This window comes from Mya arenaria, chromosome 4 (assembly GCF_026914265.1).
Source record: "Mya arenaria isolate MELC-2E11 chromosome 4, ASM2691426v1".
NCBI lineage: Eukaryota > Metazoa > Mollusca > Bivalvia > Myida > Myidae > Mya > Mya arenaria.
In genome coordinates this window covers 19,772,183-19,844,271 of record NC_069125.1, presented here as the reverse complement: position 1 = coordinate 19,844,271, position 72,089 = coordinate 19,772,183, and the positions used below count along the sequence as shown (strand labels likewise).

Genomic DNA, 72,089 nt, shown 5'->3' with positions numbered 1-72,089 from the left:
AGCCATGTGGGCACCCAGTATACAGACATGTAGAATCCCGGTATACAACAATGTGGGCACCCGGTAAACAGACATGTAGACACCCGGTATACAGCCATGTGGGCACCCGGTATACAGACATGTACATGTAGGCACCCAGTATACAGCCATGTGGGCACCTGGTAAACAGACATGTAGACACCCAGTATACAGCCATGTGGGCACCTGGTAAACAGACATGTAGGTTCCCGGTATACAGCCATGTGGGCACCCGGTATACAGACATGTGGGCACCCAGTATACAGCCATGTGTGCACCCGGTATACAGCCATGTATGCACCCCGTAAACAGACATGTGGAGACCCGGTATACAGCCATGTGTGCACCCGGTATACAGACATGTAGGTTCCCGGTATACAGACATGTGGGCACCCGGTAAACAGTCATGTAGGCACCCAGTATACAGCCATGTGTGCACCCGGTATACAGACATGTGGGCACCCGGTATACAGACATGTAAAAACCCAGTATACAGCCATGTGGGCACCTGGTAAACAGACATGTAGACACCCAGTATACAGCCATGTGGGCACCCGGTATACAGACATGTAGGCACCCAGTATACAGCCATGTGGGCACCTGGTAAACAGACATGTAGACACCCAGTATACAGCCATGTGTGCACCCGGAATACAGCCATGTGGGCACCCGGTATACAGACATGTGGGCACCCGGTATACAGACATGTAGGCACCCAGTATACAGCCATGTGGGCACCTGGTAAACAGACATGTAGACACCCAGTATACAGCCATGTGGGCACCTGGTAAACAGACATGTAGGTTCCCGGTATACAGCCATGTGGGCACCCGGTATACAGACATGTGGGCACCCAGTATACAGCCATGTGTGCACCCGGTATACAGACATGTTGGCACCCGGTTTACAGACATGTAAAAACCCGGAATACAGCCATGTGGGCACCCGGTATACAGACATGTAGACACCCAGTATACAGCCATGTGTGCACCTGTTATATAGACATGTAGACACCCGGTATACAACCATGTGTGCACCCAGTATACAGACATGTAGGCACCCAGTATACAACCATGTGGGCACCCGGTAAACAGACATGTGTGCACCCAGTATACAGACATGTGGGCACCCGGTATACAGCCATGTGGGCACCCGGTATACAGACATGTAGGCACCCAGTATACAGCCATGTGTGCACCCGGTATACAGACATGTGGGCACCCGGTATACAGACATGTAGACACCCAGTATACAGCCATGTGTGCACCTGTTATATAGACATGTAGACACCCAGTATACAGCCATGTGTGCACCCGGTATACAGACATGTGGGCACCCGGTAAACAGACATGTAGACACCCAGTATACAGACATGTGGGCACCTGGTAAACAGACATGTAGACACCCAGTATACAGCCATGTGTGCACCCGGTATACAGCCATGTGGGCACCCGGTATACAGACATGTAGGCACCCAGTATACAGCCATGTGTGCACCCGGTATACAGACATGTGGGCACCTGGTATACAGACATGTAGACACCCGGTATACAGCCATGTGGGCACCCGGTATACAGACATGTAGGCACCCAGTATACAGCCATGTGGGCACCCGGTATACAGACATGTAGGTTCACAGTATACAGACATGTGGGCACCCGGTAAACAGACATGTAGACACCCGGTATACAGACATTTGGGCACCTGGTAAACAGACATGTAGACACCCAGTATACAGACATGTGGACACCCGGTATACAGACATGTGTGCACCCGGTATACAGACATGTGGGCACCCACTAAACAGACATGTAGGCACCCGGCATACAGCCATGTATGCACCCCGTAAACAGACATGTGGACACCCGGTATACAGCCATGTAGGCACCCGGCATACAGCCATGTAGGCACCCCGTAAACAGACGTGTGGACACCCAGTATACAGACATGTGGGTACCAAGTATACTACCGTGTGTGTACGCAGGATATAGCCTTGTGTGTGCCTAGTAGACATAATGTGTATTCTATATACAGCCATGTACTTACAAAGACAATCCAGAGAAGAAAATTTTCTGGAATCTTGCTGTTGAAGTACTGGTTCATGAATAACATCATAGGTCCCATTAGACTCCAATCCAGTAAGTGCATTTCACTTTTGCACATGTGCGCTACCTGCAACGGCACATAATGGGTAATGAATACTGCTGAATTGAGTAAGAAATTTCTAGTTCAGTTGTGCTTCGGTTACGATTGTTTCTACACTTGTACAGCTTACACAATAATGTTTTCAATTTGAATAAAAGAAAATACATAATCTGTTTTGTATTCTGTGGTATATATTAAATTTTTTAATTGTCCCCTAAAAGGTCAATAAAAATTATGTAAAAATGTAATCTCTGAAAAGCACATGCAAATGACGGCTGGGAAAGTGCCCGGTGTATATTTTAATCAAACATCATAAGTCATTTGCTAGCTTATGTCATTTTCCTAAAATGTTCATAGTCAAATGTAAAGACTGTGTTTTTAATGTCAAAGTATTCATACTTATAAAATAATGAAAAAAATTATAATGAAAAATACTTAAGTTAGGAAATTACTTGACATGTTTTATGAATATTGTCCCTTGGCTAATAACAATACATCGAAGAAACAAATACACACAACAGAAAAAAAAAAGATAATTTGTCTTAAAAATTGTTCACCTATGAATGTTCTTTACATGAAGACTTAAATGCTCAATAAACTCACCACTAAACTGTTGGTAACTTTGGAAACCACAAATCCAAAACTAAGCAGGTAAAGGCTTGGCTGGTCTGTGTATATTGATGTCTTTGTAGCAATTATCACTTGTAAACCTATCACCAGCCCAATTGGAACTATCGGAAATATTGTACTGGAACCCTTTAAAATAGTATGTTGAATAATCCAAGTATACATGTATGTACATTTAAACAAGAGGCCCAAAAGGGCCTATGCTCTACTGGCATGGCTTTTGTGGTCATATCAATCTACAGCATGTATGTATGGGTAAAAGGCAACAGACATATAGTTTATGTCTTGTGTTTGGGTTACCTGAAAACGCAGCACGTTCAACATCTGAGCCCAGAAAGTATTGTAAGCAGATTAGTTGCATGAACTATTTTAATATGTGCCAAGTAAAAGTCATCTGACAAAAAAAAATGCTTTCAAAACTGTACTCATAGTAAAAAATTCTGTAGTTTTTAAAGTTAAAAATAGTTGGTCAAAAGGTCAAAGTCAAGGGCATCCTAGGACAACATTGATCAATTTGAACAAACATTCACAATCAATTGTGCTGAGATGGATGCACGAACACACAAAAAGATTTTCAAACCTTTCCAGATTTGTTTACCAAACCTGTGAACCCTGGGTGTGGCCGGTAATGACACCAGGTGCATAACTTAAACATTCACAACCAATTTTGTTAAGATGAATGCGCAAGCTACAGAACTTAAAGCTAAAAAATGGCCTTTGGGCTTTCAACAAGAACAAGGCAGAGTAATTCACAAAATCAACTGCAGAAGCAAAAAGCAAATTGTCTCTCAAAATCCTAGACTTGCAAATTGTCTCCCTTAACTCTAGACTTGAATTTACATGTACATGTAAACTTGGCTAAAAATAGAATTCGCTCATGCAGACCTGGCTAAAAATAGAAAGCATTTCTTTAAAACTTTCATGGCCCATAATCTAGGCATTTATGGGCGGATCTGGCTGGTTTTCGAAAGGAACCGAGCTCTAATGGATATCTAGATACTGTATAAGTTTCATCGAGATACAATCAAAACTGAAGACTGTATCGTGTTCACAACCAATTGTTTACAGATGCACGAACGCACGAACGCACGGACACACGACCGCATGGATGCACATACTACGTACACATTACCATCGCATAAGCTCTTCTGGCCTTTGGCCAGTAGAGCTAAAAATTGTTTACACAAACTCTTCTCTAGCAAACTTCTTGTACCAGCAAAATATATTTATTATATGTTTGTTTTACTTAAATATTCTGAATCTCATTTTAATTTTTTACAATAACTCAAAGTTCTTTAGCTTGATAAATTACTTTTCCAGAATAGACCGGTAATCATCACATATATTTTGATATGGTTACATACACTCAAAAGCATACTCAGATGCACAAGGTATTCACTTAAATCTGTCACTTAAGGGCCAAAGAAAATGAATTCGGAGATAATTGTTTAGCTCTTGATTAAAAAAGTTTCTAGTATAACAATCATGCAAACTTACTGCAACAGTTGACTTGTTTTTCCCAGCTCCCCCTTGTAGTATCATGGTCGACGTCTTGTAAATGAAGAAAAACGATGGAATACTACTGCAAATCACGCAGACGAATCGCAGTGGGATGCCAATTATTGGTAACTGCAGTTGAAAATGATGTAACAATGAATGTTCAGAACTAGATCATTTTGATGGGTCAATAAATCAAGCAAGTCATGTGTGTGTAAAATTTGTGGAGTATACATGTTCCTGAAGTGGCTTGATTTACGAGAGCTCCACAGAGCATACAGTCGTCTTTTTTTAGTCAAACACGGGGCATAACTTGACATATTAAAGCTAGAGTGATTGCCTTGCTTTACATCTGCATATTGTCTCTGATTGTTCTTGTTTAAGGCCAAGATTAAAGTTTTGATGTCACCAGGGCTGTTTTAATATAGAAGAACAGATTATTAAAAGTAAGAAAATAAATATTTGACTACTTTAGCACCAATTTCTGCTACAAAATCTATACTTACATTGTTATCAAAAAACGCTGGAGATATTGCACAAAATAAATAAATAGCTATCACAGTAAACTGTCCCTCTGTCACATCAATCCTGAAAACAATGGTTACAGATTAATTAAAACTATATTTAAACTAAGAGTTACCGTATGTCCCCAACTATAAGGCGATCTGCTTATACGACGACCCCCTTACTATGCCCATGAAATCTGGTGTTTTTGTCTCGACTCGTTTATAAGACGGGGTCGATTTTTAAAGCAAATCCAGCGCTTGAAATTCTCCAAGTCTGTGATAATGTGCAAGCTAAACAGTCAATTTTCAACTAAATTTGTTCATTTGCTTAGGATTATTGATTTTTATTTTCCGATCGTATCGTATGTTTTAACCAGAAATCGACACAAATCTTATTCAACATGGTAGCACAAGTTGGATTTCAATATTATATTTTCATTATTATTAAATCATTAAATATAACTGTTTTTCTCCATTATACTTACTTGCCAAACTTAAGTGTCCCAGATACGTATGTCTGCCAGTGGGCCATGTAAAAGCAGACCTCAGACAGGCAAACCTCAAACATAAGCACCATTGGGTTCTGGCCCAACTTCAGGGCTAGACAACATCCCAGCATCACAAACACTGAAACACAGGCAAAATATGTGCGTTTACATATAGATATTTCAAATCAGACTCAGAGCTCACTATGGTATTTTTCTACTTTCATTTCCAGGACCATTTCATTGTTAACATAGCAGACATGTGACCGATTATTTCTTTAGTATAATGCCCATCATAGTGGTGTATGACTGTATTCTAAGTTATTAATTTCAATTGTAAGTAAAAAATGCAAATTTTCTTAAAAAAATGTTGACAAATTTTAATTCTGTACCCAATTATGAAAAACATCAAGTAATAAATGGCAAAAACTGATTAAAATGAAGTGTAGCATGAAAGGCCAAAATGATGATTTTTGATGATATTCTCATGTCATTTAACAATCAAAGTCAATCTCCATTTTAAATCTTTTTCTCTGCAGTCAAGCATAGCCTAACAATCAATAATAGAATTATATCATTATTCAACATGAAAAATGATTATAATGGCTGAAATCATTTTGAACCAATGGAATGGCAGTTTCTCTCCCGATAATTTGGACTATCAAATTCCATATTGATCAATGTGCAATATTCATTGGTTGATTCGCAAAAACATTGGCTGTTCACATTCAAAATGTTTTGGGTTTTTTTTCTGATTATTTTGTGACACATATCTGTTTAGCGATGTTAGGCTGGAAACATATAGAAAGCGAAATTAATTTAAAGAAGCTTATGTTCCTCGAACGGTTATGCAATATGCCGACATCGGTGCTTACAAAACAGATCTTCAATATAAGACTAGCCTTATTTTCTTGCAGGACTGATAAGTTTATTCAAAAAGGATTTGTTCCAGACATTATGAGAATTTTGTCAAAATACAAGTTATCTGATTTTATTATTAGATATATACAAACAGGAATGTTTCCTATAAAGTCAATATGGAAAGGTAAATGCAAAAAGTTAGTGTATAATATGGAATTAGACGATTGGAAACAAAGAGTTCAAAGTGACGCAACTTTTGGTCGCTTCATGCTCCTACATACATGTACAAGAATCGAAACGGCCATTATATGGACCTGCGCAAACGATTTTCAATCAAGGCGACATGCTCTTGAAGTTAGTAAACTTTGGATTAAACTTAGCATATACGAAAATAAGTCAGTTATGTTATGTCACGCGTGTGGCGTTATTATAAATAATGCCGTAAAGCATGTTCTATTTTCATGCAATTTATCGTATGATATTAGAAATAATTTTAAAAATATGCTTTCAGAAAACTTTCCCTCTGACATGTGTTCATTGATTTCGTTTTGTAATGAGGAGGCAAAATTGCAATATTTGATTGGAAAAAAACATTTAGCTGTCATAGAAAAGAAGGTACACAAACATTTCTTGAGAATAGCAATTCACTTTGTCTACAAATGCTTAACTATTTTGAAAATACATTTCAATTTCAATTAGCATCTAAACATAAGTTAGCAAGATTTTGATGATGACTCTTATGATTTTTTTTTATCGTAAGTGATATTTTACTGCATATTTATGTAATAATTTGTTTGCAGTATGATAATACCTATACAAATGTTACAATAAGTAGATATCGTAAATGTTTCTTTTTAACCTCATTTCATTGTAATAATGTTTATAAACCTGTTTCGAGTCCCTGCTTGCACAAAAGTTTATCGTGATAATGTAACATTCATGCTTGTTCGCATATGCATTTTTCTCTTTTTTTTCGATATAAACATATTCTTTACAAATGCACATTTTGTCATATTGTGTTATCTTTCTGCTTGCAAATGTATATCTGATCATATCATTAGTATATCTTCACATGTACTTATCATGACATCTTTCTTTTTGTTTATTTTGTTAACACATGCATTTATATATTTATATGTTAATTAATATATGTATCTTGATCAGAGGAAATAAAGAGCATACTTTATATATCATCCCTCTAGAACTTCTATAAATATATAAATGCATGTTCTAAGAAGTATGATTGAGGCTCTGTTTAGATGACACATCATTTTAAAATGCCAAAGTTGTTTTGTTGTGATACTGACTTTTAATACGTAATGAATCACCAAAACAAAAAAACAGCTTTACATACAGATGAGCACAAGATAACATCCACTTTGGTCTGATCACGCTGTATATGGTAATGTTAGTCATAAGATTTGTATTCAGTGATGGGAGGAGTCTTAAAGAGTTTTTAATAAATGTTCAACATCTGTTTATGGCCACAACAATGCCATCGTGGCTGTCATGCATTAAGACAAGCACTTGTATTAAAAAAAAAAAAATCCAGAAAAAACCCTCTCAAATGTGGCAAAGTAAATATTGATCTTAAACTTTTATAGCTAATGAAACAAAGAAGAAACAATTCACTTCAGTTTCTTACAGGGATATATTTCACTGGTAGAGGGATCTCTGATTGAAAGGGATGTGCCTTGTCAGTAAACAGAATAATTTCAACCATTATATAGGTTATCATTTATTTGGAGGGCTTTATGAAAATTAAAATTTGTCTAGCTGTGCCAGGCCTGAGAGTTTTATTTACATAAAGACATCCAAATAAACAATAACATATACTGAATGTTAATTCTATGTCAACAAAATGAATTTTTTTTTTTGGAAACTTCTAAGATTTCAATGAAACAAAAGAAAATATATATTGCAAGCAATGCTTGACCTTTGATCCATCCATTAATATATTTTAAATACAAATTAAGCAATAAATAATTTCTTTTGAATGGGAAACATCCAATACCAGTAGTGCGTTAATGATATATTGCAACAACAAACTGACTAAAGGCCATGTATATACATGAAGGATAGAGAATTTGAATCACTGTGATTGTAAAGGTCAACTGTTTCTTTCCACCTTTTATCAGGAAAACTTTGAGCACATCATCACAAGCTGGCAATAAAGCATGGTTCATTGTTCAGTGTTAATTAGTTTCTGAAAAACATAACCTTAATAAATAATGAACAGTTTGTTCATATGCTTCACACTGGATGCTTTGGAAAAGTATTTCAATACATGTTCCTTTCAAATTTTGAAAAATAAATTCCTCACAATATTGATCAGCAAAGCAAACCTGTTGACAAAGAATCACATCCATGATCAAACAGCTCCCCTAGGGGTGTGTTGGTTTGGGTACGGCGTGCTTGCTTCCCGTCAATAGCGTCCAGGCTTTGGTAAACGAACAGCCCGATTGCACAGAAGAAATACACCCATCTTGGTGCCTGCAAATTATTTCTCGAACATATGATACAATATTTTTTTCTCTTAAGGATATTGTTAATGCAACCATAAATGAGAATTTAAATCAGAATGTCTCTTTCTTTTTACAGTATAAAGAAGAATGAAATAATGGACTCAGTTGAGGCAAGATTTGAGTAATTTGGTGACATTGGGACAGGATGCCTTAAATTCAAAAAAGGTTTTGATTAAATCTAATTAAAGGGTTTCAGACTCACTTAGTGACACATGACAGAATGTCCCCTGAGACATGAAGTTCTCCAATCAAAATGACAACATCTTGATCATAATCCCAACATTTTTTTAGTGATAATTACATACATGTATCTACAATCCAATCCAGAAAAGTTAGTTTGTGTATGACAGAGTAATGCCCAAAGCATTAAAAGGAGCTAACAGAACCCATTTTAAATTGTTTCCAAAAACATGCTTTATCAATTTCAAGGTAAATGAATTTACGAATATGAAATTCAAATGCCCAGCTAAAAATTAATTTAACAACACAACTTTAAGATAGTCTGAAATGAAAAGCCGTCAATCCTGAAACTTATCTCTCTGGAAAGGTTAAATGGTGATTATTTAAAAAGGGACATTTTCACTCAGTAACATTTCAACATGAGGACTTTGGCCAAAATTGCAGGAGCATTTACACTTGTGAACAATTTCACACAGTGATGTAAACATGGCAAAGTACAAAATTTTAGTCCATCTGGCTGGTCGGACATCTTGACCCCATGACACTTCAACCCCTTGAAAAGAATGAATACATTTTGACCCCATGACATTGAAGAAATCTTGACCTTTATCCCAATAAAAGTGTTTACTAGCTTTAAGACACATTACCCTCTGAGTATCAGACTCCATAGTACAGTTTTTAAGCTATCAGATATAAAACTTCTCATGGATTTAGTTAGAAATTAAATAAAATCTATAATTATAAAGATAATAAAGGATAAAGATTGCTTTTAACAGTTATTAATAACTATCATTTTAGAAGACAAAGCATTGGTCCAACAATTTTACATTGTCAAAATAACTAAGTTTTAAAAAGTGATATTTAATGATTGATTAAGGGCATGGTATTATCTTCCAAAAAAACACAGTCCTTCATGAAAGAATCACTCATTCAAAATAGAACATTGATGAGGAAACTCTGAAGTTCATTCTAACAAATTGAGGTCTTGCCAAATTCTCCATTTTCTGACACCTGATGACATTAGGAAAACTACTGATAGTAACGATAAATATCTAGCATTAAAACTAGTTTTGTGATCACAAACAAACTTAAATTATTCATAAGCATTTCATAAAAAAATAACAACCGTCTTTTAACCGTCTCCGTGGCCTAGTGGTTAAGCTTCCGCCTACGGAGCGGGAGGTCTAGGGTTCGATCCCTGGCCGCGTCAGTCCAAAAGACTTTAAAACTTGGTACGAGTAGCTCCCTTGCCTGGCGCTCGGCAGTTAAATGGTAGTGCTTGGAAAAGTGGTGTGCTCAGTACTGGTTTAACCCAGGAAAGTTGTACCCCTTGTATCGGTGCTTTACACCGAGCACGTAAAAGAACCAAGGGATCTCTTCGAAAAAAGAGCTAGGGTATTGCACCCGGACTTCCTTGTATCCCACCACTATCTCTTCAGCATGCTGTCCCTTCAGCAAAAACCAAAGGACCCCGTTGGAGATAAGTGCTTGCACTTTCATGGGTTATCCTTGACGGCAAGGTCTAAAGAAATACAAATACAACAATTTTTAATAAATAATGTAAAAGATGTATTCAAGTTTTTTAAAGCTAACATGCCAATGTAGTTTATTTTGGCTTTAAAATATCTTAATTATTTGGATGAACGTTACCATTTTTTGTTCGCCGTTTTGTCTAGTTTTTCTTTATTTTTATTTTTGAACTACTTTCTTCGAAGAGTAACAATTTTTGATTGTTTAATATTGTTGTTTTTATTTTTGGCACAAACTCAAATTTTTCTTCATGTTTTTTTCTTTACATACCTTCATTCGGTATTTGATTTAATAGCAGATCACATCATTTATTTGAGAAGAAATATAAAAATTTACACCGATTTTTTACAAATTTATGCCTGCAATGGCTATCTGCTTCAAAAGCAATACTTTTTAAAATGGCCTGTCAAGTTTCTGTGTTTTATTGGCTCTTATTGGGGCTGAAGATTTGAACCAAACCCTTCCTAAAAAGCACATATTTTTCCCCTACCTAGGTAAAAAAAACTCCCTTTTGTAGAGGAGCATTGAGCTCTAAACATTTAGCATTAGTAGCAATATAGTGACTTCAATTTAGGGATATGTTGATAGGTTTGTTGAATAAGAGCTTTGAAAACAAGTTTAACATTAATTATATGAATCATGAAAATACATAACCAATTTATTGGAACATTCAATAGTAATATCTTCTTATTACACAAATACACAAGATGTTGTCAAATGACAAGGCATTGGGTGCAAAGGGCAATATAAAAGAGCAGTACTGAGTTTTACCACCAGTCAAAATGCCAGCACAGCCTAGTGGAAACACTCAGTGAGTGCAAATTTTAGGCAAATGTTATTGACATCATACAAGAGAACAAGGCTTGTCAACGGGTAGAGACGTGTTGTGAATATTAACGGTTGATGTGTATTAGATGGGAAATGTTGAACATGTCTGCAGAATCTGCTCAGTCAAGATGTTTAACCCTTTAGCACATCTATAGACAAGTGGCCAGATTACACCTCCCAGTCAATAGCCAACTTACTGATAATCAGTCCTTATCTGTATAGGTACTTTTCAGGATATTTGAAAATGAGAAAATGAATACAGCAGTATGACCTTAAAATCAATGTTACTCCAAATAATTGTGTCCAAATCTTTTTTATGTGAATACATTTTTTATAGATAATTAAATTATCTAATAAATGGTGTCAATGATGAAATATTAAATTATTTTATTTCAGCTGTGAATTTATTTCCAAGATGGAATTGTAACATTTCTTTGAAATGTCATAATTGCATTAAATCAAAAGGGTAATAAAATGCTGGGATCGATCTAAATTTTATTACCCCTATCATAAAAAAGACCCATCTGGATTAAAAAGCCGACAATTTATGTTCTTGTGTATAATACACAGATATATGTCAGGAATATCCGGTGTCATCCAGCTGAGAGATCCAGTCCAAGGTGTCTGTTTAACTTTATTACCCCCTCATCACATCTTTTGTCGTCTAGGGAACTTCTTTAGCCCTAAAAGGCTAGTAAATCCCTTTAAACTGCTTTGTCTGTAAGTTCTCCGCCTTCGGTATGACTTAATATACTTCAGAAGTATCAAACCGTTCGTTTTTTCATAAAATTGTTTACAAAAAAGAAAGCCGATAAATGATTTTCCGGTATGAATAAAAAGATCTAGATCAAACAAAACGCTTGCACATGACCTATTTTACAGCCAAAACTATGATGGACATTATATCAGCTTCACAGAAAATTTACCCATCATTTTCTCATTTACTAATTGTTTCTTTTGTTTGTAAACAAAATATTACCTTTAAGTAAATATAATCTCAATTGATTTTAATGGTAAACTGAACTGACGTAATATATTTAATGATTTACGCATTAATGAATTTGGGGGAAATTCCATACAGTACACAGCTCGTGGTCTTATTACGTCACAATGGGATATCACACCTGCAATTGGGAGTATAAACACCTTCTCAATTTAGCAGACGATATTTTCAAGGGATAAACAATACACAAAAGGTTAAACTTTAATTTTATAAACATCCGGGATATTGTTTACAAAAAGAAAGATGCAAAATTGAAATATTGAAATGACCCTATTGAAATATGCGGGCCATGCGTTTACATCCAGTAATGGATACGGTCGGCCTATCTCTTATACATGCGCTAAAGGGTTAAATATGCGGGCCATGCGTTTACATCCAGTAATGGATACGGTCGGCCTATCTCTTATACATGCGCTAAAGGGTTAAGGGACACTCTCTTCTGTGTAGGAACTAAAAGTCATAACCATTTGAGATGAATTGTTCAATTTAACTTACCTCACTATTTCCATCTGGAGAATAGATTATCAGAAACAACGTAGATATGACGTTCATCAATAGTCCCACGAGTGTCAATGTATTTGGGGCCCATGTAAGCGGTATTTGTTCTACCAACCATTTCCAATACATCTGCATCAATGGCTCAGAAAAAGACTGGCCCTCTGCCTTGTATTTATGCTCTTTCAGCGATTTAATTTGCTTCGTAGTAAGAAGTTCCGCTGCCATATTGGTCAACTTAATTGATATACGAAACTAATACACAACGTTTTAACAATAAATGCAAACATGTACTTAAAAACAGAAAACTAAAACAGAAACCGTCCCATTTTGTTATCTTGACTTATATACCCGGAAGCAAACGTACACGTAGTGCGCATGAGCAGTTTTCTACTTTCGGTTTGAGTTAGACTGGTACCATACGCTACTTTTCAGAGAAAAGGGAATGAGGTTACTAGTCTAGTTTCAGTTTAAAGTAAAGTAGGATACCAGTCTAGTTTCAGTTCGGATATTTTGTCAAAACGGCCTTCGTCAACGGTTTCGGTTACATAAGATGATGAATTTTAACGCCCCGCTAGCTCAGCCTCTGCGTAGTCTGGTTCCCTACTTACTGATATTTCATACAGTACCGATAACGATAGTGTTAGGGGAAGGAACTCCAGACTAAGCCTCTGCGTTGAGCATCAGACTTAATCTGAGGGTCACGGGTTCGGACCCACGTACAGTGAGGACATCCATATGAATGTTTATAATTATAATAATAATACAAATGGTTATAATCGTTTGCTAAACCACAAAACTATATTGAGAATATATCTAGGGATATGTTTTTTTTTAATTCATGTGCATATAAACTATAACACGCATGGTGCAATAAGAGAGCCTGGGTAGCTCAGTTTGGTTAGAGCATCAGACTTTTAATCTGAGGGCCGTGGGTTCGAGTCCCACGTCAGGCTAATGTATTTGTTCCTAGTTGTTTTTTTCACCTTACACTGGGCCGTTAGTTCAAAACTGAACGACATCGCCTTGACGTTTAAAACGTTGTAAACTTCAACAAATCGTTCTGAACAATCGGCCCAATGTTTTGCTGTTGTCACGGTGTGCGGCAGTATTTAGACCTACATTTTTGGCAGGAAAGATTGTCAAAAATAATTTCAACTGCCAGAGTCGGATATGTTTTTAAATTGCATCAGAAACTTTAGGGTGTGCAGCCCGACGACTTCTTCGTTATTCTAGTATAAATCTCCAGCCTCACCCACTACCCCTCTTTTCCCACTGTAAAACAAAAAAGAGCATGTACCAACAATGCATTTTGTCATGAGTTTGTTAAAATTTTAAATAAAAAAAACATGCCATTGGGGTACGTACATGCAGTATACAAATTGATAAATCAACATCAGGTTAACATTTTCTCAATTTAAATAAATTTTTAATTGTTCAACTCAGCCATTTTTCAATTTCTTGTCCAATTAAGAATGACAGGCATATGTCGTATGTACGGCTTCCGCGTTTCAATTAAAGGCCTAGTTTAAGGAATGTTTGGCATGATAATCCTCTGCTGTGCATCTTCTGCTAATTGCACTGGTGTCACAGTAGGGGCCAATTTCCTGTATATTGGTTTATTGGCTTAGGGTCATTTAGGGTCCAATATTATAATGAAAACTCCAAAACTGCACATCAGGATACTCAGATTGGAGATCTGATAAGAGGGATGAAGGCAAGTAAATTAAGATCAATACACAGAGGTAGTGTACTTTACCCCGATTTGGGGGTGGGGGTCACTTATAGAAGGCTTAAACTAGGCATTTAAAATCGGAGTGACCCCGTCCTCTCTTAAATATAGTAAATATGATGGCAACGTTCGGTGTTGTTTTTATGGCGAGAGACAACAATGCAATTGAGGGGACGACTCCATCAAGGATGTTGGGGAGGATGGAGAATTTCATAACTTTCTATATACGCTAGTGTGAGGTTTACGATTAAGACATCTTATTGAAACGAGACCCTAGCAAGGATATTAAAGACCAACTGCAAATTTTGCTACACGTTCATCTCATCGGCCTTGAGCAGGGAGATATCGTGTAAGACCTGGTCAATAAATAAATATTTATTTCCTTATTAGTACATTTTAAACAGTTGCATTGATTCTCTTTGCATATATTAAAATGTACAAGGAATACACGCACATCACAAAAGTTTCTTCGTAACAGTAGTTAACTTTTTTGTCCCAGGTTCGTCGCCAGTCAGTTTCATCGACCATGCCAAGTTAGCATCTATAAGGAGACACCTTGATCAATGTAGTGTTGTGTGTAGCTTTTGAAATTGTGGACTTCTTTTTTGCTGTACAGTGTGGCGTTTTTGCTACTTCAGTTGTCCATAAACAAGTACATTAAATTTACCAGTTTGTTGATTGCTGCCACTCTGTTGGAATTATTAATTTAACAGCTCCTCTTTGGAGCAGAAAAGCATCATTTAAATTCAGTTGCTGCTACATGAATATTGTACTTAAAATCAGAAAGCACAGCGTTTTTATTTTTATTCGCATAAATTGTTTCATTTTCAAAATATGAAATTAAGTTTGAACGCAATTCTGCACAATGCACTAACAATAATCATGTCTTAATCAGAACTCTTTATGATGAGATCAGCACTTTCAGTTAAGCACAGTTTGTTCTATGAAAAATATACATGTCAAATGTTTAATAAAAATTTGTGATAATTGACCATAGGTATTGGTATACATTTTAACTGTAACTGACGTTATAAAATTCTTTTTTTCTGCACCAATATTTGAGCCATACATGTTATCAAAATGTGATGTTTAAAAGTAACAGTTTATATCTTTACAAAGTTAGGTAGGCATACAACGTCTGTGTGAATAAATTGCGATATTTACAAGCGAACAATGATGCTACTTTCATTTAGCATTGAAAATGTTTGTGATTGATAGCACAAAATAATGAATAAAAATAGAGTGTGCTACTCTTAACTTGATTCCATTAGATTCAAGAATGTGAAACAAACTTTGAGCAGTAACAAATCTGTAGAAATAATTATAAACAATGCTTACATGATGGCACTAACAATTAACCCACTTATGTACAAGCGCTGAAAATGTTATAGTCAAATTTGACATGCAAAATGCCCATGTCCATGTACCTGTATGCCTGTCAACAGTTACACACAGTACACCGTTAATATCGGTTTCTTTGCTGATAAAAAAACTTATTTTCAAATTCCACATATTATAATTCAAATTCCACATATTATAAAAAACAAAGATTCAGTCTTATTTTTGTTTGTCCATAAATAATCCATTCAAAATGTCTTTTAATGATCATTTAGATGCTAGAAGTTCATCAATTTCCCGCATGAGTTCATCGTGGTCTTTGTTATCATCAAGAGCAAGATCATCGTCCATATCTAGGAGATCATCATCATCGAAGTCAAGGAAACTGTCAGACAGTTTGGGCTTCTTCTCAGTTGTTTCACTGTAACAAAAGAGATAGTGGATTAGTTAAAGCTGCACTCTCACAGATATACCATTTTTACAAATTTTTGTCTTGAAAAGAGCAAATGTTTGCGTAAATATCTACAAACCAATGACAAAAGATTGCTGACAAAAGATCAGATCGCAGATTTGCATATTTATTTTCGAAAATAAATGTTTTATGGCTTAAACCGTTACTAACGGTTTAAGAAAAATGCATAAAACATTAATTTTTGATTTTAAATAAAAAATTCTGCGATCTAATTTTTGTCAGCAGTCTTATATAACTGATTTCCGTGGATTTTACGCAAAAATTAGCTCGTTCCAAGGCAAAAAAAAAAAGAGTTGTCAAAACGTTCAATCTGTGAGAGTGCAGCTTTAAAGCATAAAATGCCTCAATGTACCAAGCCACATTAAAATACACAAGGTTTTGGTTCCTTCTGGCATTAGGGCTTCAAAGTTAATAATGCCCACTTAGACCTGTAATGCATCTGTTTAACAGTCTGGAAATCAACCCATAAATATATATTCCACACAAAAATATTTAGGTTTATACTAGTATCTAACCATATATTTTATATTTAAGAACTTGTTCATATGGTATTCACAAAGAGGAGTAGATTTATATAGAACTCACAAAGTTAAGTCAGTCAATGGCTAACCATACACTTTTACATTTTGTAAAATATCATTACCATTGTATTTACAAACACTTCAAATGTAAGCATTAGGAGTTTTTATTCTTAACAAATTAAACTCCAATATATTACCTCAGGCTTGGCTGGTCAGATTCCCTTTTTGTTCCTGCTGCAACGTCAACACTTCGTAATGATTTATCATCTTTCTTGGCACTAACATAAACAACATCAGGTTTAGTTACTGGGACCTGAACAACTGCTTTAGCCTTTTCTTTCACTAATGGAGCACTGACAGACAATGGCTGGGAAATATTTTGAAAACTACTCTCTGAAACATTCTTAGGTTCAGTTTTTGTTACAGTTTCAGGTTCAGTCGCAAGTGATTCATTTGTTTTCCTTCGTTTCCATCTCCCTGGTTTACTGGCAGTTTCTGTGATATTTTCTGAGCTAGCGGTTTTCCTGAGGTTGAGTGCTTTTATGCCCTGTTTTACTGGGCTGTTTGCAAGACTAGATGGCAAGGATTCCTGAGAGAGCTCCACAGGGGTGAGCCTGTCCAAGCTACTGGATTTCTTTCCTGAAATAAGATGGATCAAACAATGTGAAAGTTGATTTTCAAATGTAATGAACTGTATGATTTTTTTAAGTTCCAACAATTCCATTCTTCATCATTATTAATATGCTTGCTTCTTTTAAGAAAGTTACACAGACACGAGTTAATACTGAAAGCAAGAATTTCAGTTGTTCAAAAATATATATATTGACTCGACACCTTTTAACAGTTCTCCTAGATTGTGTATAATTTACAGTATATCATAAAATGTTGCAGCATAACAACTATGCCTTGTTGCTTGTAAAAACTTTAACCTGAATAAAGGGCTTTGAATTTAACCAGAACATACCCGAGTCCTCCATTGTGATAGGGGTGAACTGTTTCTGTTGGGTTAGTTGTCGTTTACGCTTCTTCTCCGCCATGATTTCTGCAAACGTCTTCACAGTGGCATCCTTGACTTCAACCTGAGTTTTAGATAATAAAGCACTTTTCAATGGCATCGTTCAAGCATACATGTTTGTTTATAGTTATCTGTTTGAGGTTCATGGACGTCATTACACATAAGTGTTTGAAGCTTTACATGTACATGCAGTGTTATTTTTCTATGGTTTTGTGGAAAATAGCTTGGAAAAAAAAGAAACAGGACATGTTGAGATATGTTTCAAAGAATACCAAATGCCATCTGTATAAATAATATTCATGTAAACTTTGAATGCTAACAACACCAAAGGCAGTATGTCCAAAGCCTTTTAAATAAATTAGATGGCTCGATACTCTGCATGTTTGTTTGCAATCCACAGTATTATTGATATCAAACATTAAATTACAATACATTCAGATAATCAAACATCAATAAACCAGTATAAACTATGCAACATTAAATAGGTTAAAACAGTTATAAACCAGATTAAACATGTGTATACAAAACAAAAACAAATACCTTTGGTGGTCCTTTGTTAAGTTTTAAAGGTGGTCTGGTCTCCGCTTTTTCTGGAGTGACCCTGTTGATCTTGATAGTGGTGGAGGTAGCTGTTGTCTTCTTTGGGAACATGTCGCTGTAATCAACTATATCCCGACCTTTGGTGGAGTCAATTACTGGCTTCTTTGGAGGCTCTTCTGCAAGGCAAGATTGTCTTTGATTATTGATAAAACTCTCTAAATATTACTTGATTACCACAATGATATTAATAATACAATATAAACTAATCAAAGCACATTAGTCATGGACCTTTACTACATATGAATTAAGTCAAGTCAGTTTACCTCTAGGTAACACATTATTTTAAATTTATAAGACAAGCAGATAAAAACATTAATGTTTGATGCCAAAGTAGATGATCTTAAGAAGCTTTTAGCTTCCCATCAAATTCTTACAAATTTGTATTAAAATAAATGTTGTCATTTGAACTGTTTCATAAAATAAATTTAAATCAAGTCCTGTATGACTCTTGTGACACAACATACCCTCAATGAACTTTAATAGCTAATAGGCCATAAGAAATTGACTATAAAAGTAAATTATTTTCTTCAAACAAGTATATACCTGTTTTCTTTCTTGTTGGAGGCATGTAGATCTGTCTTTCCTTTTTTGTCCCCAGTTTCATCACACTGCCTGATGATCGCTGCTCTGTATTGCCTCCAATTCGGACAAGTTTACGTTTCGGATCACAAGAGTCAAGCCCGTCAAAAGTGATTCTAACTGCTGGCTCAGGCTTCTCGGCTGGCTTTTTCTCTTCTGTACATTAATAATGAGAATGGTGACTATCTTATTTTGACTAATGACTGAGCTAAAATGGTATTTCAGTTGTCATGAGTTTTCAACAAATTCACTCTGAGTATTGATTATAATGTCTGCTTCTAACTTGTACAAAAGCAAAACGATACTGCCCTCAACTTCAGAGACTGCAAAAATCTTTCCATTACCATTCATACATCATAAATGTAAAAGAAGTTTATTACTTATGGAATTGAAAAATAATTTATGTAATAAACATGCTCATTCAGAGAACCCTTTGTTGCAAAGAGAATAGCACATAATTATGGTACAATGTAAGTTATGTAACCTATCACCAACCTATGATAATTTTTCTTCTACTCTGACCAGCAGTGATATGCACTCCAGAGATGTCTTCTCCTGAAATAGATGATATAAGTTCCAATATAACATGCACAATCTTTATATTTACAAATAAGATATTACATACAATATCACTAAAATAAAAAACTAATGATATCAACTAAGAAAAAAATCCTTCAGATTTATATGCAGTAAACAAAATCATTGAAATAGTCACTATCATTTCATCACTGCAAAAGCTTTTTTCTATCATTTTGATTCAGAAGGTTAGACCCTCTTTTTTGTTTTTATAGTCATATAAAACGTGTAAATGTAACGCACAAGAGAATTACACAGTAAAACAATGCAATTCTTTTTAATTTGCGGCCAAGTTTAGGCTACCTTTTGTCTTTTTGATGGCCCTGTGTTTCCGTATATCGTCCAGTGTCTTGAGTTCCAGGGCCTCTCTCAGTCGAGCCTCTTTCTCCGTCCTCAATTTCTCCAACTCCTCAAGAGACTTCCCCGACAGATCATCTGAATTGGAAGGGACAATAAGTCTAAGGTTTATGTCAGATGTAGTTTTAACCCGCAATACCCTCTTCTTCTCAAGCTGACAAGAACGAAGTGATAATCACATCTTGAGAATTATTGAACTGCACCATACAAAAATGATCAGTTTTTGGAATCATATCAGTTATTTTCCTAAAAACATGGGTATCATTATCATACATCTTCAGACTCTTCCAATTTTTACCTTTTGACTCTAGACTGATATCATCTTCTAGGGTCACTTCTTCAGACTTCTCTGGTGTGCTTTCTGAAAACGAGTCAGAGATAATACAGTTTGTCTGTACATTTCTATTTATCCAATAGCAACAATTATGTACATCAGTTGAACTTTTCCTACATATATAACTATATAACCAGTACTAACCCAGTTTTGTCCAATTACTAAACACAGGAATGTCAGCATGGATTCAACTTAAGACTGAAACACGTAGAAAGGGAAGGCAGATACTGACACTACATGTTACACACAGCAACATAGTTTTCAAGATTCCGCAAATATGTGTTTTACTCACAAAATATTTACCACATGTGTACACATTTTAATGCTGGATAACTACCTGAATTGAGAACGACCAGTCATCTCAATGTAAAGCTTCATGACTGTGTTTAATTGATATTTTGACCATGAACCCCATAGCATCCTCACCTTGAGTCTCTGCTCCCTCCTCTTCTTCATCTTCCTCCTCCTCCAGTACAATTTCCTCCCCAATGGACACTAAATCTTCGTCTTCACTCTCTCTATCTTCCTCTTCATCCCCCTTCACATCTTCATAACCACTCTTTATATTTATCTTCCTCTTTTTCCCTCTACCTTCATCATCCTTCTCTTTTTTTTTCCTAATTCCGCGCTTTTTCTTCTTTTTATACAAATCATATTCGTCTTCCCTTCCAGCTTGTACTAACAATTTCTTCAGCAGTTTCTTTTTGTCTTTTTTTGAGAGGAGGCTTATTTCATCAATATCAATGTCTATATCCATTTGTTCTTCTTCAATCAGTTGCATGATGTCCTCATCCAAATCCCTCTTCTTTTTCTTCCCTTTTCTGAAGTCAGAATCATTACTATCTTCTCCTATTAACCCCAATCTCTGTTTAAGACTCAGTGCACGATCCCCAACAGACTTATTCTGAATAGTAATTTGAGGAACCATCAGTATGTTTTTACTACCACTCTCTCTGATATTTCTCTCTCTGCTTAGTCGACTTCTTGACATAATTTCATCTTGTTTACTACTTTTGGCCAGTTTAATAACCCCAGACCTGACTGGTTTCTCGTTTTCGTTATCTCCGGAGGGTCGAACACCAAGCCGGTCTTTAATGGAACGCTTTTTACTAGTTTGCTGTTGTGCTGAATGCTTATTTATATCCCCTCGAGCTTTTAATCCCAACCTGGACTTAATGTTTGATTTGGCTGAAATACAATATTTAAATCATAATGCATGTATCTAATTAAGAACAAATGTTACCAGAGGCAATTTATACATATTCCTTACTTAAGTTGTTGACATGTAAACCTTGCATCTAAAGTATATTTTAAAACAATGCTTTTAAACAACAGTTATAAGTAAATACAAGATAAATGTTTGTAAGAGTATCTATAAGTAAGTTAAATTGAATGTAAACCTGCATATAATAACCATACCTGGAGCAGACACAGAGCTTTTAGTCTGACTTGAAGACTTCTTAATTTTGTTATCTGAAAAATAAGTTTAGATAAATAAGTAAACCAATATCATATAGATCATATTTAAACAAACCTAATTTATCGTGATATTCAGTTGTTTGAATCATGCCACCAACATTTTTCAAACTGTAACCAATTTTACATAAAAGTTGCGCCCAATTGTTTTCCACACCCACCTTGTTCCCCCTCACTCTCCTCCTCCTCCAGACTTCCAACATCCTCCAAGTCTCCCTCCCCAATCTCCACATCAACATCTGCAGAGAAGTCGATATCTGATCCTCCATCATCCGAGCTGCTATCCATCTCCGACCCTTTGTCTCCTTTCTCATCCACAGAGCCTTGTGACCCTGTGTCCTGGGTGGATTTGTCTGAGCGCTCTGATTCTGATTTCTTCTTTTCCACAGTTTGCCATCTTTTCTTTTTGCTTTCCTGGACTGTAGGAAGTGAATTACATCATAGGTATACTTAACTGATTATATTCAGTAAAACGGAAGTCAGATCATAGACTTTATAATGCATGTGAACATGAATGGTAACTAATGATTTCCACGTGATATGTCTAGATTTAAGAATACCCGAAGACAACATCTAAATTATAAACGCCACAAGAAACATCTTATCTTAGTGTACAAATTCCACAAGAAACATCTTCGTTTACAAATTCGACAAGAAACATCTTAGTTTACAAATTCGACAAGAAACATCTTAGTTTACAAATTCCACAAGAAACAACTTAGTTCACTATTTCCACAAAAAACATCTTAGTTTACAAATTCCACAAGAAACATCTCAGTTTACTAATTCCACAAGAAACAACTCAGTTTACTAATTCCACAAGAAACGTCTTAGTTTACAAATTCCACAAGAAACATCTCAGTTTACTAATTACACAAGAGACATCTTAGTTAACAAATTCCACAAGAAACATCTCAGTTTACAAATTCCACAAGAAACATCTTAGTTTATGAATGCCACAAAAATTTGCTTAGTTTACGAATGCTACAAAAGATCCCAAAACATATGAATGCCACAAGAGATGTCAAAGTTTAAAAATGCCACAAAAGATGTCAAAGTTTAAAGGGGCATCAGAACTATATAAACCTCCAGGTGGCGCTGGGGCAAGCTTTTGTATAATTTTATGCATGTTTCACATCAGGGACACTTTTTCCAAATTTATGCAATGCTTACAAAAAGTTGAGACATGAAACTTTGCAGGCATGTTGAATGAAGGTTAAACAAATAAAAAATCCTTAATTTGTTTTTGAAACATTACTATAAACATGACTTTGAGAAAAAAATCCAACTGTCAGATTGAAAATTTGAATTTGCCGGGGGAGTGGCTAATTGATCTTCTGGGGGTTATGAACTCTCTGTTGTAAACATTACCACGTGCTGGTGTTTACATCCCTAGCAGCTTGCTTGTAGCAGACGACATGCCTCACTATCAAATACTGTAGTAACAAAAGTGAACAAACCTTGATAAGTTTTTATTCCACCTGCATATCCCAAAATTATTGATAGATATCATCAGCTTCATATGCTACATTTTAGTCTAATTGTTTTCTATGATATTAACACTTTTTCCTTTTGAAGCGTTACGTAATTAATAAGTCTGGTGAATCATTCCCAGGTTTAAATATGTAACATTGTTTTCATATTTGTCGCTTTAATTAAATGTTAGTTGCTCCTTCACTTTTCTATCGAAAGCTTTGTCATCATTACAAATGATTATATCCCAGCCAGGTAAAGTGAATATCTCCTATTGTTCTTCAGTCATGTAAACTATTTCTTTGTCCTGATTATTTTGTTCCATATTCTGAGTCTTCTTATTCTGCCCAAAGTTATTATTTTAAAGGAAGGCAGTACCTAGTTCCATGTCTTGCAAATGTTCATGTATAACTGTATTTGAGTTCCCTCCTTTTTGACTCGAAATGTGCATTTGATTTTCAGTTATCAATACACAAACCAGATTCCAGCCAGTGACATTTAATTACCAACTAAAGGTGTCAACACTATCTGAATTTTTTCCTTGCTGAACTCGTTTACAATAAGGTTAATTTGCACTAGGGTTGTGGATGCATTCAATTAAGCATTATTATTTTATGTTGACAAAATAATTAGTTTTGGATTCCAGACTGAGAAACCTTGCTATTTTGGACTGGAATGAGAATGTTGACTCTAAACATTTGAGAGGGATGTCCCATACAGAAAAAGATTTAGTCGAAATAACAAAATGCCAGTCAGGAACAAGAAAACGATCATTTCAAAGAAAACATCTGTTAAAGATGGCTTGGTCATCTTTATAAAATTATTTCATAAAGAAGATTGTAGTGTGGGGAAATACATCGTCTGCTCTGATCAGCCCTGTTTGTTTACATTTCTCTTGTGTGTGCTAAAGATAGAACACTGAGTTTAACAGACAGGTACATAGCTGAGGGAATTTACAATAAGCCACTCCCCATTTACTCGCTGCCGAGGCAGCAAATGTTGCCCCTTTAAGAATGCCACAAGAGATGTCAAAGTTTAAGAATGCAACAAGAGTTGTCAAAGTATATCAATGCCACAAGAAATGTCAAAGAATAGGAATGCCACAAGAGATGTTTTTGGTTTACCATGGCCTCAAAATGTACCTACTTTTTTTCCTTTTAGCCTCCATAAGTGAGAGAAGTGCCCTCTCACGATAGATTTCTTCCAGAGATTTAACTTCCTCATCTTCACCTTTGCCCAATGATTCTGAAAAAGTGAGCTTGGGTAAATTTACCATTTTAAGCTTCATCAGCACAAAACTTTCTGATATAATAAGTGTGCTTATTGTCATGGCAAAAATATATTTTTCAATGCTTTATATCAAAATAATAGAATGACTTGGGAATGGTTGAGCTATCTTTGCAGAAGTGTTTCAGTTTAGTTTACCTTTTTGAGCAGAAGCTTTTTCAGGAGCAGGTTTTTCCTCCTCCTCAACTTTTTTCTCTTCCTGACTGGCAGCTTGCTCTCTCTCTTCCTTTGTCTTCTTGATTGAGATGATCTTAGGGCCCGTAACTCTCACTTCCTCCAGTCGAGGACCTTTGCTCGCACCTGTACGGAATCTATCAATCACATTCTGGGCTCGGCCTCTGCCTCTCTCTGCGCTCCTGAAATGGCATTCATGAATGTACCAATGTATGAATTCCCTTCAGAGTACCTCCATATGAAATCCAAACAATAATTTAAATGTTATGCTCATTTGCTTCTAAAACACTTAAGTCATAATTCCTGTAAAAATCAGGCTATATGCATTTTACAGAAACTTGTTTTCAATGCAATTCAAAAAAATATTTGATGGTTTAACTTTTCAATGTTTCAAACTTCCTTTCAACAAAATGATCTTTGTTGTCAGCCAGCACAAGTCACATGTCAAAACGATCTACATCTTTTCATTAACACAAAAACCAAAACTGAAATTCAAACCTATATGCAAGTACTGTTCATAAATGCTCACCTGGACCGTCTCCGAGATGGACTCCGAGATCTCCGCACAAATCTTCGCCTATCTCTCCATTCTGGAGGACTCCTGCTCCGGTCCAGACTCCCTGATCTTCTCCGACTGGAGAATCGCTCCAGACTGGTCGACCTGCGATGCCCAGAATCGGGAGAAAGGGATCCCCTTTTTCCAGCAGGACTAGGAGAACGGGATCGGGCATATGGATTGAAAGTTGTCTGCTGTTGGGCAATGGAGGAGGTGGTCGGCTGTTGGGGTGGCATGTAACGTTTGGCATTCAGGAAATAGTCCAATGGATTGTGAACCTGAAATCAGTCAAAATTAATATCATGCACTTCTAAAATTGGATAGGAAACAACAACTTCACTTATGCAGGCTTTAGTAAGGCATTTAAGAATTTCTTTTTTAAATAAACATTTTTATTTCATTCAGCAATATAATTGTAGTCTGCATTATTAACACTACCTACCGCTGGTGGTGGTTGACTGAGGCTTTGTAGTACAGGTGGAGCTACCACTCTCTGGGAGGATTTAACTGGGGAGGCCTCTACATCTGACTCTGAAATACAGTCAACTTTCACAGTGCACTATTTCAGAAACCTATCAATGTAATTGATGCAGTTTCTACACCATGCCTTTTTTGACACATATTATTTAACAATTATTACATTAAACACTATGTTAAGTATTGAAAACCCCATTTTTTAACAAATGTTTTGTGCTTAAGTTGATATTTAATGTATGATTGTTTTTAAAACTAAATATCCCTAATAGGATATTAAAAGAAAGATTACAGCCGTTCACATGTAATTTCAATAAATTAAATGAATTGTTGATTCTTTTTACCTTCATTAGGATTGATAATGATCGGCTGGATGGGCCTCACTGCATGATGTGGAGGCCCTACAGTTGGGATAAATAGAGGTGCTCCCGGGGGGAAAGGCCTCGAAGGAAGGCCAGGTGGGGGATGGGGGAACCCCGGGGGAGGGGCATGACCTCCTGGCCACATCCCTGATCTTCCCAGGGGGGGTGGTACTGTGGGTGGGGCCCAGCTTACAGGAGGGAGTCCTGGAAATATGGAAGGTGACTATTATTTGGATTGTAAGGAACTTACAAAGTACAAGTATGATAAGCAACAGCAATACAAAACCTCCGGTTATATTTCAACCTTTACTTTTGCCTACCTGTATGTGGTGGCTGGGAGCCAGGCATGGTGGTGACAGCCGCAGTGGACACAGTCGTCGGGACAGCAGGCGACATGTTTGGGCGGTGATTCAGGTGGCGGAACTGACACCCAGGTCTCGTGCACCCGTCTGGCTGGCTCTCATAAAAACAGGTCGGCTTCTGTAATATAAAAGCAATACTACTTTAATACACAATGACTAATTGACTTAATTGCTTGAGAGAGAGAGAGAGAGAGAGAGAGAGAGAGAGAGAGAGAGAGAGAGAGAGAGAGGGAGAGAGAGGGAGAGATACTATACATTCCTTTTGATTACAATGAAAAACTGTGCAGACTCCATTTTTATTTGTTTTAAATACACTAGAATGAAAATTTATGTCATAAAATCTCATACACAAGTATGTAACTTTACAGCCATTGCAACAAGTATTCGCATCAGGCCCATATGAGAAACTGGCGCTGACAAGTTTCAAACACAGAACATATCTTATCACTGCCACAGCATGCAACACTTCATAGCACTTCTATAAACTCTTGTAACATGCAATCTGCTTAAAAGGGTCCAATTTTTCAGCACCCATGCGCCAGTATTTACCAGTTTATATACCGTACTGTTACTACTGCATGCTGCTGGGGATATCAATTTATACATTTCTGTCATTCTTACAACAGAAATTTAAAGACCTTGAAAAGCCCATACAGTATCCTGACCTGTTTATCATGCCTCTTGGAACAAGTGGGATTGGTACAGTTGCCTTCAAACCAGTCTGTACAGGTCTCTGTAGAGTTCTTGGCAGTTTCAACATGCCGGTACATACATGCAGAACCCTGGAAATAGAGCAATAGTGAGCAGTGTTTTTTTTTACCAATGCTCAAACATATACATTTTTGCATTCAGAAGGCCCAACCCACTGCCCACTTGGCTTACCAAAATAGTTGAAACAAGCCAATGGTAAGTGTATGCCTTTGAGCTGTTTTTAACATACAAAGTTGCTGCTGTACTGAAAATGTTCCTCAAACTGACATGGTTAAACAGATCTAATTAAAGGAAACAAACGTTTCATTTACAAATAGGACAGTCACATTTTTAAATTATCAAATGGTTATACAATTTCATACTCTTGCACATGTAGAGTTGTAGAAGTAGTAGCAATCGGGTCCAATGTCAACCATCTTCTAACAGGTTGACTGCTGACTGACAACCAGCGGTCTTCACATCAACGACGACGAGCGACTATCTTGCTGGCGCTGGGGAGAAGTCTGATCAGGGAACCACACAAGGATTATCACAATGATACACAGTCCAATCACGATATTGAGTCCATCACAAAATGAAGAACAACATTCACCATGATTGATGGGTTTTGTTTTCATTCATTCATTTCCCACTCTCCCTCAAGTACAGCAAAAACACATTGATTCATTCAAGATAGCATAAACTAACATGTACTCATACACAGAGAAATGTTTCATAATAATTACAGTTGGTAAGGCATACCTTTCAAAGATGAACAAAAATTAAGGTAAATAAAACAATAAAAAATAATCAATCAGTATCTCCACTTCCTCTTAAAATGTTAATATAAATGATTCCTTGATACTTAACATTACAATTTATAATTTTATATCTCCACTTAACTCCTTATCTCAAAGGCTATAACAGATTTAATTCATTGCCAAAAATGTTTAACAGTTCTGAAAAATGAAACACTAACACAAAAGTTTTTACTTCTATCTATTTACACAAAGAGTCTTAAAAATATTAAAACACCAAGTTCTGTATTTCTTAGTAAAGGAATAAATTCAAGAAGATAAATAAAAAAGTTTCATTAAAAAATACTCACCTTTTTCTTTTTATTTAAATATGGAACTTTGATGTAAAATCTCTTTCAACTTATTTTGTTTTATCAGCTACAATGTACCATTTGTATATTAATATATATAACAACAAAGCATTCCAAGAACTAGATGGATTACACCAGATAGTCAAAATTTAACACAAAAAGAAATTGGTTCTAATTGCATACAATTTGACATTGTGTGTAAATGTACACATTTTTTTTCTCATATTATTTTTTTTTCTCTTTCATTTTTATCTTTTTTTAAAAATTAATTTGAAAACAGAACAGATATAAAGAAATAACAAAATGTCAGGAGTCATTTTTAATGAACATGAACCAATTATTCTATAGAAATATCTGTTCAGTTTTCAGTACTAGTTACATAGCTGAAAAAAGAGCGTTAATTGAAATATAATATAATTTAAACATAAACTTCCATACACCAAGATTTTTTTTTTGATCTGGAATTCAGAAAACACACAGTTCAAATGTTGAAAAAATAATTTGTATAAAAGTGAAACAATATAAAAATCTTAACATTTGGTATTTTAGACTTCGTTTTCTCGTATCTTTGTGTTCAAACATTTTCTAATCTCATCTGGAACCCTCTCAAACATACAGCCTTTTTAACACATGATGTGAAATAACCCTCCAGACTGTCTTAGCTTACAGCAGGTCTGAGGAACCTGAAGAGGAATGTAAATTGATTTATCCTATGAGGAATGTAAATTGATTTATCCTATGAGGAATGTAAATTGATTTATCTTATTATCGTAAGTATCAAATCCTTTAAGAAGCACATGGTAATTATTAAAATGTCTATTAATTAAGAAATTAAATAAATTTGCATATATATAAACAACATATTAGTAATCTGTCTGTAAACAATCAGCTTAAATTGCAAGAGAAAAACAGACTAAATATATTAAAAGTACTAGTCGGATAGATGAAAATAATAAAAATAATTACCTTTAAGTGATTTAAGTTTCCCAATAGCAGCTTCATGGCGTGCACATTCATTAATGTACAGCATTTTTGCGCTTGGACACATATGTAGAAAGATGCCCTTTTCAATACAAAACTACGAAAATGGTTAAATAATACTCTGATTTCCACATTATTAAGGAATAAAGGCCATGACCTATACAGCCAATTATACATAATAATAGTGATTGCTGACTGATTGGGTATGAATTTATTTTAAGAAAATTTATTTGATGACCTTTGAACAAATCCTTCAGCTGCTTATTAAAGAAACCTGGTAGATGCAAAGAGTCAGCATTCATGTATGTATCTGATGTACAGGGTTTGCAATAAATTTCGGTTGAACCGTCTCAAAAAGTAAAGTAATCGACCAGCTTCTACTTATTCTACTTAAAATTCATTTAGTTTTCCAAATTTGAACCGGCCGAATTGCCATTTTGAACCGTCCATTTTGGCCGGCAGCCCGTTCTTATTGAGAATACTGGATGTGTATTGGCCAACACTTAAAATATGATGATACGTCATTATGTGAAGCACATCTTGTAGTTGTACCCTGACTGATCATATGGCTCAAAGGGTAGAATTCAGCATTTCATGTTCAGCCATAGGGGACTCTGATGACGTGAGGGTAGACAACATCGATTAAATTTGAAATATCGATAAAAAAATGTTTAAAACAACAAGCCATTTTGCCTCACTCATAGGCATAAGACGTAAAAGAAATTAGGTCAATTTCACTGAAGATAGATGCAGTAATTTTGAAACAAAACCACATCTGTATAACATTACAACAATACAATCATACGAATAATAGGAACAGACAATGCGTAAAAGTGAAATATTCACCTAGTTATACATAAAAACGGGACTAAAGAGTTGCTTTTGTGTGATTTTTTTAGAAACTCGACTTTCACAACAACAGGAAATGACGTCAATATCATTAATTATAAATATTGTCGAATTTAAAATCGCAATCGAAATGGAAGCAGGCAACAGTTTGGCTACACACTACAGTTCTCTTTTTGTGATCGAGGTAATTTCCCATCGCGTTCGAGCAAGATCAATTATATTGTTTTATATGTTAATTTGAGTTTATTAAAGGCTGCAAAACGCCTATTGGCTACATTATGGCTTTACCCTACCGTAACAACAACGCGACTTAAAGTAATAGAAATGTAGTATTAATGTACACATGTAATTTCATTCGGACATGCATTGCATTTAAGCGAATGGTAAGCAAGAATCACATATATAGGAAGGGCAAGATATATTTACCAATAAGTTTTTGGTTTGTTGTTGGCTTTTACGTCCTATGGCGTGTTACACAGACTCCCTTTGGTGGCAAGAGAACCACCCCCTAGTTTTCTTCCGAAACGGTCCAGACCATGGGGTGGGGAGGGTGTGAGAAAAAAATAGGTTCCAGGGCCTGTGTTTCCTGGTGCTCTAGCATCCAACTGATCCGGCTGGACGTGTTCCCGTCTTGACTGCTCGACATGCGGTGTTCAAGTATACCGCCTCACCAGCACACGTGGCTCGGTGCATATTGGCCTAGCCCTGTGCTTCTTTCTCACAGCCCCTGGTCGAACCAACCTCTTATATTTAGCCAGTTGTCTGCGAGAGCTCTGAACCTCTGAACTTCAAGAAGCCTGTATCGTCATCCTCCGCTATCGTCCACCAACAAAGCATTTGGAAACGCTGGTGTCCCGTAGCCAACAGAAGCGGAACCGATGGTATTTTATGATACGGACTATGCTTGGCATCTTCGGCATGCCATGTTACGGTGGCGAAAGTAAGTTTCTTTAACCCTGGCTATTACTGGTTATCCTAAATGTCCTCTGGATCGATTCCCTGACAAAAAGCCATAGCGGGCAATGACCATCATTTTGATGCCACTGTTCCCTGGATTAGACCTCAGACTGCAAGCGTCCAACGTCTCTGTCATGTAACACTAAGGATGTGATGTCCTCGGCATCGCAGATTTTCACATATCCGATTGCACTGGGATCCCCCACCCCCATTGTATATTAAAAAAAGTCAACTGGATGCTTCCGGTACCTATTTACACCCAAGTTTACTTCAAATATGAAACCACAAGAGGTTATACAACGCCAGTTTTGTCTCTGGACAGAGTGCTTCGAACTATTTCTGGTTTCAGCCATTCAGCTGCCAGGACGATCACATCCCTCACTTTTCATTGTAGGTACAAAGGGTCTGTCTTATATCAACATGTTTAAGTGTGTTAACATGCAATCTAAGGTCTTTAAATGCTAAACCTTCAGGAGCGTTTAAGAGGTTTCGCCCCCTCTACCACCCACAAGGGTGCAGCCCTTGACCCATAAACCGACGGCGAAAAAGTGGTGACAACGTTTCAACACCCAGACGGAACCCTGGATCTTGCAGCTGGGCTGCCTGCAAACAACTCGGCTTCTCTAAGCTGGATAGCGCCACTGAAAAACAAACACAAAGCCAGAATCTCTATCTTGCGCTGCCTTTAAATCATCTGTGGAAAAGCCCTAAATCTTGACAAATCACTCCTTGGCCTGGATCATCAGCAACTCTTATATTCAAAATGCTTAACTGGCTAGCACAGCATACTATCAGTACCTAACACGCCTCATCGAAAATGTCGCAATAGTCGTCTACTGAAATCGATCTAAGAAGTGAATCTACTAGAGAAACTGCTCGAGCTGTCTCGTCTACTCTACCAACCTATTTAACTACGAAACCACCTTCATTCGTGTCAACGCGCCCATACCTACAACGCCTGCCCCCGTCACAGTTACCAATATGATCAGGCTCGGTTTCTGCTACAACACTCGAGGATTGCCGATGGTACGACTACGACAATGAACGTATACGTATATCCCCGTTCCGCACTCGCCACAAGGAAACATATCCGTATGAACTTTCGGACAACACTGTTCATTCATTCGGGAGAGGCCATTCGCTCTAGGTGTTATTGTCCGCTCTTTGGCGGAAAAAACATGTTATACTAAATTTTCTATCGACTTTTTCAATTGACTCTTTGGCTCCCGAAACCACATCAATTACTAGTATGTAAGTCTCGAATAATCTCATTCAGTACGAACAGTGAACACATTCCTCAAGAGATAACGGCGGTACTGCCGGATGAACATATAGCTATAATTACCGCTACTAGTCTTTTAAGCGTTTCATAGTAAATATGCGCTAGTACCATATTGAACAACCCAATGTACTCCATTTTGGATCTGCCTCAGTACAGCTCCGATAGCAAAATTAAAATCATCCGTGTTCATGACAAATTCGTTCTCACGTTGATGGAGCGCTAAAACGGGAGGTGTTGCTAGAGACCGCCTCGGTGCCTCGCACACAATCTGCTGCTCCTCTGCTCACTAAAACGCATTTTCCCAGTAACGACTTTCTCAACATATCGTAGTCGTGAATAAAAAGTAACTACGGCATTGCGATACTATTGCAACACACAATGCGATCTAGAAAATATACAGAGTGTGATAGCAGATTGTAAGTCTTACAATACATACCACTGGCTCCACCCCGGCTGGCATACTTACTTGCGGCATCTTAATGGTTCGATAAGACCTGGTGTTATCACTGCCATTGCAGGATTTATCAAAGCTCGCTTGGAGTCTAAGACCTTTACTCTTGTATTTGGGAAGTTAGACACCTCGTCACCGGTAAGCCTTTCATTACCCTGGACATGGCTGAACCCAGCGAAAAGCCCTTAAACCAACGGACTACAACATTAGTTAACAGGGCCACGTGGCCAGCCCAGTCTAAAGCGCATTACCTCGAATCTTGATTGCCTGATGGAAACTGCTTTGAGCGGTGGCCGGTTGCTCTTGTGTATACCTAGTTAGTATTGCTATTACTTCGCTATGCACCAGTCAATTGTAACCACGGCCCCCCAGGTCAGGGGAATAGCGGGGACTTTGACTTTTGGTCCAGCCAACCCCGGGTAAAATCCCTGCCCTGCGGGGGCGAACTGTTGGTAAAAACCCCGCCAAATGACCCCGCACCCAGGGGCCCTAGGTAAGGCCCATTCCCGCTATATTTTGCGCAAAGACAAAACCACCACACTCACCCGGCACTGCGGGGCCACCTGAAAGGTAAAAACACGGCCCATTTCCCCGGCCATCCCCCTGGACCGGGGGGGGGGGCGTGGTTACAATTGACTGGTGCAATAGGTGACCACACTATGAGAGGTTGAAGCCTACCTGCCCCTAAAGACCTACAAAGACAATTCTATACACCCCCTTCTCACGATCAGCTGACCGCCTGACAGGTACAGCATCCTCTCATCTGATTTATACCAGGTAATTTGGGGTGGGGCTGGAGAAGTAGGTATTCACAAATAAACTATTGGCTTTGTTAATGACTACTACGTCATAGAATCCCCGTGGTGACGTCACAAACACCCCCCACCCCCACCCGGGTGATCGAAAATCACTACGATAGTGACTGCACTTCTTAAATATCGTTCTTGTCAAATCCAGATATTATAAGAATTGTAGAAACAGAGTGAGAATTTCGGGTGCGATACCCTACCCATTTGCGAAATCACCTCTATGTTCTTTAAGCTTTGTTCGGTGAAAAGCACAGCCATACGGGATACAAGTTTCCTGGGTTTAAACTGTACAGAGTACACACTGGCACCGGATTTTCAAACTCAATCATTTTTTTTAAAAAATCAAAAAAAAATCTTATAATTCCTTACTAAAAATTATAATACCGAATATGTAAAAAAATATTGAAAAATATTTTTTTTTAAGTATGCACTTTGTACTGTATAATATACTAATTATACAGTACAAAGTGCATATTTAAATATATATATATATTTCATTATTTTTTTACATATTCGGTATTATAATTTTTAGTAAGGAATTATAAGATTTTTTTTTGATTTTTAAAAAAAAATGATGGAGTTTGAAAATCCGGTGCCAGTGAGAGTACACCATTCCCAAAGTACTAACCAGGGGTTTCCCGAAAGATTTGACTGGGAATCAACTAGAGTCCGTGTATCATTCTTTCTGTCAAGCCATCGATGAAGGAAAAGAAATCAGGGTAGTTTGATTCTGTGATATATTCAAAGTTTTTGATAGAGTCTGGCATCGTGGTCTTTAAGTTAAAAAGTGGTATAACAGGGCGTCTTCTTACATGGTTTGAGAACTATTTATCAGAACGAAAACAATGTGTTGTCCTTTGATGAACATTTTCTGATACAGTTATATATAAAGATACTACTTTTTGCTGACGACACGGGACTATACATTTTAGTTGATAATCCTGTTAAGGCTGCTAATACATTGATTTCTAATCTTGAGAAAATCAACCTAGGGTCTAACCAATGGCTTAAGTTACATTTAAACCTTCAAATACAGAATCTCTGCTTATCTCCCGTAAATACAACAAACCCAACCATCTACAAATCCATATGAATAAAAAAAATATACAAGACGTAGATCACCACAAACATGAAGGTGTCACTCTATCACTCATCGTCTGAAACATGGTTCGAACACATTTCCATTATTAAAGAGAAGGCATGGAAACGCATTAATATACTATGGAAATATAAGTTCACTCTAAATCGACATTCTCTTGAAACAATGTACAAAACCTTTATTCGCCCAATGCTTGAGTACGCTGATTCTGTCTGGGATTATTGACCATCGCAGATTAAGATGACGTGGAACGTATTCAATTAGAAGCAGCTCGTATTTTAACATTTAAAAACCAAAGACAGAAGCCAAGAATAAAACATCTTGTACGCTTGTCTTGTTTAATGGCCATACGCCACAGCTATGATACCATGACGACGCGAACGATAACTACGCCACCAGGTTCTATAATCATTGCACTTATAGTTCGTAGTTTCCTCTAATATAGATGTCTCCTTTTATTTATTGACAATTGAGGACAAAGACAACGTATCTTTAGTTTTAATGTGCTACTAGTATTATGTACACATATTTATAAGTCCTGTATACTTGGTTTTATCGTCTTAGTATGTTAAATGGACTCTTAGTGCCATTTATATTTTGATACTGGACTTAAGGCATTGTTATTACAGAATCTGAGTTTTGATTTGTCCGACAATATGAGAATATTTCAAAAGAAGCGTTGCATTATGGTTTGCAGAAATAACAACGATGCATTTGTCGTAACCACTTAGCAAACTTTACGTTCTTTTGTTTATTTAGGTTAGTGTTTGCTTATCAATTTAAACGGGATTATTTTTTTGTCTAAACTGTTAGAAAGACTTCAAAACTCAGCACATGTACTTCGAAAACATATGTTTTATAAACAAAAAAGTGTTCTGCCAAGTAAATTCCATGTGAATTCACTTTCATAAAAATTATTGTGTTCCTGGCCCTGAGTCTATGTTGATTAAGTAGCAAAAGTCGTTCTACATTTATTATGTTTAAATCAGTACTTCTTTTGCGAAACTTACTTTTTTGTTTAAAACAGTCAAAATTGAGGCTCAAAAAACAAACAAACAGGAATTAAATGTTATTTTAGTGTCCGTCTGTAAACGTTTCTCACGGACAAGCATGTTTAACAATCGACACAAGTTATAATTCGCAACACTGCCGTTTGCTTTATATAGCAGCCTGTCTCTCTTTTTAGTATGCTCTTTATGATATACAACCAAGTAAAGCAAATTCAATAACAAAATGTGCATTCATTTGCTGATTAATATGAATAAGAAATTAACGAGGTCATCCGAGTTAAGTTTTGTACTATGCAAACATACCTAGGTAATAATAATCTAAATATCAACAATGTTTAAGCGAAAAGTACCATAAACGTTCATGTTTCGGTGCTTTTCCATCATGTACAAACACCAATCCATTTTATTTGCAATTATGACTTATAATACAGTCTTTATTTTCAGCAAATGAAATTGGTATCAAATTGCCAATATAAAATTGCCATTCAGAGCTCGGAGACACTTAGGTACTACTTGCCCACTTGCCATTAAAGAAAACAGCTCAGCGAAAGATGTTCCAAAAGTACAATACGAACATAGTTTTCGACGATCGCAACAGCTATGAGCTATTAGCTAGGAGACGTGATGTGAAGTATTATTATAGGGATTGGCTAAAAAGTGGTCTTAATTGTCTCTCCGTCGCCTTTATCCGCCAATCGCTACAACTGGCCATAAGTCGTCTTATAAGAATGCAAATTGTACGGACACTTGTGATTTCTACAAAATGTCACTCAAGCTTGTGACCGGAAACACTTTATCCATGGCCGGCATTTTGCATAACAAGTTATGAGAAACCACTCCAAATTACAGGGAAATTCAACGATCCATTTTCGTGGAAGGCCCACACACTATTGTTTGAGATAAAAACGTTTTCACTTTACCCTAACCGGAAAAAGTAAACATATCATACTTTACTAATGTATGCTTTCGCTTCGAGTGCAAACTTTAAGTAATTGTACGCTACTACGCCAATTTGTACTTGTTTACCAGAGGGATAAAGTCCGGACAATTCTCCTACGTACGGAGATGATTGATCCCATTGCTTTCTTAATATATGTTTTGAAAACTTTCCATCAAAGAAATGCAGGAAGGTTCTCGGGGTTTCGGTTACTGATAATTCTCTATGAGGCGTGGAAAAAAACACAGCAACAATGCTAACTGAATGAAATGTCATTGAATGCAGTTGAGTGACCTTTCAGCTTAAAATGATACCCACGTAAGGTTGGAGTTCTATTTGAATATATATCAAGTATATTATGAAACCAACTGATTTAAATCGCATTCCATAAATCAAATGATCTTATTAAATGTGTCCATATAGTTACAATTTTGAAAGATCAGAAAATACCAAAAGAAACAGATTGGGTTATTTTTATTTAATAAAATGATAACATGAAACGCCGCATGGTTTTCCGCGTTTGATCATTTTCAGTGACTAAAGGATGTTTTTAATTAGTGCAGATAAAATTCGGTTAGTACATATATCAGGTCATCATTTCTTATTTTACGCTATACCACATTTATTATAATCTGTCTTGAATTGAAGACTTTTGCTTGTGATCTTTATGTAGATGGTACAGAGACATTAGTAAAAGCTGTCACAGAGGAGTTGAATAGATTTTAACAACTGTCAGGTTTAAAAGTAAATTTTGATTAGACGAAGTTAGTTTGGACTGGAACACTTAATTTTCTGCCAGATCCATTGAAGCAAAATTCAAATGTCATTGGATGATACTATATTTAAACCACTTGGTGTGCATTTCCATGTAGATCTTGATACAATTTGTGAACTAAGCTTTGATGAGAAACTGTTGAAAATAAAGAATACCATTTGATATCGGAAAGCAGGAAATAGACAGACTTACTTACTGTTGTCAAGTCAATTTTTACACACCTATTTATTAGTCTTCCCAATCCAGCAAATGTTTTATACAACAACCCAATGATTGCAAAATGTGGTATACATGTGATATATGCTGCAAGTTATATGTAAAGTTTAATTAAAACATAAAATGGTTTAAGAATTATATAGTTCATAATGATAGTAAATGTTTCAAATTGATGACTAGGTTAATAGATGTGGTTAAGATGTTTATATTTGTATATGTATAGATAAGCTAAACTGTTTTTGAATATGCCTTTATTCTCTTAACATAACTTTAAACATGGAAATACGCTTTATTTAATAAGGGATTGGACTGAGTAAACGAGTTATTCCATTTCAATGGTGATACTTATGGTCCGAGTGCTTTAAGTCCGAGAATTGATTGTTGGCAAACAAATAACCTTTTTACATTATAATGTACTTAATTCTGCAATAGATTCATATATGAAGAAAAATAACATTGTGTTAGGAGACATTGACTTTACTGGTTGTAACAATCCATGTATAAATTGTTATTTATATCCTATTTTGGTAAAGCAGGTCCTTAGTAGATTTCTATACAAAACGTTTGTTTAATAAACACTGATATACCAACTAGTCAACAAAAGTGAAATTGAAAATACCAATATAAAATGCAATGTTGTATATAGTTATAAATTCTATTGGACAAGAAACTCATATATTCAAAACTTACAAACAAGAATAGTTCACAGAAAACTTCTAACCAACAAATTCTTTGTTATATAAAGTAAGTTTATTATAAGGTTTGCTCTGTTTGTGAATGCTATAGAGAGACTCTGCTTCATCTCTTTTGGGATTATACTCATTCACGACCTGTGCTACAGTATATATTACAACATAGTGTATACTATTAACCCAAATATTGTCAAAGATAGAATGTTTGTATTAAACAATAATTTCAAGTTTGATTTATTGGTCCTAGAATTAAAAAAAAAACACACTTTTTTTTGGAAAAACAAAACAATAGTTTCAACAGTATCCGGGTTGAATAAAGCCTTAGACAGGCTTTGGACATTTATATACATGTAAACACAAAAAATATAAGACAAAATGAAATTGGACAGTTATAAAACGTTTTCAATTGTAACTACATTTTCAATTAGTGTACTAGAATAATAATTTAATATTAAGTAAACATTGACAATAGGTGTTATACTTGCATGTCTGTTTTTCATTTTTATATGATCTTTGAAAAAAAATATGAATATTTTTTCACTTATTAAATTGATAACAGTATACAACGTTTTAAGATCCACTTAGATTATATCATTAAACAACATAAGATGAAAACAATATACACTCTAGTAAATATAAGCATGTAATGGTTATTATAGATAGCATGTTGTCTTATTTTGAATTGTACTATGATACATTATAGTGTTATATTGTTATTTTTTCTTATTATGAGGGGAGAATATATATAAAAGAAATTCATCTACTAATTCCGTATACAGTTTTTTATGCATGCTCATGCATTTTGGGTCCCCACCAAAATATAAGGCCATACATGTGTTTGTTTTAGTTTTAACGATTATGTATCAACCCAATTATTTCTTAATTGAAATAAAAGGTATACCATTTAGATCATTTACATGCGTGTAAATGTTACCTTTCTTGCTTTGTATATGTTTGTACTTTCTGTTTGAATAAACAAAAATGTCCAAATATACACTTTCTGATATTTTTTGGGAAAAAAAATCGCTTTAAACTTTTAACTGACAATGACATTGCACACAGCTGAAATCTAACGCCATTGTTTAAGGAATTTCATTTCGATATGTCGCCTATGGTTTAAAAACTTAGAAGAAACCGTCTACAGTAGCCGTGAACCAACATCGCTCATACATATACTATAGCATAGCTTTGTCTATATTGATATTTTGCCTTATCCATTATTTTAAAATATGAGCATATATTTATTTTGTAGGTTTTTCAATTGTTGGAAGTGTCTGTGTATTAGTCTTCAATAAACACACTGTCAATGATCATTCACGATAGCAGAAAACCATCAATTTCGTGTTTGATCAGGTATCCGTTCGCCAGACAAATGTTGACCCGATCTGAACATCCGTTTTTGTTTGAAAATAGCCTTAGTATTGCTCAATTTGAGATTGATAAAATCTTTTTTTCCATAGTCACACTATTTCTACTTTAAGATATACTAACTGGTATCTAATTCAGTTTTTAATTGGCATAATTTAATTTTAGCTTCATGCAATTGAACTGAACAATTCATAACATAATAGAAATTACAGGTAATGTCAAAATCAATTTTGTTCATCACCAACACTTTATGGTCGTACGTGGTGGCGGTTGCAGTACATACACGGACGCTGGCGTCAACACCGTTGCTAAGCCTTACAGTTGATGTATGTATCTGGTCGTTGAGTTAACTCACTTATGGTCATGTACATTAGGCTAATATGATATGGATTGCTGTCTAATTTTATTTCCTTCATTGCTTTATGTTGAAGATGACTCCGATGAGGCTTATATATTTAATTTTGATCTTATTAATATGTATTGGACACACAGTCATGTTAACCCACATTAGCCCACAGGGAACTTAAGTTTAACCCCAGCGTTTATTGATAACGATATCTTAATAGTCTAGTATTCTATGTGTGTTGTCTAGATGCGTTGCCTTTTCTAGTTGAGTGTCTGTTGGGCATTGGTATTTGTTAAAGTTTAAGCTCCACGGCTTCTCCATTATCATGCAGAACAGTAACTGTGTTACATCTCATCTTTTTTCATGTCATTTTCGTACATTTTGATACATTTGTACTCAGTGAATTCTCTGGTATCATTTGTCAAAAGCACGGTTGTAAACAAAAGGTATCGATTTAGATAGGTTTTTAAAGATAACTTTCCTAATACTGGGAGAATTGTTGTCATATGAAGACCATAAACCCCGCAATCCTAAACTTTTTCTGAAAATCTTGACCAACTGATTTCTCGGAGCTGAAAATTACGGCTAAGTACACGGCTCCTGGCAACTATATTTCTAAAGTGGGGTAAGCCGTAAGTAATACGATAATAATATTTTCAGCAAGTTTTATGCATTTTCAAAGTTTCAGAGGCTATGGCTTATATCTTACTGTTATTTCAAAGGGACAAATGAGCAAAAACATATTTGATAAAGTACACGGACATTTTAGATTTGATCAAGTTCACGTAACCAATAAGTCACGTGGGTTCTCCACCTTGATCACTTTCACAGCTGATATAAAATGTTCGGTAATTATTTAAAACAAGAATGGTCGTGTGGACGAAAGAAGGGATAATATTCAACACATATTACGACACTTTCTATCTCTTTAATGCATCCTAACTAATAATGACATGCATAAAACTGCTTCAAACAGAACATTCTCTCTATTTAATTGTTATTTGCAGTCGCTCCAACTGCTGATCAATGTCTCATTCCGATGTTAAATATCTTTAAACATATATTTAGAAACAATAAACCTTCCGACGGACATAAAACATAAATCTCAAAACGACACCATTAACACGTTAACACAGTTTATAACTTTAAAGAAACACGCTCATAAAATAGACGGTAACGTTGCATCTTCATATCTATATATCTGAGTGGCATCTTTCCAGCTCTTCACTTGTTCCCGCCAAACACATCTGTAAAAGATAAGACCATTTGCGGTAAATATGGAATGCTGATTGTGTCAACTGGCTCCAGACTAACACCGGATACGACAACCATGGAACATTGACTGTGCAAATATGAGACAATGTACTTCAAGAAAGCTGGCCAAAGATGGACGCAAACTATCTCTGTTTCAGTATAAAATGTCGCATGTACATAATACATAATGTCTTCGAACATGTATCGTGATGAGGAAATTAGCTAATGAAGCATGTTGGACCATTGGCGCATAATTGTTAGCTATTAACCCAAAAGAGATGAACGTAGACGTTGCTACAATGACCTTAGTGGACACTTCTTGCCAGAAACTGTAAAACTGATGTCAGTTTAATATTCTAGATATAAATATTCATTAGTACAGGGATAGGTTGTACAAAATGACATGGCAATGACCATAATTGATATAAACTATTGTCTGAAAGTAAATAATGGTTTTATCTAAGTAATGAGGGATCATATTTGGTGCGGCCGTGACCAGTAAATCAGTATAACTGATTTTAGGGACAGATAGTGCAACAATTAAATATATCTAAAGGCATGATTGTTTTTGATAAATTGTGGATCATTGTTTAATGCAGTTTAAGCCAAGGGGGTGTACATGTTAACATATTTTTTACTTCACGTGAATTAATTTTTGCAATATTTTTTATTTGATTGTCAACATTTAACGTAAAATTTTCAGCGGCCAAAATATATTGAATAGTTTTCAGGTTTTCTGAAAGTCACTGCCATTCAAACATATTTTTTACCAGGGTGATCTTGGACGAGAGTAAAGTAATCGTCTGGGAGGTCAGGACGTTTGCCCAATCTGGAGAAATAGGAATATCTGTCAAGACCACCCCTGATATACCGAGATGGTATCGGGGTTTGGCGTTGTGAGAAGTACCAAGGCAAAGCAAACGATCTTCTTTTCCTTGTTAAAGAAGTTTGCGGATTTTCATCTTGATCGTCAGCTGTTTCCATTCGTTTTCCAAGTTGGCTCCTAAATCCCATAGGAAAGCGTTTTCCCAATTGACCGAAAAATCCCATTGGCGCTCTTTTTCCAAGTTGACTTGTAAATCCCATCGGAAATCTCTTGTCTTTTTCCGCAGATTCTTCAACAAAGTTTTCGTACAATTTTTTGCCGAGTTGACTGCTAGATCCCATAGGTGCACGTTTTCCTAACTGTCCTATGAAACCCATTGGTGTACGCTTTCCTAACTGTCCTATGAAACCCATTGGTGCACGCTTTCCTAACTGTCCTATGAAACCCATTGGTGCACGCTTTCCTAACTGTCCTATGAAACCCATTGGTGCACGCTTTCCTAACTGTCCTATGAAACCCATTGGTGCACGCTTTCCTAACTGTCCTATGAAACCCATTGGTGCACGCTTTCCCAACTGTCCTATGAAACCCATTGGTGCACGCTTTCCTAATTGACCGTAGAAACCAAGAGGAGCTCTTTTTCCCAGTTGACCAACATATCCCATAGGAAGCCTTCTTCTTTTCCCAAGCGCCCCAATAAAGGAATATCTATCAACACCTCCTCTCCGCTTGTCCATGCTTCCTTGAAAATCATCATTTTCACCTACAAACTGTCCAGCTTCATCACTCTCATAACTCCCTAAATCGTCATGTTCTAATCCATCATTAAACAACATGCTGTCAGTTTGAAGTTCTTGTAAGTTTGGATTATCTAAGAATTTAACTGCATTGAGGTCTCTTTTGAATAGTTTTACATTGTTTTCGGATTTATCTGAAGTGTCGGTATTTTCAGTCGCTCCATAAACCACCACTATGCATATTACAAACAACGATACATTTAATGTTAAATTCTTCGTTGACGACATGATTAATGGGAGCACTGTACAAAAGGTCGTCTTCTGAAAATACAAAGAAACATGATTTACTTTAATACAGTGTAGAACATGATACATGCGTCTGAATAAAAAAATGGCTTATCATTTCATGAACTTAAGATTCGGAGTCAGTGACAAAATGTTTCCTTGAAAAAAAGGGTTGTCATAGGCACTAATTACTATTTAAAGGAGCATGCAGTGTAACGTGTGGTTAAATCAACACGTTCTGCAGTCTCAACTTAACATGTGTCAGAAGTGTGATGTATGTCATTTAGCAATCACGATCTTCATGTGGCGTTATAAATTGATATATAGCATGTTCTAAGAAAATTAAACAAAGTCATTCATCTCGAAATAATGCATCTCAAAATATTGAACAAATAAAACAGGCAATGTTATGCTTACTACGCGTTTATAATGGAAACCATATGCATATTACACAGTGTTGATGAGCTAGTTAGTGGTATACTACACAGTGTTGTTGCGACTGCTAGATTTGATGCGTATGTTATGCATACGACAGGGTTTTAATGCGAATGTTATGTATCCGACAAAGTTTTCATGCGAATGTTATGTATCCGACAAAGTTTTGATGCGAATGTTATGTATACGACAAAGTATGTATGGGCATGTTATGTATAATACACAGCTTTTATATGAATGTTGTTATGTGAATGTTATTTAGACTACACACTATTTATGGTAATGGTTTGTATTCTACAAAGGTTTTATGAGAATGTTACGTATACAACACATTTTGTTTTTCAAAATGTTATGTAAACTTCATAGTTTTAATATGAATGTTATGTATACTAAATAGTTCTTATTTGTATTGTCTCTTTCTTACAGTTCCAAATTTGCCCATTTCTATTTATTAGAATAGGTCACTGAGATCATATTCCTACACATTCCAGTTCAGTCAATAAAGTTTGCATTAGAACTTGAAGCTGTGGCAATTGATGAGGTCTAATAAAGAAATAGGTAAATGTGCTGATATTCGGCCTTATACGCAGATTTAAATTTAAACCAATCGACACTCAGATATCATAATTTTTAAATATTTCAGTTCCTTAACAACATGATTATATTTTTTTGGAGGGGGGGGGGGGGGCGGTTGCGCTTGAAACAAATGAACAGTTTAATCACAAAAGTTCTCACTTGAGTTGATATTTCATTCATGTTTTAATCCGATAAATGAACACGAAACCGTTTAACCTTAGAAAATAAAATAGAATCCGCACAAATGCCATACTGACATCGCTCTTATTCTGTGCATGCATGTTTCAAAAATGATGATTATGCTCTTTTCAAAAACATGTTTCAAATGTAATAAGTCGTTGAAAATACTCATTGTATCACACACACGCATACACACGCACGCCAGCACGCCAGCACGCCCGCATGCACGCACACATATAGTGCCTTGCATACAACTCATGTTTTAATTATTGACTCCTTGGCTCATCCCTGTAGTTTCCATTTATTACCTCGTATCGATACTTAGCTACCAAGCATACAACTCGTTGCAGTTCATTAGATTCAGTTCGATACATTGGCTGCACAGATAGCCGTAAATATGCCTCCTCGTTCTACTTGCTTCCCTGCCTACCAACTTAGATAATCTCAAGGCTAGTCTACCGCGAATAATTTGAGTCAATATGGTAATTAGCCCTATTCGACTTTTGATGAGAACTGTACAAGTGTCCTATCATTCACAGTCTAAGAGATGAATTATTCACGGAATTATTTCTTGTTTAATGACAAGACGCCTCTTTCAATTGATAAGAATTGTCATTTAACAGACAGATATCGAGTGCTTCAGTACCGTGAGACGACGCCACATCTAACAATTTTCAAAACAATGAAGACACACTTGATAAAACTCTGTTTATGTCTGATAACATGTCTTGCTACAAATTATTAAATGAAATAATTGAAGATTGATTGCGAATATTAAGTGGTACACTGATATATGTTAACTGTGATGTATGTAAACTGGTTCTATGGTGTATGTTAAATGAAACATTGATGTTTGTTGACTGGGAAACTGATGTATGTTGACTGGTCTACTAATGTAATTTGAGTGTTCTACCTATGTATTTTGACTAGTACTCTAGTGTTTGCTAACTGGTACAGTGATTTTTGTTTACTGGTACACTGGTGTATGTTGACTGCTACACTGATGTATGCAGACTGGTTTACTGATGTATGTTAACTGGCACACTGATGTATGTTGATTGGTACACTGGTGTATGTTAACTGGTACACTGATGTATGTTTACTGGTACACTGATGTATGTTGACTGGTACACTGGTGTATGTAGACTGGTACACTGGTGTATGTTGACTGCTACACTGATGTATGCAGACTGGTTTACTGATGTATGTTAACCGGTACACTGATGTATGTTAACACGTACACTGATGTATGCAGACTGGTTTACTGATGTATGTTTACTGGTACACTGATTTATGTTGACTGGTACACTGGTTTTATGTTAACTGTTACACTGATGTATGTTTATTGGTACACTGATGTATGTTGACTGGTACACTGGTGTATGTTGACTGCTACATTGATTTATGCTGACTGGTTTACTGATGTATGTTGAGTGGTACACTGATGTATGTTGACTGGTACACTGGTGTATGTAGACTGGTACACTAGCTGAAGTATGTTGACTGGTACACTGGTGTATGTAGACTGGTACACTAGCTGAAGTATGTTGACTGGTTTACTGATGTTTGTTGACTGGTACACGGATGTATGTTAACCAGTACACTGATGTATGCTGACTGGTTTACTGATGTATGTTAACTGGCACACTGATGTATGTTGATTGGTACACTGGTGTATGTTAACTGGTACACTGATGTATGTTTACTGGTACACTGATGTATGTTGACTGGTACACTGGTGTATGTAGACTGGTACACTGGTGTATGTTGACTGCTACACTGATGTATGCAGACTGGTTTACTGATGTATGTTAACCGGTTCACTGATGTATGTTGACACGTACACTGATGTATGCAGACTGGTTTACTGATGTATGTTTACTGGTACACTGATTTATGTTGACTGGTACACTGGTTTATGTTAACTGTTACACTGATGTATGTTTATTGGTACACTGATGTATGTTGACTGGTACACTGGTGTATGTTGACTGCTACATTGATTTATGCTGACTGGTTTACTGATGTATGTTGAGTGGTACACTGATGTATGTTGACTGGTACACTGGTGTATGTAGACTGGTACACTAGCTGAAGTATGTTGACTGGTACACTGGTGTATGTAGACTGGTACACTAGCTGAAGTATGTTGACTGGTTTACTGATGTTTGTTGACTGGTACACGGATGTATGTTAACCAGTACACTGATGTATGCTGACTGGTTTACTGATGTATGTTAACTGGTACACGGATGTATGTTAACCAGTACACTGATGTATGCTGACTGGTTTACTGATATATGTTAACTGGTACACTGATGTATGTCAACTGGTACACTGGTGTATGTTGACTGGCACACTGATGTATGCTGACTGGTTTACTGACGTATGTTAACTAGCACAATGATGTATGCTAACTGGTACACTGATGTATGTTGACTGGTACACTGGTGTATGTTGACTGCTACACTGATCTATGCTGACTGGTTTACTGATGTATGTTGACTAGTTCACTGATGTATGTTAACAGGTACACTGATGTATGTTAACTGGTACACTGGTGTATGCTGACTGGTACACTGGTGTATGCTGACTGGTACACTGGTGTATGTTGACTGCTACACTGGAGTATGCTGACTGGTACACTGCATGGTGTATGTTAACTGGTACACTGGTGTATGCTGACTGGTACACTGATGTATGCTGACTGGTATATAGTGACTGGTACACTGGTGTATGCTGACTGGTACACTGGTGTAGGCTGACTGGTACACTGATGTATGCTGACTGGTACACTGATGTATGTTAATGACAATAGGATAAAATGAAATATTATAATTTCATTTAAAACATTTTGTTTTGATATTCTACGCCAAATGAGCATTTATTTGCACATTTAATACGATCAATGTTTTTTTTCCTAGGTTTTATCGAGTTTACGGGTTAATTTCCGGGGAATCAACCTGTCCGAATCCAATGAGTCACATTCTATTTTTAACCGATCCCCGTCCGCGACCAAAATGTAGTCAACACAGAAATATACATGTATGTCATTACGCGGTATTTTAAAACTATTTGCATATTCTGCTATTTGTATTGCGTTTTGTAGCTCGTCCATAATAAAAATGCGTTTTCTATTATTTTAATTACGTAATTACGTAAAAACTCAGCTTATTCGCACTCGAACCGCACACCATATTACGAACGAATGCTTATTACAGCCCTTCATATAGCAAATGCTACAAGGTCGATACGCCGGTGCGAACATGAATTCGACAAATGTTAAAAATGTTTTGTTGATCTGCTGATGGTAGAATCCGATTTACGGTTTTAAAAGTCTGAAGACCTGACCACCCCGGTATCTCAAAAGTATATCGTTCGCTTCGGGTGCGGTAGGTGTTCAAACACAGGCCGCATCAGACCGGAAGACGTTAAATTATGGTACCAGTAACTCCATTGCCTAACGCATTTACAAGGTAGCATTGAGAAAATGGTGTACTCAGTACTGGTTCAACCAGGAAAGTTGTATCCCGTCTATCGGCGCTTTATACCGAGCGCGATAAAGAACCAAGAGGTCTCTTCTCAAAGAGCTAGGGTATCGCACCCGGATATCTTGTATCTCACTCTGTTTCTTCAAGTTTTCCGATGTCTGGATTTGACTGCGAAACTGCATTTCTATCTCATGTCACGTATGTTTAAGCACAATTTTAGTCGTGATGGCGTTACGGCGGGGTCAAGCCATAATGCAGACACTTGGCGCGGGCAGACCTCGACAAACTGACATAAACAAACAAATAGGTCACAGTAATCACAGTATGCACACAGCAATCACGATTTGATAGAGACAGTTCTTAACATAAATGGAAAGTGAAAGGAGGATAGACTTTTGCGTTCACATTGTGTTGATCTGGCGACGGTTTGTGCGAATGACTCCGCTTTACTAGTATTCTTACTGTTAAATGACTCATTTTTCTATTTTACTGCATTGTCGTTGAATTCTCATCACACACATGTTGAGTTTTCGGGTGAATTAAATAATACCTAATAATGTTCCTCTGAATGTGATGAATATTTGTTTAATTGTGTTTGGCCCTATTTACAAGGAATAATTACAATTTTACAACATCCGTAAAACATTAACTTTGGGAATGTTCCTGATTCTGTTTCTAACGAAGTAATTAAGGTCTTGAGAATGTTTGACAGATATTCCTGCCAATGAAGACTGATGATGACTCTAGAATAACTATTTAAAACAAAAAGGAGACATAAAAATAATGAGTTGGTTTACCTAACTATACGTTTATTAAGATAAATATTATTTCAAATTCAACATAAATTCAAATCAAAATTATATCAAATTGTGGTTTGTAGAAATTAAACAATTACACTGCCTTAACCTATATATGCCAATCTCTTAAATCTAGTGAAGTTATTCTTAAACTGAATTTCATTATTTTCACCAACATAAAAGTGAATGCGTCAAATGGTCATTTCGACTGTTACTTGCAGACATGTATAAACGGTATCCGCTGTTATTTCGGCTTATTGTACAACAACAACAAACTACAGCGACATCGGCTAAACGAAATCATAGTGTTTTGTTCCGTGACTTAGCACGGATTGTGTCCTTTTAAACACAACGTTTTTAATTTCAACATTGTTGAAGTTATGTGACGTTATGTGAAGTGATGTGTCCTTATGTGACGTTATGTGAAGTGAGGTGTCGTTATGTGACGTTATGTGAAGTGATGTGTCCTTATGTGACGTTATGTGAAGTGAGGTGTCGTTATGTGACGTTATGTGAAGTGATGTGTCCTTATGTGACGTTATGTGAAGTGAGGTGTCGTTATGTGACGTTATGTGAAGTGATGTGTCCTTATGTGACGTTATGTGAAGTGAGGTGTCGTTATGTGACGTTATGTGAAGTGATGTGTTGTTATGTGTCGTTATGTAAAGTGATGTGTCCTTATGTGACGTTATGTGAAGTGAGGTGTCGTTATGTGACGTTATGTGAAGTGAGGTGTCGTTATGTGACGTTATGTGAAGTGATGTGTTGTTATGTGTCGTTATGTAAAGTGGTGTGTCCTTATGTGACGTTATGTGAAGTGAGGTGTCGTTATGTGACGTTATGTGAAGTGATGTGTTGTTATGTGTCGTTATGTAAAGTGGTGTGTCTTTATGTGACGTTATGTGAAGTGATGTGTCCTTATGTGACGTTATGTGAAGTGAGGTGTCGTTATGTGCCGTTATGTGAAGTGATGTGTTGTTATGTGTCGTTATGTAAAGTGATGTGTCCTTATGTGACGTTATGTGAAGTGAGGCGTCGTTATGTGAAGTGAGGTGTCGTTATGTGAAGTGAGGTGTCGTTATGTGACGTTATGTGAAGTGAGGCGTCGTTATGTGACGTTATGTGAAGTGATATGTTGTTATGTGTCGTTATGTGAAGTGATGTGTTGTTATGTGACGTTATGTGAAGTGAGGTGTCGTTCTGTGCAGTAATGCGTCGTTCCGTGAAGTGATATGTTGTAACGTTAAGTTATATTACGTTATGTGTCGTTATTTGAAATTGAAGTCATTTGTATTTTTTGAAGTTATGTATTTTTCTGTTAAGTGATGTGTCGTTATGTGACGTTATGTGAAGTGAGGTGTCGTTATGTGAAGTGAGGTGTCTTTATGTGAAGTGAGGTGTTGGTATGTGACGTTATGTGAAGTGATGTGTCGTTATGTGACGTAATGTGAAGTGAGGTGACGTTATGTGAAGTGAGGTGTCGTTATGTGAAGTGAGGTGTCTTTATATGACGTAATGTGAATTAAGGTGTCGTTATGTGAAGTGAGGTGACGTTATGTGAAGTGATGTGTCGTTATGTGAAATGAGGTGTCTTTATATGACGTAATGTGAATTAAGGTGACGCTATGTGAAGTGAGGTGTCGTTATGTAAAGTGATGTTTCCTTATATGACATTATGTCAAGTGAGGTGTCGTTATGTGAAGTGATGTGACGTTTTATGACGTTATGTGAAGTGAGGTGTCGTTATGCGCAGTGATGTTTCCTTATATGACGTTATGTGAAGTGAAGTGACGTTATGTGAACTGATGTGACGTTTTATGACGTTATGTGAAGTGAGGTGTCGTTATGCGCAGTGATGTTTCCTTATATGACGTTATGTGAAGTGAGGTGACGTTATGTAAAGTGAGGTGACGTTATGTGAAGTGATGTGTCGTTATGTGACGTTTTGTGAAATGAGGTGACGTTATGTGAAGTGAGGTGTCGTTATGTGAAGTGAGGTGTCTTTTTAAGACGTAATGTGAATTGAGGTGTCTTTATGTGAAGTGAGGTGTTATGTCAAGTGAGATGTCGTTATGTGAAGTGATGTGTCGTTATATGACGTTATATCAAGTGAGGTGTCGTTATGTGAAGTGGTGTGTTGTTATGTGTCGTTATGTGAAGAGATGTTTCGTTATGTGACGTTATGTGAAGTGAGGTGACGTTATGTGAAGTGAGGTGTCGTAATGTGAAGTGAGGTTTTGTTATGTGAAGTGAGGTGTCGTTATGTGAAGTCATGTGTCGTTATGTGAAGTCATGTGTCGTTATTTGAAGTCATGTGTCGTTCTTTAAAGTGAGATGTCGTTCTATGAAGTAATGTCTCGTTCTATGAAGTTATGTTTTATATTGTGAAGTTATGTGTCGTTATGTGAAGTTACGTGACATTATGTTAAGTTCAGTGAAGGTATGTGTCGTTATGTGAAGCAATGTCTCGTTCTGTGAAGTTATGTTTTATATTGAAAAGTTATGTGTCGTTATATGAAGTAACGTGTCGTTCTGTGAAGTTATGTGTCGTTCAGTGAAGTTATGTGTCGTCCAGTGAAGTTATGTGTCGTTCAGTGAAGTTATGTGTCGTTATGTGAAGTTATGTGTCGTTCAGTGAAGTTATGTGTCGTCCAGTGAAGTTATGTGTCGTTCAGTGAAGTTATGTGTCGTTCAGTGAAGTTATGTGTCGTTATGTGAAGTTACGTGTCGTTCAGTGAAGTTATGTGTCGTTCAGTGAAGTTATGTGTCGTTCAGTGAAGTTATGTGTCGTTATATGAAGTTATGTGTCGTTATGTGAAGTTACGTGTCGATCTGTGAAGTTATGTGTCGTAATGTTACGTGTCGTTAGTTGAAGTTATGTGTTTATTCAGTGAAGTTATGTGTTGTTCAGTGAAGTCATATGCCGTTATGTGAAGGTCTGTGTCGTTATGTGAAGGTATGTGTCGTTCTCTGAAAGAATGTGTCGTTATGTGAAAGTATGTGTCGTTATGTGAAGGTATGTGTCGTTATGTGAAAGTATGTGTCGTTATGTGAAGGTATGTGTCGCTCTGTTAAGGTATGTGTCGTTATGTGAAGGTATGTGTCGTTCTGTGAAGGTATGTGTCGTTATGTGAAGGTATGTGTCCCTCTGTTAAGGTATGTGTCGTTATGTGAAGGTATGTGTCGTTTTGTGAAGGTATGTGTCGTAATGTTAAGGTATGTGTCGTTATGTGAAGGTATGTGTCCCTCTGTTAAGGTATGTGTCGTTATGTGAAGGTATGTGTCGTTATGTGAAGGTATGTGTCGTTCTGTGAAGGTATGTGTCGTTATGTGAAGGTATGTGTCGTTATGTGAAGGTATGTGTCGCTCTGTTAAGGTATGTGTCGTTATGTGAAGGTATGTGTCCCTCTGTTAAGGTATGTGTCGTTATGTGAAGGTATGTGTCGTTATGTGAAGGTATGTGTCGTAATGTGAAGGTAGGTGTCCCTCTGTTAAGGTATGTGTCGTTATGTGAAGGTATGTGTCGTTATGTGAAGGTATGTGTCGTTATGTGAAGGTATGTGTCGTTCTGTGAAGGTAGGTGTCCCTCTGTTAAGGTATGTGTCGTTATGTGAAGGTATGTGTCGTTATGTGAAGGTATGTGTCGTTATGTGAAGGTATGTGTCGTAATGTGAAGGTATGTGTCGTTATGTGAAGGTATGTGTCGTAATGTTAAGGTATGTGTCGTTATGTGAAGGTATGTGTCGTTATGTGAAGGTATGTGTCGTTATGTGAAGGTATGTGTCGTAATGTTAAGGTATGTGTCGTTATGTGAAGTTATGTGTCGCTCTGTGAAGGTAGGTGTCGTTATGTGAAGGTATGTGTCGCTCTGTTAAGGTATGTGTCGTTATGTGAAGGTATGTGTCGTTATGTGAAGGTAGGTGTCGTTATGTGAAGGTATGTGTCGCTCTGTTAAGGTATGTGTCGTTATGTGAAGGTATGTGTCGTTCTGTGAAGGTATGTGTCGTTATGTGAAGGTATGTGTCGTTATGTGAAGGTATGTGTCGTTCTCTGAAAGAATGTGTCGTTATGTGAAAGTATGTGTCGTTCTGTGAAGGTATGTGTCGTTATGTGAAGGTAGGTGTCGTTATGTGAAGGTATGTGTCGCTCTGTTAAGGTATGTGTCGTTATGTGAAGGTATGTGTCGTTATGTGAAGGTATGTGTCGTTATGTGAAGGTAGGTGTCGCTCTGTTAAGGTATGTGTCGTTATGTGAAGGTAGGTGTCGTTATGTGAAGGTATGTGTCGTTCTGTGAAGGTATGTGTCGTTATGTGAAGGTAGGTGTCGTTATGTGAAGGTATGTGTCGTTCTGTGAAGGTATGTGTCGTTATGTGAAGGTAGGTGTCGCTCTGTGAAGGTATGTGTCGTTATGTGAAGGTATGTGTCGTTATGTGAAGGTAGGTGTCGCTCTGTGAAGGTAGGTGTCGTTATGTGAAGGTATGTGTCGTTATGTGAAGGTATGTGTCGTTATGTGAAGGTAGGTGTCGTTATGTGAAGGTATGTGTCGTTCTGTGAAGGTATGTGTCGTTATGTGAAGGTAGGTGTCGCTCTGTGAAGGTATGTGTCGTTATGTGAAGGTATGTGTCGTTATGTGAAGGTAGGTGTCGTTATGTGAAGGTAGGTGTCGTTCTGTGAAGGTATGTGTCGTTATGTGAAGGTATGTGTCGCTCTGTTAAGGTATGTGTCGTTATGTGAAGGTATGTGTCGTTATGTGAAGGTATGTGTCGTAATGTGAAGGTATGTGTCGTTATGTGAAGTTCTATGTCGTTCTGTGAAGTGATGTGTCGTTATGTGAAAGTATGTGTCGTTATGTGAAAGTATGTGTCGTTCTGTGAAGGTATTTGTCGTTTTGTGAAGGTATATGTCGTTATGTGAAAGTATGTGTCGTTATGTGAAGTGATGTGTCGTTATGTGACGTTATGTGAAGTGAGGTGTTGGTATGTGACGTTATGTGAAGTGAGGTGTTGGTATGTGTCGTTATGTGAAGTGAGGTGTTGGTATGTGACGTTGTGTGAAGTGAGGTGTTGGTATGTGACGTTATGTGAAGTGAGGTGTTGGTATGTGACGTCATGTGCGAAAGGTGTTGGTATGTGACGTTATGTGAAGTGAGGTGTTGGTATGTGACGTTATGTAAAGTGATGTGTTGGTATGTGACGTTATGTGAAGTGAGGTGTTGGTATGTGACGTTATGTGAAGTGAGGTGTTGGTATGTAACGTTATGTGAAGTGAGCTGTTGGTATGTGACGTTATGTGAAGTGAGGTGTTGGTATGTGACGTTATGTGAAGTGAGGTGTTGGTATGTGACGTTATGTGAAGTGATGTGTCGTAATGTGAAGTGATGTGAAGTGAGGTGTCGTTATGTGAAGTGATGTTTCCTTATATGACGTTATGTGAAGTGATGTGTCGTTATGTGACGTTTTGTGAAGTGAGGTGTCGTTATGTGACGTTATGTGAAGTGAGGTGTTGGTATGTGACGTTATGTGAAGTGATGTGTCGTTATGTGTCGTTCAGTAAGGTATGTGTCGTTTTTTGAAGGTATGTGTCGTTCTGTGAAGTAATGTGTCACTCGTTTAGTGTCTGGTATATGTATAAACCATGCGCCTCTAAGCAGGACCATCGGCTGTGCGTGTCCCTGTAGTTTCCATCGTATCATTGCATCATGATCAAATAACAGAAACGAGTTACAGATAAATATTGACATAGTCAGTGACAACACGTGCGGGAATTTCATCGTTTGTTATTTTTAAGCCTTTTTCAAACATCATTTCGACATTTTAACAACGTAAGGCTAATTGAGCTTCTTACGCGATCTGTACCCTTTTCAAAGCAAACCTAGCTGCGCTAAAAACGTTCAACGTATAGTGAAACAATGCACTAAGTGATGTGTCGTTATGACAAGTAATGTGTTATAATGTGAAGTTATGAGTCGTTATGTGAAGTCAGGTGTCGTTATGTGACGTTATGTGAAGTGAGGTGTCGTTATGTGAAGTGAGGTGTTGGTATGTGACGTCATGTGAAGTGATGTGTCGTTATGTAACGTTATGTGAAGTGAGGTGTTGGTATGTGACGTTATGTGAAGTACTGTGTCGTTATGTGTCGTTCTTTGAAGGTATGTGTCGTTCTGTGAAGTAATGTGTCACTCGTATAGTGTCTGGTATATGTATAAACCATGCGCCTCTAAGCAGGACCATCGGCTGTGCGTGTCCCTGTAGTTTCCATCGTATCATTGCATCATGATCAAATAACAGAAACGAGTTACAGATAAATATTGACATAGTCAGTGACAACACGTGCGGGAATTTCGTCGTTTGTTATTTTTAAGCCTTTGTCAAACATCATTTCGACATTTTAACAACGTAAGGCTAATTGAGCTTCTTACGTGATCTGTACCCTTTTCGAAGCAAACCCAGCTGTGCTAAAAACGTTCAACGTATAGCGAAACAATGCACCAAATGCCCTTTAAAACACACAAAACATCAGTTTAACCTGGAAAAGTACACGTGACGATCTGTTTGAGTACAATATTTTCTTCTCCATAATACTCATGGAAGGTCCATCAACGCCGTGTGTACATAGCGTGTCAAACCTCATTGTGGACCATTATTGGTTTCAGTACATATCAAGCCATCTACATTGTTTCGACACTAGAAAGGAGTCCATTCGAAATGATTTCCTGTTAGTTCAATGGTGTTTCTCATTTCCATTTATTCATCGCCCATGACCTTATTTACAAAATGAGACAAATGTGATACAACAAGGAACACATATTGTACAAACACGATTGTCCCGTTATTCATGTTGGAAAGAGATTGGCACATGTTGCGTGTCCAAATTCTGGAGAAAAAATGATCATTTAACATGGTGTCAGATAATAATTACTGTACCTAGTTCGCATTGATTACCCTGCACTAGACGTTTGTCATTTTGGCCTAGTTTGTATAACCCTATTGTCTTTAATAACTAACCCGTGCCGAAAACTGGGCGGGGGAAACCTGGGCGGGGCAATTGATTTTGAAAGACAATAATACCAGATAAAGGTCATTCCTCATGGTATGGTTATGTTGTGTGATTGCTGGGTACTTTTTAAAGTACATTTGCAACAGAAACTACAATGCATACTTTGACTCACTAGACTCACAAGAGATCAATAGGATTGTTTTAAGAAAATAAATTCATGCACTTGGTGAATATAAAATACATTTAGACAATAACGGCAATACCGACACTAAGGTCAAACAGGAATGATTTGTCGGTTTTTGATGTCTGACATAACTATCAACACCCGCTACTTCCAAGAACAACTATAACAATTTTGAAACACAAAACCATTTTCAACAGAATTTATAAAATTAAAGGATGCTATGAATATGCAATAAAATAAAACACATAATTTCCCAATGGGAAGGATCGCAAAATGAACATGCTAATGCTTTCTTTTTATTCAACTCGTTATAATAGAACCCCCATTGTTAATTTTACTAAATTGATGAAAGGCAATTTGTCTTTTTTGACTGATGAAATTTCACCTTTCGCGTAGTTTGTCATGTTGTTGTCCCCAGTGAGTCTTGTCCTTATATGCGAATAACTACCATGTTTTCAAAAGGCAATGATGAATTACTACAGTCGGGCGCTCCAAATACTGCTGGGGAGTCATTATGTTTTAATAAATTATATTTTCCTTAATTCATATGTGTACGCAGGTCAAGCTAAAAAGTTCGACTTTAAAAGGAGAAAGTTTTTATGACTATTAAATATTTTCTCGACATAAAGATGAACCCATGTACCAACTGTCCGTTTGAATATGGAATTTAGTTAATATTTTTGTTGTCGCTAACATCGCCGAAGGCACCAACTTGGCAGAAACAGATCATTTCGCAGAAACAATTTGTCAAAACATGTCCTGGAGGGATGCTTCATTTTATTCATCCCATGCTCTTCTTTTATCCATAACAAAATCATTTATGAACTGATAATGCCATGTATTTTCAAAGCAATTCATCCTTGTTGTCTCTATAGATGAGTTCCAAATGACACAAATAGTTTGCTTTGATGTGCTTTAACATGGTTGAATTAGGAGCAAAGATTTATTGGGTTTTCATACGCACTTATTAAATTCCACGCAATTCCATGGCTTGCAAGCCTTGCTTGTTCTTTTGTTGTGCTTTCGATGACGCAAATTTAACAAGATTTTCTCTCGCTAAACGATTGCAGCAGTTGAACTTAATTTGCGGAACGTTTTAAGCATATGTGCATTTTGTATGTTAAAGGCTCCTTATGCAAAATGATCGATACATCAAAGCGGAATACTAAACATAACATACATTTGGCTGATTGCAATTATCTTTCCAAAACAGAAGAAATTGAAATTGAAATGCAATAAATGAAAGGGCACTATTATTAAAAAAAAATACGTACACATGTGATTCGTGAGTGCTCAAAGATTTACTGTGATCTACTATCATCACAAAAGGTAGAAATACCGTGTTTTCTTCACATATCTTTCAAATTAAACTCGGTATCCTTCACAAGAACCAATGTTTTCAACATTTATTCATCCTTTTTGGTATATTACAACTACTGTTTTAATTGTGGTAAATCTTATTTGGGAGTAAGAGTGCATCTTAAATAATGGTTTCTGACTTTAGCATATCCTGTATGTTCCTGTTACTGCTTAGTCTTTAATTGTCAAGCGCTCTAAATACCGTTGTTGTTGTTTTTAAATCTCAAGGCAAAGGGGATCAGTAATATTTCCGTCAATTCCACGCTAAGCTTGGCTACCCTTTTAGAAAGCCTAAAATGAGATATTTCTAGGAGCGGAAATTTATTAATTAACAGTACGATAACGTACTATTGACATTTTCACGGCTGTTTGTTGTCCTCTTTCTGTGCGATATGGACATTTTGTAGGGCTGATAACTTTTATCTTTCCGAGCATTGTCTGCGTCCCTGTTGCTTCACAAAACTAATTCAAACACTATCAATTATTGAGCACCAAACACGATATGCGTACGCATGTTTAGACATGGACAAATAAAGTGGTTCCAGTTGGTTTTGGCCAACAAGAGAAGTCCATCAGCTAATTAATGTGAGGTCGATAGAAGTGAAACAATCAACTAAAAGTATGACTTTTACAAATATTTGACACCGATTGTCATAAACCACCATTTTTATTAAAATGCTAATTTGAAATTTGATATGTTCTATTGTTGTATAACTAGAGTAACGCCATTTGTTATAAATGAGAACACATTTCTCCGATAGCTAACAAGGGAGTCCTATCCTGTGTGAGGATTGTTAAATTTTCTGCGAACCATAACCACGCTCTTGCGTACCGAATATTCCCTCAAAAATCATTAAATACCTCGTACCAAAAAGGAGGGTTCAGTGACAAAGCAAGCAGCGAAATTGGCGTTAACAAGCACCTAACGTGACAAACCAAGCAGCGTAAATGACAAACCAAGCAGCGAAAGTGACAAACCATGCACCTAACGTGACAAACCAAGCACCTAACGTGACAAACCAAGCAGCGAAAATGACAAACCATGCAGCGAAAGTGACAAACCATGCACCTAACGTGACAAACCATGCACCTAACGTGACAAACCAAGCAGCGAAAATGACAAACCAAGCAGCTAAAATGACAAACTATGCACCTAACGTGACAAACCAAGCAGCGAAAATGACAAACCATGCACCTAACGTGACAAACCAAGCAGCTAAAATGACAAACCATGCACTTAACTTGACAAACCAAGCAGCGAAAGTGACAAACCATGAATTTGTTTTATGGCACAATGACCGAAGTTTAACAGGCACGCCCGGTCTAGATCGCCCGGTCCCGGTCACGGCCGAAATATCACCCATAGCTCCCACATTTAATCACTATTCATTATTTTATATGACAATCACTTTGGTAACTAGAAATATTGAAAGTTAAGTATGCATGCTAACTAACATTTGTTGTCTACGTAGCCAGATTTGATGTCATGTCTTACAAAACTTTTAAAGCAGAAAAGCTTTATTTAACACTAGACAAAACGCAATAAATTGCCTGTCCGGTTTGTCCCCTGTAGTTTTCATTGTTTTAATAGTATTTTTATTTACCAACACATACATTTATAGCGTTGATATCTTATACCGTGCTGATTTTAAATAGACCGTGTATTTTGCTACTTCTATCCTCTCCGTTACCGATATAATTTGGCTTGAATCCTATTATGCAAAGCGCTTCCAACTACGGTACAGAACACATTTTGTCCTCAATATCAATGACCTGTCCAATTGTTCTTATATGTTTTATTTCATGGCATAAATCAGCGCCATCGTTTAACTGGACTTAGACGGAATAATAGCTCATAAATAGCGATCATAGAACATATGACTTACGCGAAATAAACGTCGCCTTTGTCCTTGCCTAACGATTTGTGAACATTAATGTTTTTCTCACAGCAGTCCGGAAGCTTCTGATATTTGTTCATGGCTTGACATAAAACTCCGAGACAAGACAGTTCTCAGGCAGGAAGCCCAATTATTTGGAAATAAGTAAATATCCGTACCAAAATGGTTTACGTCTAAGACAAGTCTCATACACGCTGTTTTCTGTTACATTATACGACCTTACATTCGTCATCTTTTTCAAAAAGACTTGAAAATGCTACTACGTTAAAAATGTTAATTTCTTTTTCGATACAATATTATTTTTTTACTTAATATTGCAAAGCACATGTTGTATACAACAAATTGTAAAATAGGAAACTTTTTATCTAGTATCAACATGTCCATCAGGGAAGATTACATACGCCAACTGATTAATGATACCAATAATACGCAAACACCAACATTCAATTAAGTGTAGTGATATTTAAAATCCAGGTCTTTCGGTATAATGCATAGGCCTTTAGGTTACCGATGAAGCCGGTTCAATAGTTGGTCGTCTAACTGTCAATGGGCAGTCATAATTCAAACTGCGACTATTATTTTCATACTTTGGGAGCATTTGGTGCATCAAATTATAGGACCTCTTTTCATTTACTATTTAACCATTACTGATTTGTGAGACTCAATAATATAAATCATCATTACATGATAAAACATGTTCACATCATATCGCACAGCACGCTTGGAGTTGTAAAGCATAAGTTTCTCTTGTATGCGGATTACTCTGCAATTCTAGTTCCTGGTAAACATAAAGATGAAATAGAATGTGCCATCTCCAATGAATTGGAAAGTGTAAGTGAGCGGCTTATATGTAATAAACTTTCATTGCACTTAGGCAAGACAGAAACAATTCTATTTGGGTCAAAGCAAAGGCTGAAATCACAAGGTGGTCTCAATGTCACCTGTAAAGGAGTTTCCACTGTAGCTAAAAGTTCAGTAAAGTACCTTGGTGCAACTATTGATAACTGCTTATCTTTTGAAGACATGGCTATGTCAGTCACCAAAAAGGCTAATGCAAGACTCAAGTTTTAGTATAGGAAACGAGAATTCCTTAACGGACACACTAAAAGGCTGCTAGTTATGTCCATTATTCAGTGCCATTTTGATTTTGCTTCTACTGTCTGTTTTAATTCCATTACCCAGGACTTGCGAAACAAGCTACAGGTTACCCAGAACAAAATTAGGAGGTTTATTTTAAATTTAGATTTTAGATCCCATATTGGCAAGGAACAGTTCACCACTTTAAACTGGTTACCCGTAGCAAAAAGAATAGACTTTATAACTCTCTGTCATGTTTTTAAAATACATACTAAAACAGCCCCTTCCTATATGATGGAACATTTTATTCCTGCAAGTACTGCACACAATTATAGTACTAGGCTTTGAGTGTCAACTACGACCAATAGTGAAGATACATGTACTTTCGTTGATAGTGGACGCTATTCTTACCCAAAGGTCAACAGTTTTGGTAAAAAGTCATTTGCCTACCGTGGGGTGGGTGTTCATTATGGAGCAATTTATCACAAGATTTAAGAAAGATCAAAACCTTGAATAAGTTTAAGTCCTCTATTAAGACACACTTGTTGGACTAGGACTGTTCCTCTTTTATTCCAAAATAATTTTTGTAATCATGTCTTAGATAGATTTATCTGAGTACTTACTCTTATGTTTTTTATTGTAAAGCAAATTTTATGGTATAATATTTCATTTTATAATGCTCAAAAATGTCTTCCTATATCAACCAATTAATATAAAAAGGACGACAATGGAAATAAGGGATTTTTAATCTCTTTTTTTTGTGTGTTATTATAGCAATATAAAGTGGTTTTAACATGGATGCATTTATTTATTTGTATTTTTATCATGTATTTAAATGCCATGTTATCTACATTTTATTTCTGAAATAAATCTATCTATCCATCTATTTGGAACATACCTTAAGTCCAACAGCCGGCCTTGTATTTAACAAGTTCATACACGGCGCATAATACAGTGCTGTACTTACTTTGAACCACCAAGCAGTCGTGTTGTTTATACTAGAAAGGGCAAGTACTAACTCAATATCTGTTCAGTGATTAGATTTACCGGCGCTTAAGGTCCGGAGGCCATCTTGTGGTTTTGTTCAATACAAGCGACGGCATTTTGTTCTAGATTTATCTGTAAGTGTTTCCAATAAGCCATTTTCACAGATCGTATCGCCCCTATCGACCTTCATATTTAATGCCTAGATATGACAAGAAAATCGACTACGGTGTAGGTGATCGCCAGACTAGTCCTCAGTAACTACAAACCCCGCGTCCTAAACTCGTCTTGTCAAAGTTACGAATTGCAAAATCGAAAGGTATTGAGTTGCTCTTCCAGTCCTGGTACTTTTACAATGATCAAAATACACGCAGGATGTGTGTTTTAAGAGATTATCGCAAGATTAGTGGAACGGGTGCTACATTCCGATCTATCTCGGGGCACATACTGAGTGCCTTGCTACACGTCAGGTCCCAATCTCGATGGCCACGTTACTTGTTTTACCCATGATTGAATTTCATCACATGACGTTCTCGGAGTTTGGAATCTTAGTAGAAATTAAATTGTGGTTCAAATGTCATCAAATTTGGTCAGTGTATGATAGAAAGTGCAAGATGTTGTGTGACTGTGGATCAAATTACGAAAAAAATGGAATATTTAAATAATGAAATAAACTGAACAAACATATTTTCTTAAAGATGTATGATCCCTTCATTGTGTTACATGAATTTAATAAAGACTGACTAAAAGATAGTTATTTTACATTTCATTGTATGTTAACGTAGAGCTGAAATTTGTTTCATATGAATAAGATCTTGTGTGTATAAGAGTGATGTACTGTGTTCGTGGTAGCACGGAGTAAGCCCAATTTTGAGATTTAATCTATTGGTCTCTCCCTTTTAAATAGTTGTTTAATGACTCGATAGTTTTGCCATAAAATTATTCCATGTAGTCACCTTGTTCACGACTAGTAAGCGTCACTTAAATAACTGTATTTTACACAATTGTATCTTTTCTTTTTCTGTTTCCATATTAAAACTGAAGTCTATGTGTTGAAAACCTAGACATTTATAGATTATGTTGCTTTGCGGATAGTAGCTCTGGTTGCTTTGATTAAGTTCGATAACTAAGTTTACTAATGCTTAATATTCTATCATATAAATTTCGATTGGATGAGTGGCTGTCTTTATGTTGTTTTCAAAGTAGAAATAATTTGCTGCTTCAAGTATTTTATCTTATTATTGTTTTGAATGAATTAGGTTTCCTCGAGAAACATAGATACTTGCTTTGAGGACCAGACAAACTCAATTTATCAAACGCATTTCTTTTGCCATTATAGTTAGCGATCTAGTATCGACATAGACACTATCTATGGCTATATACAACTATAATTGAATAATCAAGAGCTATATAATATTCAAATGGTCATGAATTCAGATTTATAATACTAAATGATTTCAATATTTGTAAGATGTTCTATATAAATTGGAATTATTTCTTACATTACGCCTTCACTGTAACTTTCAATGCTCAAATGTGTACACAAGTGCCATATCAAAGAGTTACTCCAAGATTTCAAGTTGATGAGCTATTTCTAAATTTGTCTTAGGATAAGTTTCTTGTTCGTTCAAATTTAATTTGAAGCAGAGATGTGTAGTTTAATGAATAAATAAAATTGGTTTCTTCTATTTGATATTTTTATTTATTTAGGAACGCCTTTGATGGAAGAATATTTATATCTATACTCCAGGAATACCGGACAAATTCAAGGAGCATCAAGTAAAATGTCCATGTATCACTGATTTGAAATGTATTTTCAATCACAATTTGGCAATTTAGGTTATGCTAATGTTTTATAAGATGTCTTAAATAGTTTAAATATAAGTTGAAAGTATTTAAGAAATAAATGTGTGAGTTATATTTGTAGAATTGAGAAAGTTTGGTGTAATATTGATACTATAGGGCCGATTTTTTAAAACTTTGTTAAAGTCAGAAGTGGGATTAACGAGATCGTTGTTAAGTTTAAAACGTGAATACTTTGTGATCTGCTCATATCTTTTAATAAAACACTTACAACTGAAACAGGTGTCTATGATGGTGTTGATAACAAATGTGTCCATTTTAGTTCAAGAGCAATACAGATTTGAAAGTTAACAACGATGACGTTAACAAAGTTGTTAACTTTAACAGAGTTCTGAACAATCGGCTTCATGTGTGTTGTAGTGTCTAGTATGCCCCATTATCTCACCAAAGTCATTGAACAGCCTCAGTGAATTCGAGACTTCTATATAGTAATTCTATCTATTTTGTGCAAAGTATGGAAATGATAATCTCGGTTTGGTTAGGTTGTGTATTCACAATAACGTCCAGGACAACACAGACAAAGCTCTCAGCCAGGCACTGACGTATACATTTTTTGCTAAGAAAATGATACTCCATTTATCTGTTTAATGTTGGAACACTACATTTTTCAAGAACAAAAGCAAACAAAGTTTGGCAACTTGTTAACTAAATACCTAGATATAAAGAACGCATGTTTAAATAGTACATAACAGAACATTCATATCAGTCCAAAAATTCAACATAATTACATACAATGAAATAGATAAAAAATGATCCTTGATCATTGACAGGAAATACAGATCGTTATTGAAGACATACGGGTTAGCATTTTACAATATAAAAATAAACACACACGAATGAAATCAGCCATATGATGATATTTTAATGTTAGGAACAGTCGGTTGTTGCGCTTTAAGACGATGTCCAGCTTACAAGACGTTTAAACAATTACACGATTATTTCGCATTGGATCCTTTAATTATGTCATCGCTAGGTAAAGGAGCATCTCATTGAAACAAACAACACATAAACACCAGTGAAAATAGCATGTCCTCCACAGATCGCTATTAGGTACCCCTAAACGAAGATGAAAATGGAGTAATATGTGCATACTGCCATGTTCTTCTCTTGATTGTTTGTCTCTTTTACCTATGCATTTTGGGTATTGTGCACCAAGAAGCATTTTCAAAATAAGTGTTCTTTGCATAGACAATATTTTAGGTAGCATGGTTTTACAAACGTATATATGATGCAGATGCATGGCATCACAAATACACTTACAGCCAATAATATCATTGTCAATGGATGTTGCTACCGCGGCAATTTGGCATATTTGCAACTTGTGATTAAGGCATTGTGTAATTAATATAAATTACAAAAATATAACTAATAATCAGATACTTTTTCTTTTATGAAAAGTTACGTCAATGTATTAAAAGGCAACAAGTTAACTGGGTCATGGCGACTTTTTTAAAATAAATTTTAAGCCCTTTGCACCATGAGCCTGTAGTATTAAGCTGTTTTCGAGGCAAATTGCAATGTGTCCGGTATAAAACGCACTCTGCACGTGAATGACATCATTATGGAAAACTAATTAATTTAGATAATCTATTAAATCACAAAACCTTTTACGATATTATCGTTTAGCGCGATACAAGATGTAATCTAAACTTTTAACATGCCGCACGCATTGTCTGGCCATAATCCATCTTAACAAAACTGCTATACAATCACTGACTAAACTTCTGCAATGAAGAACACACATTAAAAAAACTGTTCACGTCATCCTCAAGTACAAATCATGTTGAAACAAATCTTGATTCATTTAAGCGTTTGTCCCAACCTCCCAACTTGACAACTGTAATTTGCGATCGGTTTTTATCCCCTATTGCCTGTATCTTCTATTTAAGTTTGTGATGCAGATAGAACAAGTAATTAAGTTTCTTTGCCAAATTTATTTCCAGCAGAACTTGAACTATTTCGTTCATATTCCTTGAAGGTAATTTGTTTAGTATCGCATGTATATGCAGCACACTTATTTATATCCAATAACATTGGTTATAACTTATTCAGACCACGTTGTTGTAAGAAATGGCTAAATGTTAAGAATACCCTCAGTGTAATTCCTTATTAACAAGGCAATGAAAGAACTTTCGTTTGAGGACAGCAGGGTGTACTTTCATTGTCATTGTTAGATTTGTGTCAATCGTACAGTCATAACAATGATATTATATCATGCTGCTATTCCTGATATAATTATTTTACCCCAACTGACGACCGTTATTTACATTTACGCGGTAAACTCATAGTTGGATCCGAACATAAGGAGTACCATTATAACCAAAATTTCAACAATATGATACAAGTATTCTTGTGTTAATCCAACAACACTAGAAGGACATGCAAATGGTTTAAAGCTCTGCTTTTGTTTTTAATACGTGTCAATATATCATTTATATAACAGTATAACATACAATGTTATAATCTGATGTATGATATATACGTTAAATAAAATGTGTGTAACCCACCCATTGACATTTGACCTTATATATCTGAATCTGACTATGTAGCAAGATTCACATCCATACATAATACTTATACAAAGAAATAAGACAGAACACAAAGCAACCGAATAAACATGGAACTAGTCTTCGGCATGTACTTAATTTAGTTTCATTACAACGACATGCGTTATACAAAGTTAGATTACCACAAAGAAGTCACATCAAATTGATCCAGCAATTAAGAGGAAGGTTCTTGCTCAAAATAGGAATTTGCTAAGCAAGTTCTTTGCAAGATGACATAATCAAATAAAGCTCATAATTGTTTTCTCTAGTAGAATGAACGAAACACGCAAGAGGTCAAGCGTTGGTGACATCTGGGAAAATATCGCTCGCTAACGTTTCTCGATGCATTTACTAAATGTGGTAGCGTCATTGTTTTGTTAGATAAAGTTATGGTTCATCAGTTCAAACACAGTCTTAGATACCTTTTAGTTTTACTCCAAGGTGTATTAATGTTGCCATAAAGGTGTTACACGAGTTTCGTAATAAAAACAATGTTTGTTTTCACAAGATTGCTGTGCATCGCTTATAACACTAGTACTCACTACTGTATGTAAATTAATGAACAGAACATTTGAAAATCCGCGGTTGTCATTGGCCAACACAAAAATGCAAACACCAAATACTTTTATAGGAGTCCATAGTACGACAAGGACTATTTTAAGGTTGATGTTCCCCCCCCCCACCTCCCCTTACCCCGCACACACACACATTCTCCCACCCCAGCTCCAGTAAAACACAGTGTTATCAGTTAGTGTAGACATTTTCAAGCGCTTATATCCACCCAGAACCAAAGTCAATCGGAGAACATTTAGTTATAGTAAGTTATGTTTTCGTTTACCGTCCTTGTAAAAGGTTAAATGATATGAGCATTTCTTCAATGTTCTATTTAATGAAAGTAGCTAATAAAACATTGTTGTTTTTGAAAGATATTCATACAATGTTCGTTTGTAATTCAGTTCTGAAAACAAGAGTTCCCTTTTGCATAATGTTAAATCCAAAATCCCAAAATGATAAAGACCGCGTCAGTGGCCGCGTCAGTTAGAAAACACTAAAAGTGCTTAGAAAAGTATGCCGAATTTAAGATTGTCTTCACAGTTAAATCGATCAATGCGGCTTATTTTACTCTGGGGATTATCATATCAAAATGAAACATCAAGGTATTTTGCATAATTATGGTAATGCTAAAATGTTCTAAGCCTCATTCCTTGCGTGTGTACAATGTTACAGACAAAATGAAGATTATAATGGTTTTTAATTATGTTATTATTTTCGGATATAATTATTAAATTGCCAAAGGTATAGTCTAATTCAAATATAAAAATTCAGTAACACGCTTAATTTCAATTAAAAAGATGGAGAAATAATCCCATGGTCACGGCCAGGGACGATACTCAGAGTATTAAACTATATTATTTTTTTTCGCTTTTGGCCATTTGATGCTGCGTTCTCTAAACACAATATTATAATATTTCAAAACAAACATCAGCACACCAACATAATTCGAACATATTTCCTAGGTTTTTGATCAAATACAATCTGAAAGTCTATTCTTTCATCATTGGAATGTTTTGAAATGTATTATATATCTCGCGACTTTTAACACCTTTTACAATATAGGTATCGATCACGCGTATGCTGGGCGGTCCGAATGAACCGACCCGAGGGCACAAGCGGAGGCCGAAAAGAAGGCTTGATGAGTTAGCGACCATGCAGCGTCCGCATTCACGCGAATAATACATTTTTGCGTACGTACAAGAAACGTTTATTTTGATTAAAAGTTGACATATTTATGCTGTTTTAAAAACTTTTTACACATTGCTCGTGGTTAGTTGTTTACTGGCGCCAACATCATGACTTGCCTTTAAGATTTGCTATAATTTTGTTGTCATACCTATATATATATAATATTTTGACTGTGCCCATCTTAAATAGCTCAATTCTAACTGCGTATCATTATCTACTTAATTAGTATTCTGAAGTGGCGAATTGTATAACGTGAGTTGGCTGACTAAGGGTAAGATAAGGGTAAGAAAGAGATTTCAAGGCCCGATAAAAACAGGGAAACGCATATCTGATTCGCACCAATTGGTATCAACCTGATAAGAAGTGTTTTCAATCTATGGTATAATTTAATGGGGAAAACAAAACCCCGCACCCTGGTGACCATTGTTTTGAGAAATTACCATGATTTTCAGGTCTGTGATGTTTGCCGTCCAGCCGGATAGCCGGACAGATGTCCGGCCAATTTTACGCACTACTTTGAACTAATTTCGTGAGCATTTATCTGAATTATGTATACGTCAATCATTTTTAAAAGAAGGTATTTAGATCGTTCGTTTAAGCTAAAAGGAAATTAACACTACTCTGAGCGGCCATTTTTTTGGCGGAACGGTGAGCACAGCTATGATAGACGTCTTCAGAAAAAGTCTCTGAAATGATTTCAAGATCTCGCAATTAGTTTTTGACAAGCATATTGGAGACGCGGTTTGGAGAAGTCGTTTGAAACAATTGCTATTTAAACATGTCTTATATACATCAGGTTGCAACATTATCTGTTTCAGTATTATAAATTGAAACGGATTAATTCAAAGCAGAGCTTATGCTGTTCTACGTAACAATCGTTGACTATGACGATAGCTGACAGACACCAGCTCACATTCAGCTGCACGCATTCAGAAGATAAAGCTAAGGTTTGGAAAACTATATAGTAAAGTATATGGTCAAGGTCTTGACTTAAAAACACTGTAGTCTGGGTTTGAGAAAACGTAAGTTATATACATTTTAATGTTAGTTTTTTCTTACGGCAACCGTCGGACAGTAACATTCTGATTGCGTTCATAGACATAAAATATATTTCCCTGTAAACATATTAATGTACAGACATATTCTGCATCATAAAGGAAAATAATGCGTCTGCTGTATTATAAAACATATTGTTTATAAACTTGGTATATAAATCATAAAGCATTTCATTCTGAGAAAACAAGAGGAAGTTCGCTGAAATTGTTTGTTGGTTGAAAGATTATGCTCATATTACCTCATTAAACGAAAGCCTCCTGTGCAATTAAAGGACACATATTCAGTGAATATAAAAAGTCTACACGGTAGTTATTCATTTTCTGGTCCTTAAGGATGATTAAATAAAATGACTTAGTGTTTTTTTTAATATACTACTTAATAACTAGTTTAGTACAAGTAAATCCGGTGCTGGTGGGCAGTTATAGTGTTTCTTTCAAAGCCAGACTGTGTTTTTCACCATTTGTTTTATATTTATTGCCATATATTACAAAATAAGACGTACACAAGTATCAATTTTGTATAATGTAGAGAAAGCCCAATGCTAACATACGATTTCTCTCTTCTGTAATTTCTTCGAGCTGCTTATCAATATGTAAATATTGGAGCTAACGAACACTTGATTTGGTAATGTAAAAACGTTCCACTTTGTAAAGTGAGTGTAGACACCAAAAACGCAGAAAAAAAAGAAAACAGAAGACAGAGACAGCCCTAAGGGATTGAAGAATGTGGTAGAGGTGGGGTAGAATCGAAGGCACTGTTCGAAAAAGTTACGCATACTCAAAATTCCGTTGGTTAGCCGAAATGAATTGAACCGTTTGGGTGTCTTTTATGGCTTCAACGGATCGTTCTTCCAGAATGTGTTCAAATATGAAACGCAATTGGAACTTACAATGGAATGTGTCATTAACTCGGTAATCAAAATTATTTATTACGTATAACTAGGTTAACTATTGCCCTGTCGTTTTCCCTCCACGTTGCTAGATCATTCAAAGACTAAGAGGTATAATGCCTTTATGATATTAAAAGTCAATGACACAATACACTGCCTTGAATATAAATTAAACATAAGTACCGCCTTATATTGTATAACAACAAATGGTTTATTAATCATAGATATAGTACTTTAAAAAGTAAATAAACTGCGACGGAATAGTGTTAAATGTATAATGCATGTTGAATTCACGGGATATAAATGCATTTTATGTACTATGTACCTTGTGGGTATACGTCAAATAAAAGTATGTCCTGTTCTGTTATATTATGTTCTGTTAAAAAGTTGATGGTAGACTGTCGATCATTTCAACATATATACTCACTTTCCTGATTATTGTACATGCTGTCATGAATTTGCTTAGAATTCCTTACATGACACATATTGTATTGCACAATTATTATCTAACCTGATTATGATATCACAATAATATAAAGGATTATGTTAAAGTCACGGTGATATTGTCCTCGACGGTAACATTAACAATTGTTCAATGTATTTCAAGAAAACTATATCCGTCATATATGTGACGTAATTATGTAATACAAGCATTCAAATTTATAAAGATTTAAGTAGAAAGAAAGAGGATTAAAATACTGTTCTGGTTCAACAAATGGTTTGCATCAAAACTGCTGCCTACCACACGATCTGTGTTGTCTATTTATAAGATTTGTTGCTGTTAAAATTTCTCCCACTAAACTAATGGAATACGTTTGTTTCACAACTAGGCTAATATTGATATATACCCGAGTTAACGGATAGGGTCTGAGAGCAGGTCCTTACAGAATGATTTGTTTCTCAGAGGACGCAAGCAAGTACACTTCAATAATACCCCTCGTGCTATTGTTATTGTTAATTAAAATTCGTATTCTAGACATTGAGATGGCTTTAATAAATTGTTAATAAAACATAGCTTCTTTTTAATTAACTTTTTCTGGAAACAAAAGCTTTATTTTAAATTCGTAACAAAATTTTGATAATTTGCATCTAGGAATATAGGATGAACCGAACATCCGTTCTGAAACAGGTATTCAGACTATTTTCATTTCAATAAAAAGTTATAACCAATATAAGTAAGATTTTATTGTCTAACACTAACTAATATAACTAAAACAAAACTTAAGACAACATTTGTATTTATTATTTTGATAAAATCCCAACCCTAAATTCAAACATAAAAATGTATTCAGAGATTGTTTGTTTTTAAACTAAATGTGTTTATTGAAAGTTCACATTAATATGATTTGAAAAATAAATAACTCACCTTTGATTTAAAGTCCGTGGATAATTTAAGTATTTGTTTTACCACGATATTACCATTTAAATTTAACCAGAATTGTGCCACTTTTAACGTTGTTATGCGCTTCTCCTTGTTGAAAATCTAAAATAAAGGACTAGTACAGATATAAGTTACAGCAAAAAGTAGTCCTGTGCGGAAGATTGTAAATGGGGAAAAGCGGAAGAACATCTCACATATCAACACCGCGACTGTTCGAATCAATACGCCATTTCTAAATAAACCAATCAGCGGCGTGTTATTGTGGGCGAAGTGTGACGTACTAGGGAGCATGCCCGTTCGCTATGTGCTTTTTAACACCGATTGTTGGAACATTCATTTACTAAGTCATTCATCAGGAGTAATGTTTTAAACATGATAACCTTTTTCGGAGAGAAAACAGAATAATGCTATGCAGTGGTTTTGTCATTTTCGAACATCTTTCGTACGAATAAAATAATAGCGTGACTTTTTGAAATACATTATTTTAAATCAGAAAAAATGACATGCATCTAGCCATGTATGTTTTACTGTATTCGATTTTGATCAGGCAATTTGACATTTAAAATTTTGGTACGACCTCTTTTGAATTATACAGTTCTGCATAAGCATATCGTGTGTGGTTATTTTATGTTATAATGATGATAACCTGAGAGCCAGGTGCGATTTAATTATCGTATAAATGATATCAAATAGGGTGTTCTCCAATAGAGAACAGTGCTAACTATTAACCAAAAAAGCCACCAATAAATACCTTTCAGTACTGCTATATTGTTTCGAAAACTAGCAAAATAGACCAATTTATCTTATTTTGTTTATTTTGTTTTAGTCAAAAAGATCTAAACAGCGACTGAAACAAACTATAAATAATTACTAGTTTATTGAACACTCGTTTAAGGTCTTCTGTTTAGCGAAAAAAACCCGAAGAAAACGAAGAAAAAAGTCTTAGCGGTAAACTTAGCTCACATGTTACCAATCACAGTATGCACTTGTAAGAATGGTTAGCCCAATGACTATGGCGTTGATAGTTGTCGAATTATGCCCATTGCTTGCTATAACAAACGAATGTGTTTAGTGTTTTCTTAAAATACTCTTATTTCAACCGTTCAACCAAAAGCAACGTCCAATAACACTTGTTCTCCTTGTCAAACTAAATGTCTCCTCTGCTCTGAACATAACGGTGAGTTTGTACTGAAGTACATGTTTCAATAAATGAATATGGCCAGGAAATCCTTTTTTACAGTTAGAATAAAATCAATCTTTCTATAGTTTTTGTTAGTAATGGATATACGGATTTTTTTAATGAGTATTGTTTTTTTTCGTTGCACTATTCAATGAGTTTGGAAAAAAAACACAATATCGTTATCCCGATAAGGCCCCGTACAAAATGAAATGCCTCCGGTGCACTGTATAGTCGAGAGAATGAATATATCTGTAACAAGTAATCTTATTAAAAAAGACGAGCGTCAACAAGAAACAACTTTTGATTATAATGAAAGCGCTGAACGCGTTGTAAGGTTATAGGTGGGACAGGCATTTTACTTTTTCACAATTCTGTTTATATGCAATAACAATCG

The 72,089-nt window shown here is 36.0% G+C and overlaps 3 protein-coding genes and 1 non-coding gene across 6 annotated transcripts in view; 1 reads left to right on the top strand and 3 right to left on the bottom strand.

The window, feature by feature from the left end:
- Positions 1–13,057, bottom strand: part of LOC128231679 (choline/ethanolaminephosphotransferase 1-like) — a 20,807-nt gene extending 7,750 nt beyond the window's left edge. Inside the window, exons 1-7 of the mRNA XM_052944751.1 lie at positions 12,701–13,057; positions 8,485–8,632; positions 5,279–5,420; positions 4,794–4,875; positions 4,288–4,419; positions 2,767–2,919; positions 2,065–2,190 (exon numbers count right to left, since the gene is read on the bottom strand). Coding sequence (XP_052800711.1) covers positions 2,065–2,190; positions 2,767–2,919; positions 4,288–4,419; positions 4,794–4,875; positions 5,279–5,420; positions 8,485–8,632; positions 12,701–12,928 — 1,011 coding nt within the window. The 5' untranslated portion in view covers positions 12,929–13,057. The remainder of the gene's footprint in view (positions 1–2,064; positions 2,191–2,766; positions 2,920–4,287; positions 4,420–4,793; positions 4,876–5,278; positions 5,421–8,484; positions 8,633–12,700) is intronic.
- A 524-nt stretch (positions 13,058–13,581) lies between these two features.
- On the top strand, positions 13,582–13,656 carry Trnak-uuu (transfer RNA lysine (anticodon UUU)). Its single transcript has one exon. It is a non-coding gene; the product is annotated as a tRNA-Lys (tRNA).
- Positions 13,657–15,223: 1,567 nt separating this feature from the next.
- On the bottom strand, positions 15,224–30,098 carry LOC128231323 (zinc finger CCCH domain-containing protein 11A-like). Of its 3 annotated transcripts, none has more exons than XM_052943985.1 (20): positions 30,014–30,098; positions 27,462–27,602; positions 27,054–27,170; positions 26,347–26,506; positions 26,009–26,230; positions 25,633–25,721; positions 25,164–25,468; positions 24,599–24,816; positions 24,320–24,418; positions 21,862–22,119; positions 21,644–21,697; positions 20,651–21,412; positions 20,189–20,251; positions 19,837–19,968; positions 19,453–19,512; positions 18,922–19,113; positions 18,319–18,494; positions 17,728–17,842; positions 16,961–17,402; positions 15,224–16,191 (listed from the first exon to the last, which is right to left on the bottom strand). In XM_052943985.1, the coding sequence occupies exons 2-20, from the start codon at positions 27,513–27,515 to the stop codon at positions 16,038–16,040; spliced, it is 3,672 nt and encodes a 1,223-aa protein (XP_052799945.1). In that variant the 5' UTR covers positions 27,516–27,602; positions 30,014–30,098; the 3' UTR covers positions 15,224–16,037. The 3 variants fall into 3 exon arrangements, with proteins under 3 accessions (XP_052799945.1, XP_052799943.1, XP_052799944.1); XM_052943983.1 differs by having other exon boundaries at positions 27,462–28,869; positions 29,153–30,097; XM_052943984.1 differs by having other exon boundaries at positions 27,462–27,736; positions 30,014–30,030.
- A 10,772-nt stretch (positions 30,099–40,870) lies between these two features.
- On the bottom strand, positions 40,871–70,656 carry LOC128232624 (enterin neuropeptides-like). Its single transcript, XM_052946289.1, has 3 exons — positions 70,501–70,656; positions 41,983–43,096; positions 40,871–41,205 (listed from the first exon to the last, which is right to left on the bottom strand). The coding sequence occupies exons 2-3, from the start codon at positions 43,061–43,063 to the stop codon at positions 41,183–41,185; spliced, it is 1,104 nt and encodes a 367-aa protein (XP_052802249.1). The 5' UTR covers positions 43,064–43,096; positions 70,501–70,656; the 3' UTR covers positions 40,871–41,182.
- Positions 70,657–72,089: the final 1,433 nt, after the last annotated feature.

Coding starts and splice junctions, on each gene's coding strand:
- LOC128232624 (XM_052946289.1), bottom strand. CDS start 43,063: ATGTCGTCAACGAAGAATTTAACATTAAATGTATCGTTGTTTGTAATA. Junction 41,206..41,982: donor TCTCGTCCAAGATCACCCTG/GTAAAAAATATG, acceptor TATCTTTTACAG/ATGTGTTTGGCGGGAACAAG.
- LOC128231323 (XM_052943985.1), bottom strand. CDS start 27,515: ATGGTTGACATTGGACCCGATTGCTACTACTTCTACAACTCTACATGT. Junction 27,171..27,461: donor ACAACTCTACATGTGCAAGA/GTATGAAATTGT, acceptor CTCTATTTCCAG/GGTTCTGCATGTATGTACCG. Junction 19,513..19,836: donor GGCCATCAAAAAGACAAAAG/GTAGCCTAAACT, acceptor CATCTATTTCAG/GAGAAGACATCTCTGGAGTG.